Source organism: Arachis hypogaea, chromosome 16, assembly GCF_003086295.3.
Source record: "Arachis hypogaea cultivar Tifrunner chromosome 16, arahy.Tifrunner.gnm2.J5K5, whole genome shotgun sequence".
NCBI lineage: Eukaryota > Viridiplantae > Streptophyta > Magnoliopsida > Fabales > Fabaceae > Arachis > Arachis hypogaea.
Window position 1 is genome coordinate 122,550,846 of NC_092051.1, and position 60,948 is coordinate 122,611,793.

Here is a 60,948-nt window from a genome sequence, read left to right on the forward strand (position 1 = left end):
TAACCGATTCGATTCTTACAACCTTGATTATTACAATTACAATTACAATTAGTTTTTTTTCTCCCCCCATTTTCTCTGCATCTTTCTCTTTTTCCCTCTTCCATTTTCTATCCCTCTCTAATTCTCTATCATTTTCTCTACTATTCTCACTATTTATAATCTATAACCTATTATTAATTTAGCAAGCAAAATATATTACATGACATTCTTTCCTTAGTAAAAAAAAATTTACTCAATTTTTTCTCTAAAATTTGTGCACCATTACTTCTTATATTATATCCAATTATATTGAGTTAATTTTATAATTATTAATATAAATTTTTTTATACAAATATCTAATTATATTTTAATATATAAAAAATATTATTTTTAAATATTAAATATAAAAATTAATTATTTTTATTTATACAAAGATCTATTACCTAATTAAATATAAAAAGTATACACATTAAATATTTTAAATAATAAATATTAAATTTATTACTAACAAACAAATAAATTTCTTTTACAAGAGAATAAATTCAAAAAGTCAATAAGATTCTTCTTAAAAAAAAGATAACTAAAAGACTTATCACTTCCAATTTTTTTTCTTTTCTTGTCTATCGAAGATCTAGTCTCCGTAGTTAACAGGGACTTCTTCTCACAATCTTTTTGTAAAAGTGGTCTTTTATAGATTTTTTATTTAAATTAAATAAATATAAAATTTACTAATTGGTGACTCAGTATTCGAGATGTGTTCATAATTGAATTTGTGTTCATTTCAATAGTTTTTACTATTTTCATACTTTATAAGAGTTTAAGTTGGAGTTCCTAAAATACACATAGCCCCAACAATATGAACGCGACAAAAACATCAACAGACTAAATGACACTTGACACATAGCTGGTGCTTTGGATTTTCATATTAGTATTTTTTTTCTCTTGTATTTTAAGTAAATAATTAGTTTAGTTGTTTAGACTTTATTAATTTAGTTAATGTTTTAGGTATTTTAATTTTGTTAGTTAATTTAGTTAGTTTTTTTTCTCTTAGTATTTTTAATTTGATCATCTTTGTATTCCTTATAGTAGAGATTTTTGGTATTCTTTTTTTTTGTATTTTTATAGTTATACTGTTAGTACTTGTTTATATCCTAACCCACAATAAAGCAAGGCCCATTAAGGATAAAGGCCCATCAAGGGTGGCCTCCTCTACTTACCCAACCTTCTAAGAGGTCAGACACGATAAGAAGGTCTAGTTTTACTTATCCACATAAGTAAATTGCCTCCCCAAATCTCTCCTACTATCTCTATCTCCACTAAAAGATGGAATCTAGCAAACTCCCAAGATAAAGGGAACAGTTATCCACCAATAAAAGTGAAACTACCCAAAAAGTGATTATTGACTCTACTATAAATACACTGACACCCCTCAGGTATATTCACATTCTAACCTACTAAAAATCTACTTAAAGCTCTTACTAATATAAGCATAGGAGTCTCTTGGAGGACAGCACCTCAGCACAAGAACAAGTGGGTTACTGCCTCACAAGGAGTCTGGACCTTACGTTCAAACCCAAATCACCATTTCAGGTAACCCTCGGAACATTGGCGCCGTTTCCGGGGAAGAACTACGCCATGGTAGAAGAAGTCGAAATCGGGAAAAACTACGCCCCCAACCTGGAGGAAAGGTAGAAGAAGTCCAAATCAGATATCATCCCAAAAAAATAACTAATATAGGGACTAACCTAGAAGGAGGACTGAAAGCACAGCTCGTTGACCTCCTACGACGAAACTCCGATCTCTTCGCTTGGAAAGCCTTCGACATGCCTGGTATAGATCCTGACTTGATGTCTCAAAAGCTCGCTATCTACCTTGGTTCCAGATCTATTCAGCAAAAATGTCAAAAATTTGGACCCGAAAGGATACAAGGTGGAAGAACAAGTGCAAGCGTTATTGGAAGCCGGCTTCATAAGAGAAGTCAAGTATCCATTATGCTAGCTAACGTGGTTCTGGTAAAGAAGCAAAATGGAAAATGGAGGATGCGTGACGACTACACCGACATCAACGAGGCTTGTCGCAAGGAACTATACCCTCTCCCAAACATCAATGCTTTGGTCAACTTGGCCTCAAGTTATCGGTACCTGTCCTTTAAGGACACATACTTAGGATATAACCAAATCCTGATGTATAAGTCAGACTAAGAAAAGACCTCTTTCATCACTCCCAAAGCTAACTATTGTTATGTAATAATTTCTTTTGGATTAAAGAATGTCGAAGCCACATATCAACGACTGATGAACAAGGTGTTTTTCTCCCACTTAGAAAAACTCATGGAAGTATATGCAGACGACATGCTTGTCAAAACTTAAGACAACTTAGATCTCATGTCCGACCTCTCCGAGGTATTTTCCACGATAAGGAAGCATGAGATGAGACTAAACCCCTTAAAATGCACCTTTGCGATGGAGGCCGGGAAGCTCTTAGAATTCATGCTAACTCAAAGAGGTATAGAGACAAACTCAAATAAGTGTAGAGCCACACTAGAGATGAAGAGCACAACTTGTTCCAAAGAAGTCCAACAACTAAATGGAAGGTTGGTAGCACTATCCAGATTCTTGGCAAGATCAGCGTTGAAGTCCCTACCATTATATTTGATTATAAGAAAGGAGAATCAATTTGAGTGGACCCCGGAATACGAACAAGCCTTTCAAGGCTTCAAAGTATTTCTGGGTCAACCCTCCATACTCACCCGACCTATTTAATTACTTTGTCAGCAAAGCCTTACAAGGAGCAGAGTTAAACTACCAAAAGATAAAAAAGTTCACGTATGCTCTTATCCTTACCTCCCAAAGGATCCGACCTTATTTCCAGACTCACACTATAAAGGTTCATACTAATCAACCAAGGAAGAACATTCTACAAAAGATGGACCTAGCAGAAAAGATCTACAATGGGCTGTAGAACTGTCTTAGTTTGATTTGAAATATGAAGTTCAGATAGCAATCAAATCTCAGTACCTCGCCGACTTTGTGGCCGGATACACCGAAAGTCATGGAAGCCTGACAACTTAGAGCATGTAGACGGGTCATCCAATACAGTTGGCAGTAGAGCGGGTATCATCCTAGAAAGTGAGCAAGGAACTCGGATAAAACTTTCGTTAAGGTTTGAGTTTCCTGCTTCTAATAACCAAGCTGAATATGAAGCCTTGTTTGCTGGCTTGAAGCTGGCTAAAGAAGTAGGGGGCACAAAGGTTGATAATGTTTAGTGACTCCCAAGTGATAACCTCACAAATTAATGGCACTTATCAAGGCAAAGATCCCAACATAAAGAAGTATCTAGATGAAGCACGGGAATAACTAGCACAGTTCTCGAAAAAGAGAGGTCCGACACATAACTCCGAAATCAGATGCCCGAGCAGATGCTCTCTCCAAATTAGCCAGCACCAAGCCAAGGGGCAACAATAGATGTCTCATCCAGGAAACTTTTCACACACCATCAGTATCAAAGGGAGAGGACAACTCAGATATAATGGTCATATCCAACCAAAATTTAGGATAGATGACCCCTATTAGTCAATTACCTTAAATTTGATATTATTCTTGAAGATAAAAAATGAGGCTCGAAGACTCATAAGGGGAGCTTAAAATTATACCTTGGTTCACAATGTTCTATACAAAAGAGGGATATCAACACATCTCCTAAAGTACGTCCCGACCTTTAATACAAAGGAGGTCCTAGAGGAAGTACATAAATAGCATATGTGAGAACCACTTGAGAGCCTAGTCACTAGCCAAGAAGGTATCTGGGCCGACTTCTTTTGGCCGACCTTAAAAAGAGAAGTGGCTAAGTTTGTTAAAAAATGCCCGCCTTGCCAAAAGCATACCAACTTCCATGTTGCGGCTCTCAAAGAGCTTATCAATGTCACCTCACTATGGCCATTCGCAAAGTGAGGACTCGATCTCTTTGGACCATTTCCTCAAGCTCCAGGACAAGTAAAATACCTCAAAGTGGGGATCAACTATTTTACTAAGTGGATCAAGGTGGAACCATTAGCAACCATCACGAGCCAAAGAAGTCGGAAGTTTCTCTACAAGAACATTGTCACAAGGTTTGGAGTTTTCCACTCCATCACCACAGACAATGGAACTCAATTTATCGACTTGACCTTCAGAAATTTGGTGGCCAACCTTAAGATAAAGCACAAATTCACGTCGTTAGAACACCCTCAGGCCAATGGACAAGCCAAATCCGCAAACAAAGTCATACTGGTAGGATCGACCACAAGATAGTCATAGCTTGCTTCAAACCACAATCCTCGTAGGATCGACCCTGACTCACTCAGGTATTCTTTGGACGACCCAATGCACTTACTGGTACTGCCATACGGAAGTGTTGGGTTTGCGTACGCGCACCAAGTTTTTGGCGCCGTTGCCAGGAATTGTTGAGTTTGGACAAACTGATGGATTGTCTTTCTCCCTAGATCAGGTAATTTTTATTTTATTTGAGTCTTTTATTTTTGTTTTCTTCTTCTAATTTTCGAAAAAATTAAAAAGTTCTTCAAAAATATTTTTTGTTTTATTTGTTTAATTTTTTTTCTTTGTTTGAGTCTTGTGTTCTTGTTGAGTGTTTTATTTTTATTTTTCCCTCTCTATTTTTTTCGAAAATTAAAAAAAAGGGTTTTTCAAAAATATTTCTATTTTCTTTGCTCAATTGGTTACAGCTTTGGCTTATGTTCTTGGTAATTTGTGTTCCTTTGAGTCTTTCTTTCTAAAAATTTTCAAAAATAATTTTTCTTTGTTTAAATCTTGTGTCAAGTCTTTAAGTTTGGTGTCTTCTTGTTATTTTTCTTTGGTTTTTCAAATATTGTGTCCGGTTTTCTAAAGCTTTTAAGTTTGGTGTTCTTTTTATGTTCTTGTGTTTTTTGAGTCTTTAAATTTTGTTCTAAATGTTCTTAGTTAGTATTCAAAGTGTTCTTGAGTCTTCCTTGTGTTTGATCTTAAAATTTTTAAGTTTGGTGTCCCCTTGTGTTTCCCTCCAAAATTTTCGAAAATTAAGGACATTAGATCTAAAAATTTTTAGTCTTGTGTCAGTTACTTGTTTTTCTCTTTCATCAATAAATTCAAAAATAAAAAATATCTTTTCTAACTTAATTAACATAATTTTCGAAAATTAACCAAAAAAATTCAGATTTTGATTTTAAAACTTTATCTTATCATATCTTAGTTGTCAAGTTTTCAAAAATCAAATCTTTTCAAAAATAAAAATCATATCTTTTTTCAAAAATCTTATCTTTTTCTTATCTTTTTCAAAATTCAAAAAAAATTTATCTTATCTTTTTCAAACTTTAAATTTTTAAAATTAAAATTTCACTTTTTAAAATTAAATCTTTTCAAAATCAAATTTCAAAATCTTATCTTTTTAAAATATTTTTCAAATCTTTTTAATTTCTTATCTTATATTTTTCTAATTTCAAATTTTAATTTCAAATATTTTCTCACCTTATCTTCTATCTTATTTTAAATTCAAATCTTTTTAATTAATATCTTATCTTCTATCTCTCATCTTTTTCAAAACTACCTAACTAACTCTTCTCTCTTTAATTTTCGAAAATAATATCTTATCTTCTCTCTCTTCTTTTTCAAAACTACCTAACTAACTCTCCTCTTCCTTAATTTTCAAAAACATCTCTCCTTCTTCTCTTTCTTCTTTTTCAAAACTACCTAACTAACTCCTCTCCTCTTAATTTCCGAAAACTTCTTCCTCTTCTCTCTCTTCTATTTTCGAAAATTTGACATTTAAATTTTAAATTCTTTTTAAATTAATAACCTAATTTTTGAAAATTAATTAATTAATAAATAAAAATAAAAATAATTTAATTCTTATTTACTTTTTCTATTTATATTGCTCTTCTTCTCACATCTATATTATTCGAATTCTACTTCTCTCCCTTCTTCCATCTTCACTTCTTTATCTTCTTTTCTTTCTTCTTCACATCTAACTGGAAGCTCTTTGATCCAAGTGGCACAAAAAGCTTTCTCCTTTTTTCTTTTCTTTCTTCTCCTTCTTTCTTCACATCTCACTCTAAGGAGTAGCTTCTTGCCTATTGGCATAGATAGTCTTCTTCTTTTCTTCTTTTTTCTTTTCTTCTTGTTTATGACCAGGAACAGGGATAAAGAATCCCTCTTGACTCCTGATCCTGAGCCTGAGAAGACTCTGAGGAGGCGTTTACAACAAGCTAAAGCACAACACTCCGGAAGAGACCTTTCAAAAAGTTTTGAACAAGAACAGGGAGACATGGCCGAACCTCAAGAGGAGCCTTGAAAGATCTTTGGTGACTTCACCATGCCTACCTCTGACTTTTATGGCAGAAGCATTGTTGTACCTGCCATTGGAGCTAACAATTTTGAGCTTAAGCCTCAGTTAGTCTCTCTTTTACAGCAGAACTGCAAATTCCATGGACTTCCAATGGAAGACCCATATCAGTTATTAGCTGAATTCTTACAGATCTATGATACTGTAAAGACCAATGGAGTTAATCCTGAAGTCTACAAGATTATGCTCTTTCTCTTTGTTTAAGAGACAGAGCTAAGTTCTGGTTGGATGCCCAACCAAGAGAGAGTCTTGACTCTTGGAAAAAGCTGGTTAATGCTTTTCTGGCTAAGTTCTTTCCTTCTCAAAGGATGAGCAAGATTAGAGTAGAAGTTCAAATCTTCATACAAAGAGAAGGTGAATCCCTCTATGAAGCTTTAGAAAGATACAAGCAGCTGATCAAGAGATGTCCTCCTGACATGCTCTCAGAGTGGTCCATCATAGGCATGTTCTATGATGACTTGTCTGAGATATCCAAGATTTCATTGGATAGCTCTGCAGGTGGATCCCTTCACTTGAAGAAAACACCTGTAGAAGCAAGAGAACTCATTGAAATGGTTGCTAACAACCAGTTCATCTACACTTCTGAAAGGAATCCTATAAACCATGGTGCCTCTCAGAAGAAAGGAGTTCATGAAGTTAAGACTCTGAATGCCATCTTGGCTCAGAATAAGATCTTGACCCAACAAATCAACATGATCTCTCAATATCTGACTGGAATGCAAACTGCATCTGGTAGTACTCAGAAAACTTCTCTTAAAGAAGAAGCTTATGAAAATACTTACAATCCTTCATGGAGGAATCATCCTAACCTCTCATGGAAGGATCAACAGAAACCTCAACAAGGTTTCAATCAAGGTGGTAGGAACCAGAATAGCTTCAACAACAGACCACCATTTCCATCTTCTCAAGGGAATATGGAAACCTCTAAGCAGAACCTTTCTGACTTAGCCATTCTAGTCTCCAGCCTCACTAGGACCACCCATAGTTTCATTAATAAAACAAGGTCCTCCATTAGAAACTTGGAGGTACAGGTTGGTCAACTGAGCAAGAGGATCCCTGAGATTCCTCTTGACACTCTTCTCAGTAACATTGAGGTGAATCCTAGAGAAGAGTGCAAGGCCATAACCATGGAGGTAGAGGCCGAATTAGAGGAGAATGGAAAGGCGTTAAACGCCAGTGAAGAAGCTTTCACTGGGCATTCAATGCCCACAATGGCAGCAAGCCTGGCATTAAACGCCAGTGAGGAAGCCCTTAATGGGCGTTTAACGCCCATCTTGGCAGAAAAGCTGGCGTTGAACGCCAGCCAGGGAGCATTAGCTGGGCGTTAAACACCCAAACAAGAAGGCTTTCTGGCACTGAACGCCAGTGAGACTGGGCGTTCAACGCCCAACCAGGTAGCCATTCTGGCACTGAACACCAATGAGGAACCCCTCACTGGGCGTTCATCGCCCACTCACCCAGGGAAGCTAGCATTGAACGCCAGCAAGAACATCCCTGCTGGGCCTTCAATGCCCAGAATGCTAGAGGGACTGGCGTTTAATGCCAGTCAAGGTAGACAGCAAGGGTGTTCAACGCCCAATAAGCTGACAGAGCTGGCGTTGAACGCCAGTGAAAGCACACCCCTTGAGAGCTTAAAGCCAACTCAAGAACCCTCTATCTCAAAACCAAAGAAAACCATAAAGACCATTGAGGTTTCTTTGAATTCACTTCTGCAGTGTATGAGTTCTGATGACTACTCATCCTCAAGTGAGGATGAAGACACTAGGAAAGAGCAAGTTGCTTGATACCTAGGAGCTCTTATGAGGCTGAATGCCAAGCTATTTGGTACAAAGCCTCTGGAGGAAGAACCTCCACTGCTCACCAAAGAACTCCATGCTTTGGTTCAGCAAGAGCTACCTTAGAAGCTTCCAGATCCTGGACACTTTCTGATTCCTTGCACCATAGGCACTATGACCTTTGAAAAGGCTCTGTGTGACCTCGGGTCAAGCATTAACCTTATGCCACTCTCTGTAATGGAGAAGCTGGGCATCCTTGACGTACAAGCTATCCACATCTCATTAGAGATGGCTGACAAGACCATGAAAAAGCCATATGACTTAGTGGAGGATGTTTTAGTGAAAGTTGAAAACCACTACATCCCTGCAAACCTCATTATCTTGGACATTGGAGAGGATGAGGATGACTGTGTCATCCTTCGAAGACCCTTCTTAGCTATTACAAAAGCCTTGATTAATGTAGCTAAGGAAGAAATGGTTTTCTAATTAGGAGAGGACTATATATCATATTCAAGATGTCCAATCCCAATTCTCCCTTTGATAAGAAAAAGACAATTGTTCAACACCTAGTGTGCAAACCCTCTCTTTCTGTGCAGAGCTTTACAGAGCCCCCAGACATCAATTCTAAGTTTGGTGTTGGGCAGCCATCAATAAGCTCTAAGCACAAAGGTACAAAAAAGAAAGTACCTAAAGGGTGGAGGGACAAGAAACTTCCTACTGAAGGCCTCTCACCTGGCATGAGTTGTCTTCACTAAGAAGCCAGTCTTACCACACACAGTGAGTCGTATTCTATCTCTAGAGCATGTAGAGCTCCTTCATTAGAGGACAGGAAGAAGATTCACTGCAAGGGCGAAAATCTGAGCCCATACTCACGTCTGTAAGGAGCTAACCGCCAAGTTAATGACATTAAAAGAGCACTTGTTGGGAGGCAACCCAATCTTTCTCAACCATGTTTATTTTCTTTCATTTTATTTTTCTTTCAGTTGTTAGAGTCATGCTCATGTGCATCAGACAAGAGACAGAATTCACAGTAGTGAAAACAGAACACTCCGGATAGAGTGTCAAAGTTGAACGCCAGTAAGGATGCCCTTACTAAGTGTTCAACACCCCAAGAGGGGAGCATTGCTGGCATTGAACACAAGCCAGGGAGCAGCCCCTGGGCGTTCAAATGCCAATGCAGAGAAGCAGGGAATCTGGATTCCCTAGCCTCTCAGGACCAGTAGGTCCCACGGAAGCTCCACCTACCCCCACCTTCTTCTTCTCCATTGATTATATTTGCTTGGGACGAGCAAAATTCTTAAGTTTGGTGTTGCGAAAGCTTTGATTTGTGACTTCTACCACTCTTAAGTATATAAGAAGGGGATAGAACAAACTAGAGAGCATGCACATGAGCCTGTGCAGCAGTCTTAACAAAGACAAAGGAGTGACATTGAAGAGATCAAGCACTACATTGGATCTTCAAGGAGGAGCATTAGCCACCATCATTCAGGTGGATTCGTTCTCTTTTACACCCTTTTTGTTGTTATTTTTCTGTTTGCTGTCTGTTTATTTTTTTTGTTCTCTTGTTCTTGTTGCATGATCATTTGCATTGATGTCTTAAAGATGTAAAATATTCTATATATCCCTCACCCTACTTAAAAGAAAATTTTTATTTGAAAAGAATTGAGAGATGCATGAATTTCAAGTTTAAAATAAGAGTAGTTTAATTATGATTGATGTGGTGTCATTTGTTTTTGTTTTCTGATTGTATGATTAAACAGTGCATATTTGAAGTTGGAATTTATGAATGTTGGCTCTTAAAAGAATGATGATGATAGTAAAGTGTTATTGGTAATATGAAAAATCCAAAAAATTGATTCTTAAAGCAAGAAAAAGCAGCAAAAAGAAAAAGCTTGCATGCAAAAAAAAAAGTGGCAAAAAAGAAAAAGAAAAAGAAAAGGAAAAAGCAAGCAGAAAAAGCCAAAAGCTCTTTAAACCAAAAGGCAAGAGCAAAAAGCCAATAACCCTTTAAACCAAAAGGCAAGAGTAAAAGGGTCCAAGGCTTTGAGCATCAGTGATTAGGAGGGCCCAAAGGAATAAAATCCTGGCCTAAGCGGCTAAACTAAGCTGTCCCTAACCATGTGCTTGTGGCGTGAAGGTGTCAAGTGAAAAGCTTGAGACTGAGCAGTTAAAGTCGTGGTTCAAAGCAAAAAGAGTGTGCTTAAGAACTCTGAACACCTCTATCTGGGGACTCTAGCAAAGCTGAGTCACAATCTGAAAAGGTTCACCCAGTTAAAGTGTTTGTGGCATGAATGTATCCGGTGGTAATACTGGAAAATAGAGTGCTTAGGGTCACGGCCAAGACTCTGAAAGCTGTGTTCAAGAATCAAAATAAGAATAACTAGGAGAATCAATAATATCATCTGGATTCTAAGTTCCAAAGGATGCCAACATCTCTGAGTTTCAAGGGATAGTGAGATGCCAAAACTATTCAGAAGCAAAAAGCTACTAAGTCTCGCTCATCTAATTGTAACTATGTTTCATTTGAAACTTAGAAATTTATTGTAACTTAATTTTATTTTTATTCTACTTTGTTTTTAGTTTCTTGGCGACAAGCAACAGTTTAAGTTTGGTGTTGTGATGAGAGGATATTTTATACGCTTTTTGGCATCATTTTCATATAGTTCTTAATAGTTTTTGTTTAATTTTTATTGTGTTTTTATAGGTTTTAGGGTTAAATTCACATTTTTGGATTCTACTATGAGTTTTTGTGTTTTTGGAAAATTTCAGGTATTTTCTGGATGAAATTGAGGAGCTGGAGCAAAAGTCTGATTCAGAGACAGAGAAAGCATTGCAGATGCTGTCCGGATCTGACCTGCCTGCATTCGGAAGAACTTTTCTGTAGCTACAGAAGTCCAAATGGAGCACTCTTAATGGCTATGGAAATCTGACTTCTAGAGCTTTCCAGCAATATATAACAGTCCATACTTTGCTTCGGATTAGAAGGCCCAAAATTGGTGTCTAACGTTAGCTACCTGCCCCCTTCCTTGCGTCCAATGCCCAAAGAGCAGAGACCAATGTCCAAACGCCCAGAGAGGACCCCCTAGCTGACATTCCACGCCTAAGGAGTCTCATAGCACATGGATCTCATCAAAGCTCAACCTAAACACTCACCAAGTGGGCTCCAGAAGTGGATTTTAGCACTAAATAGATTGTTTTACCCTTACTAGTCATCTGTTTAGTATTTAAAGTGTATTTTACATCATCATTCGAACAATCACGCATCTTGGCAGCCCTATTTTCATTTTAAATTGTATTTTACTTTCAATATGAGTTTCTAAACCTCCTAGGTTGAGGGGAGGAGCCCTGCTGAGTCCTATGAATTAATAAAAGTACTACTGTTTCTCTTCGATCTGTGTTTGATTAATTCTAAGATGTATATTCGTACTTCATCGTGGTGAATAGAATGATCTAACCAATTATATATGTTCATCACATTAAGACAAATGTGCCTGACAAACACCCGCGTCTACTTGGATCAGAATGCATCTTTCACTGGACAAGGACGACCAACAGCTTGAATATACATCTCTCAGACAACTAATCCACGACTTCGTTGGAGACTTCTCGAGACATCAGTTTAGCTAATTTTCGAGGAAATTAGGGTCTCTTTGGTAGAGGCTAGAACCCAAAGATACAACATTCTCTGATCCGGAAGATCCGACCTTGTCTGTGGCGTTTTGAGTAGGATCATAAAGGAGAATGGACTGTACGCGCTTCACCCTCAAGTAAAGATGGATCCACACTAAACCTGGGCTTCAGATCCGGAGGAGTATTGGCAGCTGCTCAAACCAATGTCAATCACATACAGCCTACCATTGAAGAAATCACTCACAAGCAAAGAGAGCAGTAGTACCAGAGTTAATTCAGAAAGGCAAAGTAACTCTAACTCTCAACTCTATTTCTATCATTTATTCCAATTAGAATAACAAGTACTTATACAAAGTTCCAAACATAAACCTTCTGATTCCGCCTGACTAAAACCTGCAAGATAACCATAGCTTGCTTCAAACCACAATCCTCGTGGGATTGACCCTGACTCGCTCAGGTATTACTTGCACGACCCAGTGCACTTGCTGGTACTGCCGTACGGAAGTGTGGGGTTTACGTACGCACACCAGTACTTAACTCTCCGAACAGTTACTTTATTTTGTACCTCTTAGAGGCTTAAGGAGAATTAGGGTCTATCTTTGTATTTTGGATTTTGGGATTCGTATATATGTATGTAAAGATATCTCCGCCCAGCCTTTGCTTCGCAACCTGAGTTAGGAACTTGTTTTTTTGTATCCTTGACTCTCTGCTCTTACTTTCTATATATTTAGGTTTATGAACCTTAGTTTTCTTCGTACGCAAGTTTTCCATTTACATGAGCATTACGACCTGTCTTCACAGGCTCTTCGATATGAATTCCTTTCAACTATTATTATTATATATATTTATATATTTTTACTTTTAGAGATCGTAATACCTTGCCACCTCAGCTTTATGACTTAAGCATCAGACTCTGTGTGGTAGGGTGTTACATTATGGTATCAAAGCAGTTTGTTTTTGTAGAGCCTGGGGAATGGACTGACTATGCTTTTGAGCATACTCTGGCTATGTGTACATGCTATTTAGGATGTCTGCTTGACATATATAGCATAAATACTCATGAGCATTACGTTTGAAGATTTAAAGCACTAGACTTTAAATATTAAGACTGATTACCTTAATATCAATTGTTTGGTGTGGACATGACCCCAAAGGGCATTTCGTGGACGCAAGTGAGGTGATACGGCTGGGATGCTACTATGCAAGCTACTACTGAAAGGATGGAGCGAATAACCTAGAGATTGTGATGGAGACGGTAATGGATTAGGTGGTGGAGAAAGACAAGGATTAGAACTCGTGCAGCTGGAGTAAAGGTCGATGACATTTAGTTAAAGAGATAAAGGGATTCAAGGAGAGGTCTAGCAGAGTAGGAGTATGATTAAGATCTTAGTGGCTTATACCCCAAGTGATTAGTGAATAATTAGTTAATAAATGAATTATTAATCAAGAAAATTAGAAAATAGAATTTTGTAGTTTAATATGATAGAGCTAATTAAATCGAGAATTTTGACACTAATTTTAAAGAATTTGGCCCAAGATTGGGTCGAACGGCCCAAATCGGACGAACTGGGCTCGTATTGGGCCCAAGGCCCAACCCAACACATAAAAGTCAATGAGCTTCAGCTCATTTACTCTCCGTGCAAGCCAAACACGCTGCAAGGGTAGCAAAAGGGAAGAACACCTTCCAAAATCCACAAAACCCTCACTTGATAATTAAATTCACATAATTTTTTATCCGAAGCTCCGATTGACGAGCCGTCAGTGGCTACGCGTTTGTCCCAGAATTCTCTACAAATCTCACAAGATTATTTGAAAGGTAAGTCACGTTTTATCACCAGTCTCCCAGCCATTGAATTTCGAATTTATTAGGTAAAGATGTTGAGATTTTGTGTAATTCCGGTGTTTAGGTTCGAATTAACTTGCAAAGATTGATGGGCTTGGTCTGTTGAGTTTGTGGGTACAGTAAGAATTCATAACCTTAGTGGAATTCATTGAGTATATGTGTTTGGGTTTTGAGTTTGTATGTGTGGATGTTAATGTGTATTAGGTAATGTATATGTAAGTGGTTTGGAGTTTAATTGAGGTCTTGGAAAGCTTAGAGTGGGTTTTGGTTCTGGAAAATCTGTTTGAGAGGTGTTGAGCCTTGAAATCTTGAGGGAAAAGTGAATTAGGAGTGTTCCAGATTTTATCAAAAAATCGGCCAAAGTATGGTTTATTTCTCACGTATTTAATGTATAATGTTTTGTGAAAACTTAGGCTAGTTGACTATAAGATAGGAATGATTGTATGTGTATGTTAAATTGTTTAGTGCCTTGAGAATAATTGTGAATTTATTTGGGAGTTGATTGTTGTTTGATAGTGGAGATGAAGGTTGGAATGATTAAGGGTGTTGAATGTTTAGTAATTGTGACTTGGATTGATGATATATGTTGAGCATGTGTTGATAACTATGAACCAAGTTGAGTATGGGTTTGTTGTTTAATATTGAGAATGAAAATTTGGATGTTAAATGATGATTTAATGATGATTGATAAATTGAGAATAATGAATGTGTATAGATGATGGATGGTTGGTGGTCTTCTTGATATAATTATGAAGTTATGCAAGAGAATTGTTTAGAATTGAGGTGTGATGGATGATGGAAGGGTGTAGAGCTGTGTTGTTGTAATATTACAAGTGTTGGAACTAATTTTGAGTGTAAGAGGATTGATATTGAATGGTGAATTAATGAAAATAAAGGTTTGAAGGTTTTTGTGTAAAGTTAATTTTTGGTCAAACTTCGGCGAGTCATAACTTGGCTTCCAGACCTCCAAATTGAATTAAACTTCTTTCATATAAAAATTGGATTCGTGAAGTTTATGCCGTTCAAAAAACGGATGAAAAATATTTTAAAACGAAAACGTTATGGGCGTCGGAAGTTAGGAGTGCAAAGCTGAAAATTCTGCAGTATTTAGCATTTTTGCTGTTCTACATAACTCGCGTACGCGACCATTGCACGTGACGCGACCAACCTATTCGGGTTGGGTATCTTGCTTACGCGAGTAGGGTGCTTGCGTACGCAAGCATAGAAAATTGTACGCCCACGCGTATGCGTGACCTTCTAGAAATGCACTCCCACGCATACGCGTGGCCCCTGTTTCAGCAAAAATAGATTTTGTGTGTTAAAGCTCAAATTTGAACCTCTAAACTTCTATTTTCATTACTTTAGCCCTAGATTTATTAGTAAGTCTAGTAATAGGAGAAAGTTAGGAAATTATTGTAACTTGGAGATGAAGAAAGATTTTTGAAAAGGTAATATGTGGTTAGAGAGGATGGTACTTGATTAATAAGGATGATGAAAATGGCATATAAGGCAGTTAAGAGAAAGTAAAGTAACGTTGAGGAAGATGTGATGAGCTATGGATTATTATTGAGAATGAGAAATGATTGAATATATTGAGTTTGGTGTGTTGTCTCCCCCATGTCAGCTTGGGGTGTTGTCTCCCCATGTCAGCCGGGGATTTTTTCCGTGAATATTATTGAGTTTGGGGTGTTGTCTATCCCATGTCATCTTGGGGTGTTGTCTCCCCATGTCAGCTTGGAATTCGTCCCATGGATAATATTGAGTTTGGGGTGTTGTTTTTCCCTTGTCAGCTTGGGATCCTGCCCATGGATAATATTCGTCCCAACGTATGCGTGACCAAGATCCATGCTAAACGTGTGTATCCAGCCTCACTCCCGCACAACTCTCTGTTCAATTACCCAATTACACCATGTTGCACATCCACGCATACGCGTGACTACTGGTCGTGCTAAATGCACAGTGCCAGCACCCAGGCAGCACAACTCTCGGCCAAGACACCCATTGATGCCATTTTTCTCCCCACGCGCACGCGTCACCCACGCGTACGCGTGGGTTGGCTCATGCGTGAGGCACCGTTCCTGCGCAACTCCAGCGCAACTCTCTACCTATTTTCTTCTTTTCGCGCACCTACATAAGATGCGTACGCGTCATCAACGCTCACGCGTGGGTGTGCTCTTTTCTTTTTTTTTATTTTTTTTAATTGAAAGCATAATTTATCAATGCATATGATTTTCTAATTTTACACGAGTGAGCACCTAAATTCTCAATATTTGTCAATAAGAGCAAAATACATTCTCATCAACCATAGTTCCCACAATTTCCCACACTTAGTTAACATACAATCTCTATCTTAAGCTAACCAAAGATTCAAATAGGGTGATTAATTGTTTTTCTGCTTAAGGCTAGTGATATGGTATTATAAAGAACAATTGGGGGTTAAAGAGTCTCAAGGTGGCAAACAAAGGTAAATGAAATGGTAGGCTATTTGGGATAAGTGAGCTAATATCAAATGATGGCCTCAATCACATGTATGCATGAATATATACTAAACAATGGACATATGGAATGGAACAAACCAAAGATTGCAATCATAGAGGAGAAAACACACAAGAAGAAAATTATGGTTAAATAGTGTAACCATATAATTAAGCTCAAAATCTCACAGGTTGTGTGTTCTTAGCTCTAAACTATGTTCCAAATTAAAATCTTCAAACAAGTTTAACAAAATTTTTAATTTGAATTAATGAAATACTATAGAATAGTGTCTTGAGAAAGAATATATCAGTCAACCAAGTAGTACCTAAATGCAAACAACTACTATTAGTCATGCAAGTTATTCTATGCAACAAAACAAAAAATAAAATATTGGTGTTGAAAGAGAGAGAGACGTTACCTTCGGAAGTCATTCTGACCTCCCCAAACTTAAGGTTTGGCACGGTCTTCCGTGCCGTCAGTGATGAAAAGAGTGGTGTTGGGAGCATTGCTTCCACCGTCCGGCTCATCATGGCTCTCCATGCTATGAGGCGATGTGGAGTCCGGGGTGTCTGTCTCTTCTCTAGGTTGGTGAGCGCCAACAATCAGCTCCTTCAGGTAATGATATCGGCGGTTGTTACGGCGCTCCATTCGCTTAGCCCGCCGGTCTTGCTGGTCCAACCTCTCAAGAATCTGAAGGAGCAGCTGATTGGTTGAAGGTGCCTGTGGTGTGGATGATGGTGGTGTGGAGGGAGCCGGAGCATTGTGGGTCGGGCCTTCAGTCCGGCTTGTAGTAGGTGCTGGAGGCCTGATTTACTTCCCATTCGGGACACACTGATCATCTCTAGGAATCATGGCCTTGGTATCTCCAGCCCGATGGGGAACTCCCGCTGCAGAGATCAAATCTGTGACTAATGCGGGAAAGGGTAAGTTGCTCGCTATATGTACATGCTCCATGGATGTGGTGAGGCAAGTTCAGTGGTTGCTCTGTCAGAATGCGCCAGATTAGGACTGCCATGTCAGTAGTGAAGGTTGACTCGTGGGTTCTTAGAAGGACATAATGAGACAAAATTTGAGCCCACACTTGGGCCTCGAAAGTAAGTGTAGAGGCAGAGATGCCCTTGGGTTTAGCCCGGTGTTGTCCATAGATCCAGTTACTGCCAGGTTGGGCGATGACACCAAGGATTCTTTTCCAGTCAAACTGGTATGCCTGGCGTTCTAGCTGGGCTGCTTGATAAGCATCCAATCCCTCTGAGCTAGTTGAAAGATCCAGCACCCTCTGAATGGCACCTTCGGAGACAGGGACTTGCTTTTGGCGAACATAGACAGACTGTAAGGTGGGCGAGTGAAAGTTTGAGTAGAATTCAACTACCCAAGATAAGTTGACCTCTTGCGACTGCCTTCTTAAGAATCCCCAGTGTCTCCTTTCAATGCGAGGTTCCACAAAGTCAACAAAATGTGTCGGCAAAATGAGGAGGTGCTCATTGTTGTAGTTCCGTTTCGCCAAGCTGGGGAACATCTGCTCACAGTAACGGTTGGTGAACTGTGCAGAGTGCCAGGCGGGAAATGCCTTTTCTGCCTCATCCACTCTGATAATCCTCTTCACCCTCTTAGTAGGTGGCTTGACTGTTGTGGAGGGTTGTTCCTTAGCCAGTGCTCTTTTAGTTCCTCTCCGCGCCAATGTCTTGTCAGAAGCTTTCTCTTTTTCCTTCTTGGTGCCCATCCTGAAAAAGGAAGAAAGAAAAGGGATATCAAATTTAAATAGCAATAACCGGGAGGAGGAAAGTCCAAGTGATAATCAATTCCAAAGGAGAAGATAGCGTCTTAAATACATGGTCGCGATAACATGCAAGTAGGACATCAAGTAACATCATGAAGGCATATCATAACAACTAGATGCAAAAGGATTAAAAGCATGCAAGTAACAAGCATGAGAAGCAAAGCTCAAGCATCAATAGCAAAAATAATTGTCACATGTAACAAAATAATGAGCACTTTTATGTTGACAATTAATGACTAATATACTCAATACACAATGGATTGCAAGGTTTTGTGAAAAAGAAGCATTAAAGTATAAGAATAAAATAAAAAAGAAATCACAATGCCATAAGAGTTTTTTCACAAACACTTGGTATGCACTTTTAAAAGTTGAAAGTAAGGTAATTAATCCAAGTATGTATGAGACCTAGAATAAAATGTCAATTGTCAAATCACTCCTCCTAATATCCACAAGCAAAGACATAGCAAAGGAATCACCGAAATAAATCTCTAACACCAATATAAGAATGCAAAAATAGAGAGTAGAAGAGGGAAAGAAAAAGAACCTTAAGAAGAAGAAGAAGAAGAAGAAGAAGAAGAAGAAGAAGAAGAAGAAAATAGGGAAGTAATTGAGAGTGAGAATGAGAGAAGAGTAGTAAGAATGAAGGAAGAAGAAATTAAGAAAGAGAGAAGAAGAAGAATGAAGAAGAGAGTAAGAAGAAGAAGAAGAAAGAATTAGGATTCGAAAAGAAAAGAAAAGAAAAAGAGGTTTAGAGAACGGAGAACAGGGCTGCACATTGAATAAGTGAGGTGGTGCATACGACACGCACGCGTCGCCCACGCGTACGCATGGGTGAGCTTAAAGGTGAGGGACGCGTAAGCGTCAGTCACGCATACGCGTGACCAGGATCCGTGCTAAACGCGCGTATCCAGCCTCACTCCTGCACAACTCTCTGTTCAATTACCCAATTACGTCGTGTTGCACATCCACGCGTACGTGTATGTGACGCGTACGCGTGGGTTGTGGAAGTTACAGGTGACACGTAAGCGTTGGTCACGCATACGCATGACTACTGGTTGTGCTAAACGCACAGTGCCAGCACCCAGGCAGCACAACTCTCGGCCAAGACACTCATTGACGCCGTTTTTCTCCCCACGAGCACGCGTCACCCACACATACGCGTGGATTGGCTCATGCGTGAGGCACCGTTCCTACGCAACTCCAGCGTAACTCTCTGCCTATTTTCTTCTTTTCGTGCACCTGCATACGATGCGTACACGTCATCGACGCTCACGCGTGGGTGCGCTCTTTTCTTTTTTTTTTTATAAAAATAGAAGTAAATATGCAGAACTGAGAAATAATACTTATACGAATGAAATGAAACTAATAAAAAGGGAGGATCATACCATGGTGGGTTGTCTCTCACCTAGCACTTTTCTTTAACGTCCTTAAGTTGGACGGTCGATGAGCTTAGTTCTCTGCTTGTGCCGGATCCTTCAATAGGAAGATCTCCAGCTCCTTGTTGCTCTTCATCTTCTCACTATAATATAGCTTCAACCGGTGGCCATTGACCTTGAAGAAGTTGGGGCTTGAAGGATGGCTCAGGTGGAAGACTCCATAAGGCTCAACCTTTTCCACCCTGTAGAGTCCTTCCCACCTTGATCTCAACTTTTCTGGCATGAGTCTTAGCCTTGAGTTATAGAGGAGGACCAGATCCCCAGCTCTAAACTCTCTCCTCTTGATATTCCTGTTATGCACTGCCTTCACCTTTTCCTTGTAGAGCCTTGAGTTCTCATACGCTTCCAATCGAAGGCACTCTAATTCCTGTAGTTGCAGCTTCCTTTCAATGCCGGCTCCCCCCAATCCGAAGTTGCCTTCCTTCACCGCCCAGTATGCCTTGTGTTCCACCTCCACTGGAAGGTGACAAGCTTTCCCGTAGATGAGGCGGAATGGACTCATTCTGATAGGTGTCTTGTATGCAGTCCTATAAGCCCAAAGCGCATCTACCAGTCGAGCACTCCAGTCCTTCCTGTGAGGCTTCACAATCTTCTCTAATATGCACTTGATCTCCCTGTTTGACACCTCGGCTTGCCCATTTATCTGGGGATGGTAAGCTGTCGCCACCTTGTGAATGATGCCTTGTTTCTTTAGCAGACCTGTCATTCTCATGTTACAAAAGTGAGTGCCTTGATCACTCACGATTGCTCGCGGTGATCCAAAGCGACAGATAATATTATTTCGAACAAAGGAGACAACAACGTTAGCATCATCAGTATGGGTAAGAATTACTTCCACCTATTTAGAAACATAATCGACAGCTAACAAAATGTATAAGAAACCATTGGAATTTGGAAATGGACCCATGAAGTCAATACCCCAAACATAAAAAATTTCATAGAACAACATAAGTTGTTGGGGCATCTCATCCCTCTTGGATATATTCCCAAACCTTTGGCATTGGGAGCAAGAGTCACAAAAATTGCTAGCATCCCTAAAAAGTGTGGGCCACCAGAATCCACAGTCTAAAATTTTTCTAGCAGTTCTCTGAGGACCAAAGTGTCCACCACTCTCAGAAGAGTGGCAGGCCTCTAAAATTGACTGGAATTCTGATTGTGGCACACACCTTCTAATTATCTTGTCAGCACCACATCTCCATAAATATGGATCATCCCATATATAATATTTGGACTCGCTTTTAAGCTTGTCCTTTTGATGCTTAGTAAAATTAGGAGGGAAGGTACGACTAACCAAATAATTAGCTACAGGTGCATACCAAAGAACCACCTCAGATATTGCTTGCAAGCTGTCAAGTGGAAACGCATCATTGATAGGAGTGGAATCATTTTTAATATGTTCAAGGCGACTCAAGTGGTCTGCCACTAAGTTTTGAGAACCACTCATATCTCTTATTTCTAAATCAAATTCTTGCAGCAGCAATATCCAACGGATTAACCTTGGTTTGGACTCTTTCTTAGCTAACAAATACTTTAAGGCTGCATGGTCTGAATATACTACCACCTTAGTTCCAAGTAAATAAGCTTTGAATTTATCCAGAGCAAAAACAATAGCCAATAGCTCTTTTTCAGTGGTAGTATAATTAGACTGAGCACCGTCTAAAGTCTTAGAGGCATAAGCAATAATATAAGGGTCCTTACCTTTGCACTGAGCCAGCGCCGCTCCTACCGCATAGTTTGATGCGTCGCACATGATCTTGAATGGCCTACTCCAGTCAGGCCCTCTCACAATAGGAGCTTGGGTCAAAGCAACCTTCAGCTTATCAAACGCCTCCATGCAATCTTCACTCAACTCGAACTCTACATCCTTCTGTAGCAACCGGAATAAAGGCAACGCTACCTTACTGAAGTCCTTGATAAATCTTCGGTAGAAACCTACATGACCAAGAAACGAGCAGACTTCCCTCACAGAGGAGGGATAAGGTAAACCAGAAATAATATCTACCTTTGCTGGATCTACAGATATACCAATATTAGAAACAACATGGCCTAGAACAATACCTTGTTTCACCATAAAATGACATTTTTCAAAATTAAGTACAAGGTTTGAACTAGTATACCGTTCTAATACTCTAGCTAAACTACCCAAGCAAAGGTCAAATGAATCACCATGGACACTAAAGTCTTCCATAAAAACTTCCATACAAGTCTCCAAAAAATCTGAGAAAATACTCATCATGCATCTTTGAAACATAGCCGGTGCATTACATAAGCCAAAAGGCATTCTCTTAGATACGTACGTTCCAAAGGGGCATGTAAAAGTTGTTTTCTCCTGATCTTCAGGAGCTATATAAATTTGAAAATATCCTGTATAATCATCTAGAAAACAATAGTGCGATTTACCTGACAGGCGATCAAGCATTTGATCGATGAAAGGCAGCGGATAGTGATCCTTATGAGTGGCCTGGTTCAGACGCCTGTAGTCAATGCTCACCCTCCAGGAATTCTGTACTCTGGTGGCCATGAGTTTCCCATGTTCATTCTTCACTGTGGTAATGCCAGACTTCTTTGGAACCACCTGTACAGGGCTGACCCATTCACTATCTGAGATTAGATAGATGATGTTAGCTTCTAGCAGTCTGGTCACTTCCTTCTTCACCACTTCTAGAATGGTTGGATTCAGCCGCCTTTGAGGTTGATGGATAGGCCTTGCTCCCTCCTCTAGAAATATCCGGTGCTCACAGACCTCAGGGCTTATACCTACTATATCCACCAAGCTCCACCCAATTGCTTTCTTGTGTTTTCTCAGCACACTAAGCAGCTGCTCCTCTTGTTGGGAAGTGAGTTCCCTCGCAATAATAACCGGGAGCTTCTGATTGTCCTCAAGATAAGCGTACTTGAGGTGGGGTGGAAGAGGCTTCAAATCCATTTTTAGCTCATGGTTGGGCACTTGATCATCTGGAACCACTGCAGGTGGCAAGGCGTCTTCAATACACTCAGTGGGCTTCCCACACTTACACCTTTCTCCGTGGTTTCTTCTTCCACTGTCTCTTGGTGAACTTCAGCTACAATCTCATCAATAATGTCGCACTGGAAGATGGAGTGATCTTCCAGTGGGTGCTTCATGGCTTCATCAAGGTTGAAGCTCAATGCTCTGCCATCTATCTCGAAGGAATAGGTTCCTGAGAAGGCATCTAGCTTGAACCTCGAAGTCTTCAGAAATTGCCTTCCGAGCAAGATGGACGAAGGTCTTCCGGAGTCACTAGGGGGAATCTCTAGAATATAGAAATCAATAGGAAATGTCAGCCCCTTGATGCTCACCAGGACGTCCTCCGCGATGCCAACCACTGAGATTATGCTTTTATCTGCCAAAACAAAACGTGTTGCCGACCTTTTCAAGGGTGGGAGCCTCAAGGCATCATATACAGATAATGACATAATACTAACACATGCACCTAAATCACACATGCAGTCAATAAATTGTACACCCCCTATAATGCAAGTAACCATGCATGGACTCGGATCCCCACATTTTTCCGGTATAGAACCCATTAAAGCAGAAATAGAGCTACCTACGGGAATAGTTTCTAAATCATTAATTTTATCCTTATGCATGCACAGATCTTTTAGAAACTTAGCATATTTAGGTACTTGTTGAATAGCATCAAAAAGGAAAATAGTTACCTCAACCTTTTTGAAGATTTCTACCATTTTGGGGTTCAGCTCAATGGTGCGGAAATTATTAACCCACAAACTAACCAGCAAGTGCACCGGGTCGTACCAAGTAATACCTCAGGTGAGTGAGGGTCGATCCCATGAGGATTGATGGATCAAGCAACAATGATTGATTTATTGGCTTAGTTAGACAAACAGAAAAGAGTGTTTGAATATTCAAAGAGCATTAAACAATCGTACAGAAATTAAAATAGTAAAGTAAATGAGTTGGAAATAAAATATGGAGAAGGCAGTTAAGGTTTCAGAGTTATCTATTTTCCGGATTGACTTCTTATTAACTATTTTAATCATGTTGGATTTAATTTATGGCAAACTATATGTGACTAGACCCTAATTCCTTAGACCTTTCTAGTCTCCTCTAAAATTCATCAACAGCCAATTCCTTGGTCAATTAATTCCAATTAGGGGGTGATGATCAAATTCCAGTTTATATGCCACAAAAACTCTAATTACCCAAATATAAAAGGATTATATGTCACGTATCCCATTAAATCCAGATAATTAAAATTTAGGAGAATATGTTTTCAAGCTGTTGTTCAAGTAAAGAGCTTTTTCAAGTTATACAAGAACTCAAATAGAAAGAGGGTCATACTTCCGTTCTACCCAAATTCATAAGATAAAGAACGAAAACAATTCTTAAATATAAACCAAGACATGAATTAAAATAAAAAAACAATAAAATCAATCCATACAATAGACAGAGCTCCTAACCTTAACAGTGGATGTTTAGTTGCTCATGGTTCAGAGTGAAAATAAGGATTGTAAATTGTAAATGGGAATAATGTTGTTCTGGAACCCCCCTGTTGGAATCCCCTTTTATATCAAATCCTAATTAATTTAAAATCTATCTTCTAAAACTAAAATAATATCTTTTCCTAAAAATAATATTTGAATTTAAATTAGAATTAATTAACAAGTCTTCAGTTGATGGGTGGAGACCACTCGTTTTGTCCATTCTGCAGCTTCTAATCTGTGTCTTCTGGGCAGAAAACTGAGTCAAAACAGCCCAGAAATTGCCCCCAGTGTTTTTCTGCATTTCCTGCACGTGGCGCATGTCACACGTACGCATCAGTCACGTGTACGCGTCGATGTTCTTCTTCGCGTGTCACGCGCACGCGTCAATCACGCATACGCGTCGCTGAGCAAATCTTCAAATCACGCGTACGCGTCAGTCACACGCATGCATCGCCATGGAAAGCTCCAAATCACGCGCACGCGTCAGTCACGCGTACGTGTCGCTCCTCGCTGCCATCTCCTTTGGTTCTTGTGCTGTAGAAACTCCATCAAATCCAGCCGAATGCTACCTAAAACAAACAAAGTTGCAAAAGACTCAAAGTAGCATCCATATTGGCTAAAAGATAATTAATTCTTTATTAAAATCAACAAATTAGATGTAAATTTACTAGGAAAAGATAGGAAAGATGCTCACGCATGACTCAACTTGCTTCTTAGTCCTCCTAGCAAGGTGTGGGAAAGGGATGGGGGTGGCGTCTTGCACAGCACTATCTTTCTTAGGCACTCCATTCCTTGGTTGAGCAGCTTTGTCTTCAACCATATCTTGTACCTTATTTTCTTTCTCTACCTCTTCTACCTCAACAGCATCTTCAACTTGAACATCTTCTTTTGAGCTCGGCTCCTCTGGACTCCTTTCTTGTAGTGTAGTTCCGGACCTCAAAGTGATGGCGTTGATTCGACCCTTGGGGTTGGGTAAAGGTTGAGAGGGAAGAGCACTAGAACTTGAAGGTTGGTTGTTGGGGGTAGATGGTGGTTCCATTCGGGATATAAGAGCTTGTAGAGTAGAGGTAAGGCCGGTAAGGCTAGAGGTAAGTAAATTCTAAAGCTCTTTTTGTCCTTGAAGGATGGAACGGAGTGTTTCATCTTGGTTAGAGGAAGGGGAAGGGTAGGTGATTTGAGGGGCTTGTGGTTGAATTGAGGTGCTTGGGCTTGTCTTTAGTGAGGTGCTCTGTATGGAGGATTCTGTTGATTCCGGTTCTGCTGATAGTTATTGTTATTCCACCTTTGATTTCCACCATTGTCTCTGCCTCCTTGGTTGTAATTATCCCGCCATCCTTGGTTGGAATTATCTCTCCAACCTTGATTGTAGTGACCACCTTGGTTAAAATTACCGCCTTGTTGGGAGTACCCTTGATTCGGACGGTCATAGAAGTTATGGGTAACCGCCAAGGTGTTGTCTTCTTGTTGGAGTTGAGGACATTCATCAGTGTAGTGAGAATAGCAAGCGCATATTCCACACACTCTCTGAGGGACTATTTGTTGACACTGCTGCTGTGGCGGAGGCGGAGGTTGTTGTTGATTCAGCTGGAGCTGCTTTAGTATACTGGTCATCTCTCCCAAAGTCTTGGTGAGGGCAGCGGTCTCACCACTAGAGGAAGCTTCTGCCATAGCCCTGGGGTGATGATTCCTTTGATCTGCATTTCGCGTAGACTCAACTAGATCGGTGATCAGTTGCCACGCTTCTGTCGCCGTCTTGTACTTCGTCAGAAAGCCATTACTCGCAGCATTTAATAAGCTCTTGTCTCCAGGCTTCATGTCTTGGCTGAAATAGCTTATCAACACCAACTGTTCAATCTTGTGGTGGGGACATGAGTCTAGGAGATTCCTGAAGTGCTCCTAATACTCGTAGAGGGTCTTTGATTCACCTTGAATGATATAGGAAATCTCTTTCCTCAATCTATCTGTAACCTCTACTGGAAAGAACTTGTCCAGGAATTCCCTTCTGAGCAAATCCCAATTAGTAACTACAACTTCTGGTTGAGTGTAGAACCACTCCTTTGCCTTTCCCTCAAGAGAAAATGGGAAGGCGTATAGCCAGACGGTAGTCTCATCAGCACCATGCCATCTAGTAGTTAAGCAAGCTGTCTGAAAATCTCTGAGGTGCTTGATAGGCTCTTGAGCAGGTAAGCCATAGAACTTGGGCAGTAGATTGATCAGAGCAGTCTTTAATTCGAAGTCTGCACCCAAGTTCGGATGACGCGCTTGATATGGTTGCAGTGTAAAATCTGGAGCTCTCGCTTCCTTCAGCGTGATTTTCCTAGGCTCTGCCATAGTACCTGCACTCAAATCAACAGAAGATGCGTCAATAAAATTAACCAAAGAGAAATTAGTTTCTTCCTCGAATGACTCGTTAGACCCATCCTCAGACAAGGCTGGTGAATTGGGTAAAACCCCTTCACCACCCTCGGAGAATAACCGACGCCGAGCTCGCCTAATACGTGAGATAGTTCTTTCGATCTCAGGATCAAATGCGGCTAAGCTCGGATCCGGTAATGATCATGTCATTCAATGAAAGAAACATATAGCTCATGGTAATAAAATATAAAAAGAAAAATGCAATTATGTAAATAAAATAATATTATTTACACCAATCAATAATTTAGCACACTGTTGCAACTCCCCGGCGATGGCGCCAAAAATTGACGGGCAGAAAATTGCCGATTAAGAATTTATAATAAAAATAGCGTCGCGAGTACAGTTCTTAACCAGCGAAAATTCCACTTATCAATTTAAAAAGGATGTCACAATTCAGGATAAAATACTGGGAGTAGAATTCCCAGGTTGTTTCCCAACGAGTTGAAACAAGGTGCGAATTATTGATCAGGAATTTTTCTGAAAAATTTTTAATGTTGAAATTAGAAAAATAAATAACTGAAAATTAAAGCAAGAAATAATAACTGGAAGTGTTATGTAATTGAAATTAAAGACCTTGGCTAGGAGAAAATTAATTAGAGTTTCTATCCTTGTTGGAATTTCCAAGTAACATAGTAAAAGTTGTTGCTTCCAATTAGTTATCCTCTTGCAGTTGCAAAAGAAGGTTAATTGGGTACATTAACTCTGATTCAGAAGTCCTAGCCCCTCCCTGAGAAAGGACTAGAGTTAGTGAAAATGGAGTTAGATAACAATTTCAAAGTTCAAATTACTTGAGTTTTCCAACTCAAGGGATTCCAATTAATTAACTCCAAAACCAAGTTAAAAGCTCTACTCTATTAACATGAATGCCATTTTCACAAACATATAAAGGGAATAGAAAAGAGACATGGTAATTAAAACTAAATTAATAAAACTAAAATTTGTATTGAGAAATGACTTGAAGAAAATTAAACTGACTAATAGGATTAAATATAAAAATGGTTCATTGCATTAATAAATTCAAAATTAAGAAAATCCGAACATGAATTGGAACAACTAATGAAAAATAAAAGAGTAAGGTAATAGAAAAGCAAACTAAATGGTGACAATTTCAAGTGAAGGTAGTAGCAGCTCTCTCTAAATCCAATCCAAAAGCGAAAACTATGAAAAATGCTAGAACCCTAGAAGAGGTAATGTTTTCTCTCTAGAATTCAAAACTAAAACTAAAACTAAGTGAGAATGAAAGTGTGTCTAAGTCTCAGCTACACCCCTGCATCTATTCTGGACTTTCGGGCCTGAATCTGGGTCAAAAAGGGGCCCAGAAATTGCCCTCGGCGAATTCTGATATGTAGCACGTGACGGCCTGTCACGCGTACGCGTAACCCACGCGTACGCGTCGATGTGCATTCTCTTAGTCACGCGTGCGCATGCTTCACGCGTGCGCGTCGCTGCTCGCCTAACAAATCTTTAATTCCTTGTGTTCCTTCCTTTTTTGCATGCTTCTTTTCCATCCTCTAAGCCATTCCTGCCCTGTAATCTCTGAAAACACTTAACACACATATCACGGCATCGAATGGGAATAAGAGAGGATTAAAAATAGTGAATTTAAGGCCAAAGAAGCATGTTGTCAATCATGGCATCAATTTAGGAAGAAAAATATAAAACCATGCATTTCATATGAATAAGTATAAAAGATTGATAAAATCCACTCTATTTAGCACAAGATAAACCACAAAATAGTAGTTTATCAGTTATTAAAAATTTTTCGTAAACTTAATTATGTAAGATGTGAATGTTTCTATGTAGTCAACATTTAAGTAATTGATTTTTTAATTTAAATTTGTTAAGACTTAAATTAAATTATTAAGTTAATGATGTATTTGTTGTTAGTTATTTAAGTAAATGTTTTTATATAATCTAACTTATGAATGAGATGGGAAATGAATATTGTTATTAATTATTTAACTAATTAATTTTATTTACATTAAATTTATATACACGTTTAATAATTTGGTTACGAATTTTTTTATTTAGATATTTTTATTTAAATTAAATTAAACAGACAGTTTAATAATTTAATTTTTCATTACTTAAGTAAATATTTTTATTTAAATGAATTTACAATGTAGATGCATGTAATTATTTTTTAAATTAGTTGATTTATAATTTAAATTAATTTAAAAAATAAATTTTTCTCTTGTATTGTGTCCAGATCTAATGTATGATAGTGACTGGGACAGATGACAAGGCCGAAATTGAGTGCGGTGCAGCAGAAGATACCGACATGATAGCTCGACTGGAGTCTCTGGATTTTACTACAAACTCCTCCTCGTCATCATCTTTAGAAGAACCGCTCTCGTTACTATCTGCAACATACTCATTGTATAAGTCCTCACCATCAACGTCCATGTCTTCCACTGGATTAGCCACATGTATTCGTGGAGGTGTGAAAGGTGGGTCATCCTGCACAAAGTCCGACTACTCAAATTCACCGCCGCCGACATTACCAGAAAGTTCAATCACTTCTTCCGCCATGTTAAATATTAGGTGCACATGCTCGTCATCATGGAGACAAAACAGACAAAACCGAAAAGCTCTGTTTTTTATCGATACTAGCATCCTATACCCCACCCTTCTGATTTCTTCTTCCACTACCAACGAGATTACTCAATATAGACTCTTCAGCTCACCGAATACGTAACAGAATAAATTTCTTACACTCAAATATCACCTCATTATGACTGTTTCTTATATGATAGTTGGGATACACAACCAAATATCTACTGCTACTAAACATTTTGGTTTGTTTTCGAAAGAAAAAAGTAGAGAAGAAATAGTAAAATGTTCGGTAACGAATACAAAGAATTACATGTTATTTTAAATATCTCATTTACACTATACACATTATAATTATTTTCGTATCTCATTTACACTGCAGTATTAAACGAAATAAGATAAAAAATACATTTTGATAAAAATGCTACAAATTATCTATTTCGGTAAATAAAATATTTATTTTATTTATTTAAAAAAAAAATCCCAAAGCCAGACTAAATTGACGTAATTTTTTAAAAAGTTATAATCCGTTAATATTATTACGAGCTAAAGTACTAATTTTCTTGAGGAGTGCTAAAGACTAGCAGAATTTGTAATGTTTAACCATCAATTAGCCATCATCAATATTTTTAATAGTGTGAGATGAGATTTAATAGTATAAGATTAATTATTTTTCTTTAGATGGTTAAATACTGACCAAATTTTAACAAAAATGCTGGCCTCATAAACTTTCTCAGTTTTCTTTCCAAAAGCTATATCAATATCAGTCGTACTATTTGACATGGATAAAGTTTGTCTGTATCTTGTTCAGAATGTCCAGCAAAAAACATACCAACATATCCACCTGAATCATCTATCTAAACAATTAACATGTTACAAGAGCAGCCCCAAATATCCACCATTTGTATCGGCATAGTTAAAAAGAGACATCACAAACTAGAGTTTTTTAATTACATCTCCGGACTGAAAATACTCAACTCCCAACTGAAAAAGTAAAGTAATTTGAGTGTGATTTAACCACGGGGAAATCACGAAGAGATCTTCAATCACTGCTTGTAAGTCTCAGTTCCAACTCATGCCCCTGTTATGTTTCTATAAGATATCATCTTGAAGATCTTGCAACAACACTTATAACTTCTTATACCTTCTTGATAATCTGAACCACGTCTTCATCTTCAAGTTCATGCTCCTGGTATGTAACAGCGTATTACACTTAGTATTAACATTTACTAATAAGGAAGAACAAAAGTAGAAATACAACTTTTGCGGGGGGAGCAAATAAGTGGAGTAAATTGAGTAGGTTACCTTGCCAACTCTTTGAGGCTTATGCTTCGCACTTGAACCCCAGACCAGAGCACTGCATCATTCAGCAAACATATAAGCATTGGGTGAATGAAAGATACAGGCGAGGGAGGAGGAAAAAAGAAAAAGAAAAAAAAAATGGAGGCAAGGGGATCGGAATGGGAGTGTGGTGATGGGGAGAGGAGGCATGTTCATTGTTCTGTTTTATGATGCAAATTTAGGTGACCATGATTCAGAACATGTAGTAGCTTTTAACGCATACATGGAAAAGTCACAAGACTTCATGAATAAATAAAGCTTCAAGATTGGGAAAGGATGCTCACTACTTAAACTGTTTAAGCATATCCTTGTGAATGCGATTGCAGAAGTCCTCAACTGTTCTTCTTTTAGATGACAATATTACCGGGTCCTCGTAGTCAGGATTCATCCCTTTAGGTTTAGTATAAATACGAGTTAAATTGAGATATTCCCAAATTTTCTCCAGAAGACCATCGAGGTTCCACTCCAGGTGTGCACTAAAGAATAGTCAGAAAAACATATAACTTTTATAAATAATGATCTATAAGTTAAGGCAACTATGGAAATGGAACAAATAACGATCATTAAAAATAAAATGCTTCCTAGGGGAAAAAGGTTTGAGATATTTAGTATACAAGACCAATGATCTGAATGAAGAATTACCTGATTGGGCAGTAATGAGGTAGCTTATCCAATATCTCTAATTCCTCAAGTGTGATCTGATCAATCTTGTTCACAACATAGATGCAAGGCATGTATACTCTACTTCCCTCGATAACATCTATAAGGTCATCGGCAGTAGCATCATATCTGAGAGTAATATCTGCATTGTGAATTTTGTACTCACTACATATAGCCTTCACAGTGTCAAGATCCAAATGTGTGTTGGTAACCGTTGAAGTGAGGTTGATTCCACCTTTATCTTTCTTCCTAAAAGTCAGATTTGGTGGCTCTTTATTTAACCTACAGTCAATCAGTAAACAAGTTAATCAAAGAGAAACAAAGTAAAGAAGCTTCTTCCCGCATTTTTTATTTATTTATTTTGAGAGAGAGAGAGAGAGAGAGAGAGAGAGAGAGAGAGAGAGAAAGAGAGGGAGAGGGAGAGGGAGAGGGAGAGGGAGGGGGAGGGGGGGTAAGACAAGTGGAAACTTGCATACATGACACGAGCAATTCAAATACAATTGGTTACCTTATACCAAATCCCTCCAGCTCTTTTTCTATAAGCCGCTTATGAGTTATTGGCTTTATGGCATCGAGAACAATTAAAATACAATTGCAAGTCCTTGCAGTACTGATAACCTGCATTTGCCAAGCAATATATAAAATAAAAATGTGTCTTTGCCACTTCCCGAAGTGTGAATGTGCCAAGTTGCATGGTGGATCATAGTTATTAATTGCAAATCTATATGAATATACTTATATTAGTTGAACAACAACTAAGTATTAAATATTTTAAAATACAAGATTCAATGCTCGTGCAGAAACTTGATGGAATGAAGTTTGCGAAATCTGAATCAATCTTCCTAAATATGTAACAATCATGTATGGTTCTGAAGACAGTTTCTGCCAGTGGAGAAAAAGACAAAAACATAGCTTACAATTATACACAGTTCTCTAAATACTGCCATTAAGAATCAAGAACCTTTGAAAAACAATTCTGCCATATGACCAAATATAAAACCACAGTTTCTCTAGACACTGAAATGTTTTCCATTGATATCACCACAGCATTCAGCAGAAGATCAACGGAAAATTTTTTACAAGTTTCACAAGGACCTTTGATTACATAGTTAATTACTTACAAAAGACGTGATTTGGCTAATCAACATTGAAATTTTGTTGACATATATTATACTAAAATCTACTTAAAATTGCGATTAGAACAATTTTATTTTACCTGTCTTCCTCTACCCTTTCCATCTTTAGCACCCTCAATAATTCCAGGGAGATCCAGCAACTGTCACATGTAATTAAATAAGTACATCACAATTTATCAAAATAGTAAAATGTAGGATGATAAAGTTGCAAGCAGACAAAATCAATCATGATACGGAATCTTAATTAATCAAGAGGTGCAAGTGCAACTAGATTTTGCTTTAAGTAACACAAGTTTTAAAGCCACAAGCAGAATATCTTGACCTTGATAAGTATTATAAGTGAAACCTAAGAGAAAGAAATATGGTTTTATTTACTATGGCTCCGCAACCTAGTTGCATTCATATGATATCAATAACAGTAGAAAACCCTCTTATGAGGGATTTTTCACCAAGAGCAAAGATGAAAACATCATCAACATTAAGCTTTCTAATATTGTGGCACCTGAATTTTAGCTCCACGATACGTTATCACGCCAGGGATGCAAGTTAAGGTTGTAAACTCATAGGAAGCAACCTACACAAACCAAAACAAGTAAAAGTCTTCAGGAAACTCTTTCACATAAGCTATTAAGCATATTAGATAATTCATAATTGTAATGCTGCCCGCTATCTTTTAAAATAAAAAAGGGAGCATCTGGTTGACACGTGAATAGACGCCAATGACCACTATTATAGTGTCCAAAGCAAAGAATAGTTGACAAACATCGTGAATGATAGCAAAATGTAGAAGTTAAAATAAGTAACAGCTCATTTATACCATTTTATAATTAATCAGATCAGATGATTAAAAAAAAATAGAATGAACTCGAGATATAAATGGTGGGCCACTGCAGAAGGTCCCCGCGGATTAAGATCTCCTAAGGGTAGATGTACTCAGCCTTACCCTGTAAGCAGAGGGGTTGATTCCAGATAAAAAACCTTGATCTCAATATCATAGGCCAACAACCTTACCCTAGATATGACATGCACCTATCCCATTCAATTTTATTTTATTTTTCAGAAAGAGAAAAGGAAACATCACTTGCAATATTTCAAAAACATGGTAGAACTCATAGAAGTGAAACACTGCGATATGAATAAATTAAATAGTGAAGATGGCAGTATATAAGACTCATAGAAATACATTCCTACCTCTGAGAATGTCCCAGTCAATTTATTCAGTAGAGTAGATTTGCCAACTGAAGGGAAACCCACAAGACCAACTCTTGAATCACCACTTTTAGTAACATCAAAACCTTCACCAGCACCTCCAGCACCTTTTGATGAAGGAGTAAGGAGTTCCCTCCGCAGCTTTGCCAGTTTAGCCTAGTACCAGAGTGGCCATATGCTTAACAATATTAAATTAACTAGCAGCAAGAATAGAATCACAGAAATACAAAAGTAAAAGATAACAAGGAAAATAATTCTAATAAAAAATAATCTTATTGGTGGTTGATTCCAAATCGAAGCAGAAGTGAAAACACCCATGTAGCCTTCAATATCATATATCAGAAAACTTTCAAACAAAGTATCCAAGTTAACAATAGGAGCCCAAGGCTGATGAAAAAACAATTCAAATATTCTCAACTTATATTTTAATGTTTTATCCAAATCGGAATACGTGTACGAGCTACATGCACCCAAAATTATAAATAAATCAATATGTAAATCAGTAGGAATCTTGTATCCAGCAACAGCTAGAAAGTGGAAACAAGAAGGCCTATTCCAAGAGCAGAATGAGCTTAGCCTAATAATACAACTTCCAATTGAATTTCAGGGAAAGGGTTTGAGTCATGAGTCATGAACCAGAAGCACGTCCAAATGCAATCTCTAGAGCAATTACTCCTACAAAATTCTACCAACTCATTCAACATGACCCAATCATTCCAGTGCTTGGATGAAATTGATCACTTTCTGTCCCATATCCCATCTACCAACTCATTTAACATGACCCCATCATTCCAGTGCTTGGATGAAATTGATCACGTTCTTTCCCATATCCCATCTAACGATGAAGCACACAATGCAGAAACATGTTTACCTTCAGCAAGCCCAAATGATGAGCAGTAGCCTTGTTCTTTTGCGTTCTTGCCATCTGCAGCATAAAAATGACAATGATCATACTTGAAATAATAACTACAATGGAAATACAGCTGCTGCTTTGAACAATCAATACAGTTCCTCAGTTCTTGATTACCATATGCAGGGAGTAAAGGAAACAAAGCACATGCACAGAAATAATATGAAACCTTATCGTAGCTGTCAATCTCTCAAACTCAATCTATACATATTCAACCAGAATTACGACTTAAGAGGTATCTGCAGTATTAGTTGTTTTAGTTTTAGCCTAAACATAAAAACTTCACTTATTCTGAGTAACAAGGAATTTATTACAATCCCATCTTACTTGATGCTTAAATATTATTGAACGTAATCACTAATCAGACGAAGTTGCAATATGTACTGAAATATGAACTCCAATGAAAATAGAATTTAGGAGTTTCTGGCGAGAATAATTCCGATTAAGGAACATTAATCACAATTAAGCACAGCTTCTATTCCAACTCCAGAAATGCATAGAGCTTCTTAAGAAATCATATTAAGTATAAATCATTTGTATTAATAACACCTTAAAACTGGATCCTAGGATATGGCTTTAAAATTTCGTAATTCGTAATCAAACGCTAGTAACCCTACTACTGCAGAGGAAAACAACTTATGGATTAGTTTGTAGTCCAAAAATGTTTACGAATCGAGGCGTGCAACCAAGTTCCGTTGAGAATACAATGGAAGGAAGGAAGGAAGCATTAGAGACAAAGCATAGGGTACCTCATCTTCGATATCCTTTATTTTCTGCATCACGGTCGCCATTGTTGAAGGATGAGCTCAGAGGAAGAGAAGAAAATAGTTTCAGATGAATCCTCTTCAAGTATACAGGGATGATTAATGGTTACTCTTTTGCGTTGTGATGTGTCGTGTTTGCAGAGTGCACCAATGCTTAAAGTAAGACGGTCCTAGGGTAGACAAGACTACTCTGCTCTCTCTTTTTTTTTTTTTTTTAACATAAACTACTCTGTCCTTCAATCAGAAAATATATGCGCCGTTCCCAATATGGGTTGGGAAGCCCATAGGAAGGTACAGCCCAATTCATAGCGAAAATGTTGGTTGGGCTAGACTTTTTCCTGGTCCAGTGGCAACTATGTTTGCCTTATGACTAAAATGTTGATATATGAAATTTATGAATCTCTAAATTTTGAATTTTAATTTTAAAAAGTAAAGTGTAATTTTTTATTATTGAATAGTTTTTTTTTATATTTTTTTTGGTTTTATTTATAAAATAAATGATAAAAGATCACTTTTTTTTTTTTTAAGTAAAATTCAAAATTTAGAATCTAAATCCGAAATTTATGGAAGAGAGGGAAAGGAATGTGTATGTTTTAGGGTATAATTTGACCAAAAAAAAAAAAAACTCATACTTGCCGCCATGCGACAGAAAGAAATATTTCATTGCATCCAAATAATTAGTTGAAGTGGTAAATCATGGTGCCTCTTATTCTCTTAATGGATGAAAAATTTTTAGGCTTTGTTTGGATATAGGAAAGAAAATAAGAGGAAAAAAATGAGAAAAAAAATAAAAAGAAAAATAAAATTATTTGTGTGTTGTTTGGTTGAAGAGAAAATGAATGGAAAGAAAATAAAGAGAAAATTTTCTTTTGTTTAGATGAAAAGAAAAGTGAGAAAAAAATCATAATGGTATAAAATTATATTAATACCCTTATAATTAAGTAAAATATAAATATTTTTATTTATTTATATTTTATTATATTTTATAAATATTTAAAATATTATAATTTTATCTAATACAGATATAATGTTTAAATTTAAATCTCTATTATAATAATATATTAAAATTATTAAAATTAAATTTATATTGACAATTATTAATAATAATATAACTATAGATAATAATTGTAAATACAAATAAAATAATCTTTCTCTTTTTGTTTTCTTGCTTGGAATGGATGAAAAAAATTTTTGGTGGGATCCACACAAAAATTTTTCTTTTCTCTCATTTTCTTTTTATCATTTTTCTTTCCTCTTATTTTTTTCAAGGTTTAGAAAACTGGACCGGTCATCAAAGTACTCTAGTCACTAGTTCATTGATCTAATCGGTCCAACTGGTGGTTCAACCGAAAAAATCGTTTTAGAATAGAATAATAAATAAATTATAAATACACATCCTAAAATATAATTATAGTCTAATATAAATCTTAAAATATCTTCGAAATTTAAAATACTACATAAAATATCATCAACCAAATACATATGATCTTATCAAAATTCAAACTCAAAAGTTAAGTAGTAATAAAAGCATATCTAAATGAGGAGTGCTACACATACAAGTCATTTTTGTTTACAAGTCTTACAAGTTGGGCCTAACACGCGCGTTACTGAACCATCTTCGCGTGTTTCATCTTCGTTTCCTTTTTAAGAAGCGTGAAAATGGCGTGAATATAAATGACTTGTATGATTTGTATGGAAAAGTGTTCTCTCTTTGCCTTCGATCTCCTTCTGTTTTTTTTTTATTTTCATGGTTTCTGAAATCAAGCTTTGAAATTGTTTTGAAGATGGTGGAACTTCAGAAATACACCCGAACGATTACAAAAATACACCCAAACGATTACAGAAATACACCCAAAGGATTTAAGAAATACACCCAATATAGGGAGAGACAGTATATTTCTTCTTGAAATCAATACACCCAAAGGATTTAAGAAATACACCCAAAATTCATTGAAGTACACCTTATGCATAATTCAGAACTCTTTCTCTTTTTCCTCCTCATCTTCTGCTGCTTCTTCTTCTTTAAAAACGATTTCAGAGCTTGATGTCAAAAAATAATGGAAATCGAGAATAACGAAGAAAGAAAACAAAGAGAAAAGCACGTAAATGAAGAAGAAGAATAGGAAGAGGAAGAAGAACATGCAGCAAGAAGACGAAGAAGAAGGAGAAAGAGAAGGCAAGAAACGTACCTTGAATAATGTTTCTTCGTTTTTTCTGGTGATTTTGATGAAGGAGAAAGAGAAAACGAAAAGAGGAGAAGAAATTTCAATAAAAAAAGAGGGAGGAAGAGAAGAAAAAGAGACACGGAGAAAGAAGAAGAAGAGGAAGAGGAAGAAGAAGAGAAAGCACGGAGAAAGAAGAAGAAAAAGAGGCACACAAAAAAAACGTGAAACGGTGTGTTTATAAATGACTTGTATGACTTGTATGGAAAATCTATTGTATGTGGAGAATTACTCTATCTAAATATTAAATCCCGATATAGCTGAAATTAATAAAAATTGCTTCTTGATTAATACTATTTTCCATAACTGAAATTAATAAAACAGATATGAAATTAAAAACAACCACAAGCCCACAACACAATGAACATTAACAATGAAAATTAACAGCATGGAAAATTGAAAATTAACCATGTTCATAACCTAAATCAAAAGCCAAACACAATGAAAATTAACATCATATTCCTAACCACAACACAAGACCATATCAGCAATTCCGCCTACAACATTTCTACTTACAGCATTTAGCCATTTAACAATATTGCAAAATAGAGTGAATTTCCACTTTTCAGCATTAACAAAACAGAATAATAAATTAACAATTACAAAGTAACAAATTAAAATAGAGTAATAAATTAACAATTACAGAGCAGCAAAAGTATAAAACACTAAATTGAAGACTCAAGAAATTGAACAGAAATCGAAGTTCCCAGAAATTGAACAGAAATCGAAGGGTTCTGAGATTGCAGGAATGATGGGATCTGGAAAGACAACTGTAGGGAAGATTCTGTCACAAGTGCTTTGTTATTCGTTTTTTGATAGGTTGGTACTGACTGTAATTAAGATCAGAAATTATTTCAAGGGAACAATATATGTATATAGTTCCGCCTCAACATTTTCTGTAGCAATCTTTTTTCATGGGACCAGCGATACATTGATTGAGGAGGAGGTTGATGGAACTTCAGTAGCTGATATATTCAAGCACTATGGAGAGACTTTTTTCCGTGATAAAGAGGTCAGTTCAAAAATATCTTCAGTTTATGCGATATAAATCTCCTTACCTTTGTGTAATAAGGACACTTGTTATTGTATCATATCAATGTTTATGTGATTCTTTTGTTGTTTTATTATTATTATCACAATATAGCCATTCATTTTCTGTGGTTATTTTCACGGTTGCAGACTGAGGTGTTGCGGAAGTTGTCAATGACGCATAGACATGTTATATCCACGGGCGGAGGTGCTGTTGTGAGGCCTATTAATTGGTATACCAATTTAATCTTCATGTTAACGATGAACTCTTATGGAGATTATTGAGTCTTCACTTATACTTAATTATATGTGGAATTGCTAGGAAATATATGCACAAAGGGGTTAGCATATGGTTGGATGTACCTGTAGAAGCATTGGCTCAGAGAATAACAGCTGTAGGAACTAATTCTCGCCCACTTCTACATTCTGAAGTAGGAGATGCATACACTAAGGTAGTAATCAATATGAATTTGATCACAAAGTGGAGCAATTGGGATCAATATTGATTTTACACTTTGGATTTAATTTGCAGACTTTCATGCGTTTGTCTTCTCTTTTTGAAGAACGAAGCCAAGCATATGCAAATGCCAATGCCAAGGTCTCCTTAGAAAGTATGGTTCTCAATAATATTATTTCTTCTTCTCTAGTACCTTACTTAAATATGTGGAAATATAGCACTAGAGTAACATAACTATCTCATGGTATGCTTCCTAGAAAATCTGTATATGATTATTGTGTTATTTTGCAGATATAGCAGCAAAACTGGGCCAAAAAGATGTATCAGATTTGACTCCAACTGCTATTGCAATTGAGGTCATGTCACTTTCTGCCTTATTACCTTCTGATTCCTAAACTTAATTGTTTGCTCTTGATTACATACAATTGAAAACATTAGTAGAATTACCATTGGAACGCTTTCACTTATCTGACTTGAGGCTGTGTATTTCTCAGGCTCTGGAACAAATCCTAGGCTTTCTAAAGAGTGAAGATGGATATTGCTAGCTCAAGCTGGTTATAATTTCTCTTCAAACCTCATTTAGTGCAGGAGAATATGCTTTTCCTTTGTGTTTGGAAAGAATTGATGTAATGCGGCACCAACATGGCACATATTTAATGTTCATGCACGATTAGTGTTACATAATTTGAGAGGAACTGGAAGCAGCAAGTATTCAGTATATACAGTTTTGATTTTTTGTTCCATTATAAACAGGCGCAAAGCACGTGCATTGTGATATGATATGGTTATATCAGCTCGTGGTAAAGTGACCCTAAATTCATTCTTTTCTACTTGGCATACACTGGTGTTCAATTAACATTATCTGTGGTAAAGTGACCCTAAATTCATTCTTTTCTACTTGGCATACACTGGTTCAATTAACATTATCTTGTCCATATGCGCTTATGTTTAACTGCACTCTCCAGAGATGAACAAATTTATTACTAGTTCATAAGCTTGAACAATAATAATCTACTTAACTAATTATCCATACTAAGCATACCAAAACTCTCTTTTAAAACCTTTTAGGTAATATTAATATATAATTCCTCTTGTTTGAGAATTTGGATTAGCAATTACTTTCTAAGAAATGTTTGGAACTTTGGATTACTGTCTAATAGTTAAGGGAAGAAAGGAAGAAGATGCTAGAACAAATATGCAGAGTGCACCAATGCTTAAAGTAAGACGGTCCTAGGGTAGACAATAAAATGAAAAAGAATAATTTTCAAAACCAATGAGAAGATCTTCTATGCTTCCTTTTACTATGCCAACTTTGAAGCCTAAAAATCATCAAATGAATTCCCACAAATGCAAAATTGAAGACAAAATCACTGGACCAATCTGTTGATAAGTAACAACAACATAAAAAACACATCCGCAAATGTCTATTATCAAAAGACAACAATTAGATCCAAGTCTTAACACAAAACAGAATATCAAAAAAAAATTCTAAGACTCTGCCTTCCTCTAGAAGACTAATTCATGAGGCTTCTGGCCTTGCTTCAAAGAAAACCTAGCACCAAGGTAAAACTTCAAGTCTGGAACACTCTCTATGGCTTTTATCAAAGCAGAATCAACAGTCTTCTGGTCATCCTTCTTGTCTTGAGGGAGGGTCTTCTTCTCCTACATTTGAAGCAAGATAGCACATAAGCAAATGCTGATAAAAACTGCAAATGCCAGAAAGACAAATAAAACAAGAAATTTATACAAACTAACCTCTTTCTCAGACTCAAAGAACTCGCCTTCTCCCTTCTTTTTCTTTTTCTGGACTTCCTTTGAAAAGTATTTGTCATCGAATTTCTCCACGTTACAAGCAGACACATCTACTTTGGTTGATGTGGCAATAACATACGACTGATTCACACGTCTCAACGGAACTCCATTAATCTTGAAGGGTCCTGAGGAAACAAGATACATAAGACCAGAGGAGAGAAAAACTTCATTAATCCGCTAGCTTATTCGGACACAAGTTATACACAACACAATGGAAAGCAATATTAAAAGAGAAAATATTGTCTATGCGTTGAAATCCAAAGCTTGAAACTGCAATGGACAACTTAATTCAAGAACTAACGTGATAGCACTTATAATCCCGCATTCAATTAAGTGACATAGGGGAGAAATGAAGCATCATCCACATATCAAAAAAAAAAAAGAAAGCTCATCAAGCAAAATCGGAATAAACAAAAAGCCAATGTTCAATATGATTTAAAACACTATTTTTCACTACAAGTCCGAGACAATAACATAAACAGAAACTTCATTGAGGATAATGAGCAAGAGTTACCAGAAACAAGAAGCAGCCCAGAAGGAAGCTGCTTGAGGAACACAACTCTCTTCCCCTTGAATCTTCCAGCAAGAAGAATCAGCACTGTCCCAGGAGTAATGCTAGCCCTGAAAACGTGACAAAAAAAAATGAAACATATAAGATCAATTGGATCAATAATCTAACCCTAAGATAGGTCAATCAATGTACAAAAATAGTAAAATTAAATAGCCAAGAATGCCACCATCCCAATCTAAATTCTCATTTCAGATCAAGAATTTTGTTTATCACATTTGACATCGAAAATTAGAAAAAAAGAACAGACCTGAGTTTGGTGGGTTTGGGTTTGTGCTTGTTGACAAGAGGAGTCTTGACATCTTCAGCAGGATAGAACTTAGGAGGCTTTTGAGCAAGGGCCTGGGGCTTAGGCTTGGGTTCATGGACGGGGAACTTGCCACCGTTCTTAGCCTTTATGGCCCACAAACCCCTCTTGTGGTACATCTGAGACCGAGAGTACTTCCCGATCCCCCGCACCAGTTCAGGGTTCCTGCCAACCTTCCTTGCTGCTCTCTGCTTCGGCGCCATTGCTCTCGTTCTTCACTCCACTGCAACGCTTACTTCTCCTCCCACAAAACCCTAATTCTACTTCCTTTGCTATTATCAATTATCTTAGGCTATATATTGCGCTGTGCCTTACCCTTGTAGACACATAAACCCAATAACTAGGCCCAACTTGTTTTTATTGTCTTGTTTGCATCGTAGCTCGGCCCAAATTCTTGTCCAAAAATAAAAAACTAATGTAGTTATATTATACTTCAACCGGATCACTTGACCAAAAAAAAAAAAAAAAAAAAACCGGATCAAAAAACCCTGTTGTTCAAAAAAATTCAAATCCGGAGTAAATTGTGAAAATTTTTATTTATTCTATGGTGTAGATCAATTTTTTTCTAAAAATATTATTTGTATATTAAAATCAGTCATTAATTTCAGCCATTAATATATTTATGTATAAATATATATAGTTTAATTTATTTTTAATTTAAATTTATATTCTAATATATATTTTATATTAGTGGTTGATTTTGATGTACACGTAGTATTATTAATTTCTTCCTATACCATATCTTATATACCATTCATTATTTTCTTTTTGTCTCTTTTCTTTTCCTCTTTCTGAGTTGGATTTGTTGCTGAAAATCATTACTTGAGATTATTTTCTGGGTAGAGACTCATAGTCTTATTCTTAGAATTTACTTGTAATATTAAGAGTTGATTTAATATTGAGTATTAACAAACACAGACAATATTAGACTATTTATATAATCATATTTATGGATTTATTTCTAAATTAGTTGAAGTATGTTTTTGATTAGTTTGTTAAACATTAATTTACTTATTATGCTATATTTTGTTCTTTTGTTCATTTAAATTAAGAAAATATTTTATATTAATTACTAGTTTATTATATATGTTTGCATCATTAGTTATGTGATTTATATCTATAAATTAATACTTGATTGTTATTAATATGTCTGTGAAAACATGTATTTTAATTTTTTATTTTAATTTTTTTTATAATTTTATATTTTTATTTAATTATAATTAAATCAATCAGGTAAACGAGTGACCACCGTTAAACTAATTTTTTAAGCACAACATTCAGAGGCTTATATCATTAATCAAAAGGAAATACCACATTCTATCCATATCATACCTTGTTATTTGCAACAGCATGTTCAGCAACTAATTGAATGGAATCTGGAGATAAAGTTAGGAAAAAGCCAGCAATGTAGTAATACTTGGCTTTTTCAACTGTTTACACACAAAACATGAACAATAACAAATGTCAGTCATCAGGACTATTCAGATATAGAGATATAAAGGGGTCCAAACAAATAAACTGGGTACCTAATGCCCAATTTTCTGGTCTTTTCAAATGCTCAGACTTGTAGCAATTAGCAGCTGCTAAGTTGGCAACAAGTGACCTATATTTAGAAGCAATCAATAGAAAGCTTCAGATAATTGTCTTGCAATCAAGCACATATAAAGCCAACTACCTATACACTTTGACTCTCCTTCCACTACCATCATCATCATTCATCAGTTTATTTATATATGGCATTGGAAGGTAGCTACCTTACTCATTCAGCAACAACCAACATTTGATTTGATTTCCATTTTTAGCATTCAGTAACAACCATTACAAAACAGCAGCATAACAACAACAGTGCCATAACAACAACAGCAGCTTAACAAGTTATTAATCACAAATTCCAAATTCAAAACACTGATCAGTGATCACACACTGCCATAACAAAACAGCAGCATAACAAGAACAGCAGCTTAACAAGTCACTAATCAGAAATTCCAAATTCAAAACACTGATCAGTGATCGCAAAATCACAGTGCCATAACAAAACAGCAGCATAACAACAACAGCAGCACAACAAGGGGAAAAGAACAATGAAAGACACAAAAGAAATTAGCAATCCTATTCCTGTTTCGTGCATTTAATTACTCACAAAACAAAACTCAAGTCCACCTGAATTGTTAATTTAACCTTGGTCTTATGGAATCATAAATAGGAATACATTACATTGCCCTTTCTTCTAAAATTCAAGCAAAAACAAAAAGGAATGGTTTTAGTAGTTTAGTACCTGTTTCAGCATTCGAACAATGTACATTGTTTCAAAACTCATGTTATTCTGTTGCATTGTTCTCTAAGGAATCCAGTGAACTTTAGGGCTCCCAACCCCACAACCTCCACGCCCACTTTTCGCATCACTTTGCCATTTAAAACCGTAAAACAAACATTTCAGACAAATCCCTGACTGCGACAGATGGCGACAAACAACGGCGACAACACGACGGCCGCCGAGCTGGAGGAAGAAGCGGTGCGCCTGCGACTGGTGACTGCGAACAGGTCGAAAACTTGGAGAACTCCCCTGACTGTGACGCACGAAGACTCGAGGAGACAAGCCCCTGACTGCGACGGACGGCGGCAAACACGGCTCCTCCCTGCGGCGGTGGTGGCGGCTAGGGTTTTTCCCGGGTTGAGGCAGGGCGTGTTCTGCTCGAAGGAATAAGGAAGGAGATGGAGAAGCGCGTTTTGTTTCTCCATTTGTTAGATAGGATACCGTGTTTCAATTTGTAGCTACACTGTTAGTGATGCGTGCCACATGTTTGATCAAAGTTCTTAATGAGTACTAGAAAATATGCTGCTTTTCTATTTTATTTTATTTGTTGATATATATATATATATATATAAAATTACTAATTAAATATATTTGAATTACTGCGAGCTTATTGGTTATATATATAAAAGAAAATGTAGGTCTTTGATCTCTGTACTCTCTTTCATTTCATGCTCTGGCTCTGTCATGTGTTCTTTTGTATGAGGAAAAAAGGAGATAGAAATGGAAACAAACAAAAGAAACATGTTTTCAAGAACTGAAGAAATGAAATGATTATTTAGAATTGAGTATAGAGAATGGAAATAGAATATGTTTCCACAAACAACCATACCCTTAGATTGCCCCTTTTCTTCATTTACATTTTCTTTAACACCAAACATAGTTTATTTTGGGAAGATCAATTTTTTCCACTTATAATATTGATATCCTAGAGATGCATCAAACATCACATGAACATTAACTTGCATATTAGACAGTGTTTTAGTAACTGAAACGTAATGTTTTCCCATCATTTGGTTATTTAGGCCCAACTTACATTCTTATGTTTGAATGTTATCTTATTTTGAAGCAAATGACTCCATGTGGTACTCTATAATTTTGTTGATGAAGAAATTATTAAAATGTCATGTTAAAATTTTTGAATCCTTCTAGTGGTAATTAGTTTAGTTTGGTGCATTCTATTATTATTGAAGAATTTGAAAATGTTCTTGAAGCTCTATTGTTTTTGTTTTCAGGATTTTGTAAGTTAAATGATTTCTGAATGAAGGCTCACCCCTACATGAAGAGTGATATGGAAGAGTTGGATAAGCTTTTTTTACTTAATATCCAGTCAAGATGTGGGTCTAAAAGTTTAATATAACACTGAATTTTTGTTGCTCCTCCTCCAACAGAATGCTTACAAGCCTTTGAAACGAGTAGCAACAAAGAGACTATCTTCCCCTTAACTTGTTTGCTTTTGCGAAAAAATGGCGTCAACTTTGATCTATCGTGCTTCACGTAGGTTTCTCAAATATTCTTTCCCTTCTTCAGGCCTCTCCATAATATCATTCCCCTTCCATCTTCAATCCTTTAATCTCCACTGAACCATCTATAAGCATAAACCACAACTTCTATCCTTCACTCTGTCCATTTGGGCAATCCCACCATCAGGATTCTAAATTTGAGTATTTTAAAACTGTTCGATCTCTCTCAAATTTTCAGCTTGTTCAGCACATCTCTACATCACCTTCAAGTTTAAAAGAGGGGTCAAAGGGAAATAAGAATCAAAGTGGCAATGTGAGTAAAGCAAATATCTCTTGGATCGATTTGTACTTGCCTAGGCAGGTTCAGCCCTATGCACAGCTTGCTCGCCTAGATAAGCCCATTGGGACATGGTTGCTTCTATGGCCTTGTATGTGGTAAGTGTTCTATTTACTTGGCCTATGGGTAAATGCCTTGTCTACAAACAAGGACAGTCCAGTAATTTTATTATATGAAATTGATTGCTAATTGGAAATATATGTTACACTCTTTGAAATAGTAATGAATGAAGAAATTTTAAAAGAAATGATCATTCTATCGATTTGTAATTTTGTTCGTACAAGTTAATTTATGGTAACCTGGTTATTGAGTCTAAATTAATATTCTTTATCTTCTTATTTAAGTCCACAAGATTAGATAAGTTAAAATTGTTATTTGTTTATCGTTAGTACTATAAGTAGTTAAGCACCATCCGTACCATACATATCCACAAGAAAAACCTTGCCTTTCTTGTTCGTTATTTCTGTCCTAAAACCAGTCCAAGCTGCACCCCTTGAATCTTTCCTACTGCATTTGCATACATATGTATGGATGTACCCAAGGGTTGTGTTATGCAGTCAACTACGAATCTTTATGGCATGGATCATAGAACTTTGTGTATATCTTCAAACATAATACATTTTATTTTGTTTTACCTTGTCTTAGTATTTTCTGTAAAGTGCTTCACTTACAACCTTAACAATATGAATTGAAAATATATTTTTTTGTGCGGACCAGCGAGAGGTGTTGCCTTTTCTATATTACATCATGCCTGGAAGTTGTTTCTCTCTCTTTTATGCATTCCACTTTCTAAATTCATTCTTTTTTTATTTTATTTAATAACTTATTTATTTTATGTTTCTAATTTCGATGCTTAGGTCAATTACGTTGGCTGCAACTCCAGGACAGCTGCCTGATTTTAAAATGTTGGCATTGTTTGGATGTGGGGCTTTGCTTTTGAGGGGTGCTGGGTGTACTATTAATGATCTCCTTGATCGTGACATTGATACAAAGGTAAATAGTTTTCTTTTATATTTTTATGTATTGAGAGATACTGAAATCGTTATTTCATGTTGTAAATTAATTTTTCACAAGTACATGTTATTAGCATAGTGTGAATGTTTAACTTATATTATACATTTGATTTAAGTTAAAAAAAATAATTTGAAAGCTTAGTCATGCCAAGTCTAGTGCCTTGGTACTTCACATGGCCTGTAAGTTCATGTATCTTGCATTTGAAGGTTTTTCTTTTTACTTTTTCTGGTTCATTTTCATCGTCCCTGCCCTATTTCTAATATGATTCAAAATATAAATCTATCAATTTACTTGCATGAAACATCCCTTCGATTTTATTCCTATGACATCACATTTCTTATTTTGTTTTAATGAGTATTGAACATGTTGACTAAATCAAATCAAAATCAAATTCTTAATTTCTTTCCTGAATCTTTTATGTAAATAGAATTAATTATAAATCTTTTCCTTTTTGGGTTTAGCTTAATTTTAGGGATTTTATGATTAGAAATCTTTCCTTTATTTTAGGCTAGTATTTTTCCTTTCTTTCCTATTTTCTAGTTATTTCTATTTCTGTAATTCCTCTATAAAGAGGCTGATTCCCTATACATTTGATAATACAATACATTCAAACACTTCAATTTGGTATTAGAGCAGAATCTCTGCACTGTACCTCTGATTTATAGCTATGGCTGACAGTTCCTCAGTCATTAATCCTGAACAGAAGGAGAACACCACTCCTACTCCAACTGCTCATGAGGCTGAAAAATCATCATTGAGTAAGGAATAGGTTGAGCAGCTCATAAGGTTGTTAAATTCCAATTCTGTGTCTAGTACTCCTAGTGGTTCTTTGGCTCAAACAGGTAATTTTAGTATTCCTATGTCCCTTAACTGCACCTCAAACTTGAATGCACCATGGATTGTTGATTCAGGTGCATCTGACCATATGACCAGCCTCTCCCCTTTATTTAAAACTTATTCTCCTTGCTTTGAAAATGAAAAAATTAGAGTTGCTGATGGTAGTTTTTCATCTATTGCTGGAAAAGGTACAATTAAACTGTCCAAAAACATTGACCTAAGAAATGTCCTACATGTACCAAAGCTTTCTTGTAATCTTCTCTCTATTAGTAAAATCTGCAAGGATTCCAATTGTGCTGTGACATTCTTTGACACTCATGGTATTTTTCAGGACCGGACTTCGGGGAAGGTGATTGGCAGTGCTAAGATGATGGATGGGCTTTATCACTTTGAGGATATTTCGGAGGATAAAATAGCTCAAGGATTTAGTGGTATAAGTTCTATGCCTATAAAGGACCAAATAATTCTCTGGCACAATAGACTAGGACACCCTAGTTTTCCATATCTCAAACACTTGTTTCCAAGTTTGTTTAAAAATATTGATTCTTCCTTACTTAAATGTGAAAGTTGTATTCGTTCAAAGAGCCATAGAGCTCCTTATTACTCTCAACCTTATCATGCATCTAAACCCTTCCACTTGATTCATAGTGATGTATGGGGTCCATCAAAAATAACAACTCAATTTGGAAAAAAATGGTTTGTAACTTTTATTGATGACCACACACGACTATGTTGGATCTATCTCATGCATGAAAAATCTGAGGTTTCTAAAATTTTTCAGTATTTTTCAACAATGGTAGAAACACAATTTGACACAAAAATTTCAATATTAAGAAGTGATAATGGCACTGAATACTTTAATAAAAATCTTGGTGAATTTCTTCAAAAGAAAGGTATTCAACATCAATCTACATGCCCCAATACACCCCAACAAAATGGCATTGCTGAAAGGAAGAATAAACACCTTCTTGAAGTAGCACGTGCCATTATGTTTGAGGGTAATGTTCCAAAGTATTTATGGGGAGATGCTGTTCTAACAGCAGCCTATCTCATAAATCGAATGCCCACACGTGTGTTAAATTACTGCACACCGTTGGATACTTTCAAAAAGAATTTTCCAGCAAACAGGTTGCATTCTGACTTACCTTTAAAAGTATTTGGTTGCACTGTGTTTTTACATACACCTTCATATCGAAGTAAACTTGATCCAAGGGCAGAAAAATGCATTTTTATTGGCTATTCCCCAAGTCAAAAGGGTTATAAATGTTTCAATCCACACACCAAGAAAATTCATGTAAGTATGGATGTTACTTTTTTGGAACATGAAACATTTTTTCAAAAAAATTCTCTTCAGGGGGAGAGTCTAAGGGAAGAAATTTTTTTGCATGAACCTTTACCCACTCCTATCTTACATATTGAGGATACAACTTTCACTAATCAAGTAAATTCTGAAACAATTGCAAAACAAGATGTGAAAATCAATTCTGAAATTGTGCCAGAATTAGTTGGAATCCAAACAGGAAAAGAAATACCACAAGAAAAGGAGCTTCGGTGTTATGTTCGGAAATATCCCAAGAAGACTAGAGACCAGCCCATCATCTCTGTACCAACCCAATCTGAAAACCCGGAAGACGGCCCAACTGTAGTACTTCAGGAACTTCCAGGTAAATCTGAAATTGTCACTTCTAATAATAATTTGCCAATAGCCCTTAAGAAAGAAACCAGAACCTGCACCAAAAAGATACTTAAAACCAGCACCAACCATCCTATTTCCAATTATGTCTCTTACCAAAATCTCTCTAAAAAACATCGAGCTTTTACTTCTAAAATTATAAATCTGTTTGAGTCTAGGAACATAGAGGAAGCACTAGATGATCCCAACTGAAAATTAGCAGTGATGGAAGAGTGGCATGCACTCAAGAAAAATGAAACTTGGGAGATTGTCGATCTGCCACAGAATACAAAATTGGTTGGTTGCAGGTGGGTTTTTACCATCAAGTGCAATGCTGATGGAAGCATAGAGAGGTATAAGGCTAGGTTAGTAGCTAGGGGATATACACAAACCTATGGAGTAGACTATCGAGAGACTTTTGCTCCAGTTGCCAAACTCAGTTCTGTGCGGATTCTCTTATCCCTTGCTGCGAATTACAATTGGCCTTTACACCAATTGGATATAAAGAATGCTTTCCTGAATGGGGAACTAGAGGAAGAGGTGTTCATGAAACTTCCACCTGGATTTGAAGCTGAACTAGAGAGGAATAAAGTGTGCAAACTAAAGAAATCTCTCTATGGATTGAAACAATCCCCAAGAGCTTGGTTTGAACGACTTGGAATGGTGGTGAAGGGACTTGGTTATACTCAAAGCCAAGCTGACCATACACTTTTATATAAGCATTCAGCAGCTAATAAAACTGCCATCTTAATTGTATATGTGGATGACATTATTCTGACAGGTGATGATTTTTTGGAGCTAAAAGACTTGAAGGAGAAGCTTGCCAAAGCATTTGAAATCAAAGAACTTGGCTCATTAAAATACTTCCTTGGAATTGAATTTGCAAGGTCTAAGGAAGGCATTTTTATGAACCAACGAAAGTACATCCTAGATCTTTTAAAAGAGACGGGATTACTTGGTTGTAAAGCTGCTGAAACACCTATAGAGCCTAACTTAAAATTGAAGCCAGCTGAACCAGAAAATGTAATGGACAAAGGGAGATATCAGCGGTTGGTAGGGAGGCTAATCTATTTATCCCATACACGCCCAGATATAGCCTTTGCTGTGAGCATGGTAAGCCAGTTTATGCATTCACCTGGTCAAGAACACATGGATGCTGTCTTTAGAATCCTAAGGTACTTAAAAGGGTCGCCTGGGAAAGGGTTACTCTATAAAATGCATGGACATCTTCAAGTAGAAGCTTATACAGATGCAGATTGGGCTAGGAATGTCATGGATAGAAGGTCAACATCTGGGTATTGTACTTTTGTTGGCGGAAACCTGGTCAGTTGGAGGAGTAAAAAACAGAGTGTTGTGGCACAAAGTAGTGCAGAAGCTGAGTTTAGAGCAGTGGCTCATGGAATATGTGAAGCAATATGGGTAGAGAAAATCCTACAAGAACTAAAAGTTTCCATTTCTCCACCAATGAGGTTGTATTGTGACAACAAATCTGCAATTTCCATTTCTCATAATCCAGTGTTGCATGATAGAACTAAACATGTTGAAGTTGACAAGCATTTTATCAGGGAAAAGATTGAGAGAGGACAGATTTGCATTTCATATGTTCCAACCACGGAACAATTAGCAGATATTCTAACTAAAGGATTACCCAAGAAGACTTTTGATAGCATAATAAGCAAGCTGTCAATGAATGATATCTTCAAGCCAGCTTGAGGGGGAGTGTTGACTAAATCAAATCAAAATCAGATTCTTAATTTCTTTCCTGAATCTTTTATGTAAATAGAATTAATTATAAATCTTTTCCTTTTTGGGTTTAGCTTAATTTTAGGGATTTTATGATTAGAAATCTTTCCTTTATTTTAGGCTAGTATTTTTCCTTTCTTTCCTATTTTCTAGTTATTTCTATTTCTGTAATTCCTCTATAAAGAGGCTGATTCCCTGTACATTTGATAATACAATACATTCAAACACTTCAATTGAACATGAGATTTTATTTGATTTTCATACCTACCTTGGGCATTTTTCAGAACCCATTAAGCATTTTTTACTTTTTTACTATACATAATTGTATGATGCAGGTAGAACGAACAAAGTCAAGGCCTATGGCAAGTGGTCTTTTGACACCATTTCAGGGACTTTGTTTTCTTGGTATTCAGTTAACTTTGGGTCTTGGGATTCTTCTGCAACTGAATTATTATAGGTTAGTGTTAACTTTGAATAGCTGAGCCTGTGATCATTATTACATCTACATGACTACATCAAGTGTGAAAATTTGAGTATTGTCAAAATGTTGAATGTTGTGATTTGTGAACTTTTTGCAGCCGTGTTCTGGGTGCCTCATCCTTGTTGCTTGTCTTTTCTTATCCCCTCATGAAGAGGTTTACATTTTGGGTAATTAATTTCTTCAATTTTAGTCTCTTCTGAAAGATTTTATTGTTATCTTTGACATACAATCTCATTATGCTTTTTATGGCACTCGTAAATTTTTTGTTAGCCCCAGGCGGGTTGACCTTTACTTAGGGCGCTTTGTTAGGATGGGCAGCAATTAGACGAAGTCTAGATCCAAGAATAGTGCTGCCACTTTATGCCTCTGGAGTTTTTTGGACACTTGTTTATGATACAATCTATGCTCACCAGGTAAAATCAACATTACTTCCTGAAGGTTTTTCTCCTCTGTCCTGCTATTTAATTGCTGCATGATATATCCCGGTGTGGGGTGATTATCTTGACTCCAATAGTTCAGTGTGTTATGAAACAAACCATACAATGATAGACTACTTGCTACCTTCCAATACAAATTATATAATTAAAGCATTGTAAACAAAGTTCTTGGTCTATGCGTATATTGATAACCTTGCATTCAGGATAAAGAAGATGACCTGAAAGTGGGAGTTAAGTCAACTGCTTTGCACTTTGGTGATTTTACAAAGGAGTGGATTACTGGGTTTGGCATTGCATGCCTTGGTGGTCTTGCCCTCAGTGGCTATAATGCTGAAATTGGTATGTTTTATGAGTTATGACCCATTTTATGTTCTCTCTGTTTCGAGTTTTTAGAACTATATTTGGATTTCAATGGTTGTTTTCCTGTTCAACCTTCTGATTCATATTTGTGGAGCAGGCTGGCCATATTATGCATTTCTGGCAGCTGCATCTGGACAACTAGGCTGGCAAATATGGACAGTTGACCTCTCATCACGTGCTGATTGCAATTGCAAGTATGTTTTGGAAGTTTTTGTTTAAAGTTCACCCAGAAAAGGGATTGTTGCATAAATCCATGTATTAAATTTCATTTTCACTTTCCAAAGACTAATAATTCATATGGCTTTACTGCAAGCACTTGATGATATATTTATATGTCCTCAGACCTCAACAGATAGAAATCCCCCAAAATTCAGTGATTGTTCAATTTCTCTATTGATTACTCTTCCAATGTTATATTGATGGTTTCAGAAACTTATGATGCATCCACCTGTTCATTAGTTTACCATAAAACGTTTAGTTCTACACTTCTAACCTCTCAATGTTGAACTTAATGAACTGACTTTTGTACCTTTTGCTTGCATCCAGATTTAATTCAAACAAGTGGTTCGGAGCTATCATATTTGGTGGAATCCTAGCTGGAAAACTTGTATCATAGGGGTAATTTGTCTGGTTGAGTAGTTTATTCTTTTATCTTGGAATAACTTACCAAATTTGCATGAGTTATACCAATTGTCATGAGTCATCAGTCATCGCCTTAGGATACTGTATGATTTTACTTCCTTACCACATATAACAATTTTTGCCTCCAAGAAAAAGTTAATGTTTGTTTTATTATTTCTTTTGAACCAAGTGTTGTGATTCTGAAGAACTATCTGGAGTGTGCCCAAGGAATGGAGCAGCTTTCCTCCAATACACTATCATCATTACTTTTCAACAAATCCAATATTAGCCAAGTAATGTTGGGATTTTTTTTTTTTTTTTTTTTGCGACTGAATGTTGGGAAATGGTTGAATTGGAATAGCTAACACTTATATTGGACTCGAAGGGAAATGCTTAATGACAGTTGATCAATGGTTAACTAGTTGAAGTACTTGATTACTATTAAACTACTCTTCTACTTTAGCCCATGACAACAATAAAGAAGTATCGTGGCCCACAAATTCAGCCCAACAGAATACAAAAATTCAATTTTAATTTTAGTCTTTATTATCTTATCTTTATCTTATCTTTAATTGTTCTTATCTTATCTTTATTTGCTTTTATCTTTCATAGGACAATGCTCTATATATATTTAGTTTTACCTTCATAGTTTACAATACACTTCAGTACAATTCAATCAATCAACAATCAATAAAATTTCGCATTCTTTTCTTTTCTTATTCTTTCACAATTTTATCATGGTATCAGAGCCATGGTATCCTCCTTGAGGAGGATATATAAGTTATCATCTCTTCGGTGAGAAATCACCATGCTTTTTTTTTCAACTTCCTCCCACAATAAATAATCGTAGATTTAGTTACATGCATCCAAGTGAAAATTCTACCACACTTTTGATTATCCCGGTTCTTTACCAACAATTCCGTCTGCGCCTTCTTAGCATTTCATCAGCAACTTCTTCCGGGAGTTTCGTCAGTATTCTGTTTCAGCAGTTCAATCTGCATCTGTTCTAGCAGTTCAATCTGCATCTGTTCTAGCAGTTTCATCTGCACTCTTATTGCGCTCTACGCGCCATTTGAAGACCACTCTTATTGCGCCATAGGCGCCCTCTAAAGATCAATCTTGTTGCGTTTTACACGCTTATTTTTTATTTTTTTATTTTTTTATTTTTTATTTTTTCATTCTTTTTTTTTTTATGAAGATCGCTGCTTGCTCTCTCTCCCTCAAGCACAGCATCTCCTTTTATGTATTTTTGCCGTCGGCAGCTCAAGCTCCGCCGCACGCAATTGTTTAAAGATCGCTGCTCAAGCACAGCATCTCCTTTTATGTATTTTTGCCGTCGGCAGCTCAAGCTCCGCCGCACGCAATTGGTTAAAGATCGCTGCTCAAGCACAGCATCTCCTTTTATGTATTTTTGTTGTCGGCAGCTCAAAGCTCCGCCGCACGCAATTGTTTAAAGATCGCTGCTCAAGCACAGCATCTCCTTTTATATTTTTGCAGTAGGCAGCTCAAGCTCTGCCGCACGCATCTTTCTCCGCGTCACCACGTCAGACGCGCTTTTCTCAACAATTTCATCGGAACTTATCCAAGCTGTGGATTATTGACATCTTCCATCCACCAGCTTGCGGGGGCGTATTAAACTACTCTTCTACTTTAGCCCATGACAACAATAAAGAAGTATCGTGGCCCACAAATTCAGCCCAACAGAATACAAAAATTCAATTTTAATTTTAGTCTTTATTATCTTATCTTTATCTTATCTTTAATTGTTCTTATCTTATCTTTATTTGCTTTTATCTTTCATAGGACAATGCTCTATATATATTTAGTTTTACCTTCATAGTTTACAATACACTTCAGTACAATTCAATCAATCAATAATCAATAAAATTTCGCATTCTTTTCTTTTCTTATTCTTTCACAATTTTATCAATTACCTTATCGTTACAAGGTAAATAACTTCTAATTATTATTATTGTGTTAGCAGGGCTTTTTTCATGAAGGAAAAATTAGTCATCGAAAAACCAAAAATTCAACAGACGAGAGACAAGGTTGAATGCCATTAGAAGGTACATGGTTGCTTGGTATTCATGTTGCAATTTTAGTAGTTTGAAATCTTAAACCAACGGTGTGCCAATGTTGAATATTTGGCTGTACATGATGCATTGTTGTTTCATCCAATCTAAGGAGTAAGTCTATGATCCTAAGATCAGATCATTCTAAGCATCTTGCATTTTTAATTTGGTGGATTATGAAGCTTCCTGTTGGTGATTTATCTTTGTAGGACACTAGTTTAGTAGCTGAAATCATACTTAGGATATATTTGATTGCAGGTAAAACTGGAGTAGAAATTTTCATGGATGAATTTGATATGTGAAATTGCACATGGACTTCATCCTTGAAAATTTCACCCCATTTTTACTTACAACTAAACATACTCTTCAGGTGTGGTTGTCTGTTGAGGGAAAGGAAGGGAAGGAAATGGTTTGAAGGATAGAATGGAGTTATATCAAGTTCCTCTATCTCTCTTTCTCTTCAAAATCTCAACTCACAAACACACTATTAGTGAGAATGAGGAGAAGAAGAGAAAATGTTGGGACATTCAAGTTCAACTGCCAAGACTGATTATGAAAGGCAGAGAAAAATTTGTGACCAACTTATTTACACTTTGTGATCACCTGAACTGAAAGGTTCGAACACATGTTGCTGTAAAAGGCCAACTATGCAGAAGAAGAATATCTATGCAAAATATTTCCTACTCCTACCAGTTTTTCCCTCTGAACCCCTAGACTTCCTACTCGACTTTTTGGTGGTTTCCGCCACCTTGACTGCTGAGAATTCCAATTCTCCCTATCCCTTTGGAGAGGGAGGTCAAGAATGTTCTTCCATTTCCTCCTTTATCAATCATGCCTTGTTTCATAAACATCTGCTCCTTTTCTAACTCACTTAGCCTCATCCTCATCCTCGAAATCTCTAGGTTCAGCTCCCGGTTCTCTCCTCGCAGAGAAGCATAGTTATCTCTTAGGGACATGGCAGTAATTGGAATGCCACTGCTTATTCTCTGTGACAGTAGGCCATCTCTTGAACTCCCTGACACTGCATTCTTCAACTGTAGTTGCTCGCAGTACAGGACTTGCACTACCATCTGCAGTGGAAGTCTATCATTTTGTGATGGCTTTGTTAAAATTGTGTTGAAAATTTTGTTAATCTTAGTTAAATCTTGTTAATTTTTGTTAAAGCTTGTTAATTTTTTATGCTAACATAAATTGAGTTCTGTTGGTTTGAGTGTTAGATAATCAAAATATAGATGTTAATAACTTATGATTATGCTAGTAGTTTCTTCAGAGTTGGTTCCATAATACTTGCCATTCATGATGCAAGTGATGTATTCATGGAAATCAATTCTAAATTTCCAGATTAAAGGGCTCTTGGTTATGGCTGCATGGCTCTGATTTAATGCTACTTGAACATGGGACTTATGTTCAAATGGAAAACGTAAGAGATGACTGCTAAACTGTATTCTGAAGTGTGTTATAACAAAAATAGTTGTAGCAACTTTTCTACTTGTAAGGAATGGTTATATTATTAGGAAAATTTGCAAGTTTTACATGATATATCAGCTAAAGAGTAGATAAAAGTGATGCAACCATGATGAGAGAAAAGTTGATATAAACAACATCCTCTTCTTGGCCCAGTTTGAAAAAACTTCTTAAATAAACTCTTTTGAAAAAGGACTTTAAATATAAGGATTTTTATTAATAGCAGCTTATAAATAAGTTATTTTGTGTTTGGATTTTTAATTATAAAAGTACTTATTTTAAAATTATAGCATTTGGATAAATGACTCAAAAAATACAATTTTTTTTACATAGAGAATGATGATAACAAATACCTTTCAATATTAAATGTTAATTTTACATAATTTAATCAGTGAGATTTTATACCATACACAATGTTATGTACAAATTTAATAATAAAAATAGAATGGTAGATGATGAAAAAAAAATTCCTGGAAGAAACATAAATAATGGTAGAGGGTCAGTAATTTCAACAAATGAAACATTACATAAAAATGGTAGTGGAAGGCCAATATTTCTTGCAGATGGAATATGGTCAATATTTCCAGCAAAATCTGGAAATATTTTTCACAGTCAAGAATGAAGGTAGCATAATGATCTCTTTTATTTTAATGGAAATGATAAAATAACTTCTAAGAAAAAAATCATATTTTTCTACTTCTTCAAAAGTTCTCAGTTAATTTTTTGAGAAGTTAAATGCATTTTTTAAAAATGATATCAAGCACATGTAATATAACTTTTTATAATTCAAAAGTATATATATATATATATATTGTTACTTTCCAAATGGACTTTTGATTGCATTGCATTTTCTTTTTAGGGTTGTGTTTATAATTTATTTATTATTTTATTATAAAATAATTTTTTGGTTGAACCACAATTAAACCAGTTAGACTAATAAATCAGTAACTAGAACGATTTGATGATCGATCCGGTTTAGATAAATCCCTCCTTCTAATAGTTGATCTATCTCGAGTTTGAGTTTGAGTTTTGATTTGTAATATCTAGTTTTATTGTTTCGGTATATAAACATGCTCTCATAACAATGTTGTCATCGTCATTGTCAAATGTTTTATTGGCCAAGTTTCAACTAAGTCAAATATGCGTGCATCTTTTTTCAATGACGTCGTCATCACTTCTTCGTCATTATGCTTCCTCTTCTGCACGCTTCTTCTTCAACAATATTGTCATTGCCATCGTCTTCTTTTCTTATTCTTGTTCTTCTCCTTCTCTTGATCTTCTTCAACAACATCGTTGTCATTATTGTCGTCTTCATCTTTTTCTTTTAATTTCTTATATATGTTCAAAAAGTTAGAGGTTTAGTGCACATAAATTTTGATGCATAGCACTAAAATATAGCACTAAAATGTTGGTGCACAGCACAACTTTTTAAAGGATTGTATGTCTATAATACTGACACCCAACTAACAATGTCCATAATACTGACACCCAACTAACAAAAATATGCACAACCCATGAATTTTGATATGTGGCATAGTAATTTTTTAAGGACTATACGTCAAAAATATTAGCACCCAACTAACAAAATACATACAACATAAAAATTTGGTGCACCTCACAGTTTTTTATGCCAAGCACACAAAAATCTTAAAAAACTATAATTGACTCACCCATTCAACAAAATATATTTATAACAAAAATTTATGTGCTACGTATAAAAATTTGAATAAAAGACAAATAGGTCCTTGACCTTTTAAAATGCGGATATTTTCGTCCCTCAAGATTGAAAAATACATTTCGATCCCTCACCATGTAAATTTCGTGATAATTATGTCCTTCCGTAAAATTGGTGCTCGAAACGATAACGGAGATTGTTGAGGTGGATGGGTAGAGAGTGATGTGTCCGTTACAGTTGTTGAAGTGGATGGGGAGCAAATTATTGGAAGACAATTTGGTCCTTAATGGCCATAACACCCAAAAACGACGCCGTGTCAAAATCCAAAAACCAAAAACACCCAATTTTAATCCCCAAAAATTGAAAACACCCCTTTTCCTCAAACATTCTCCTTGTCTTGCAATCCAATTTCAATCTTCAAGTCAGTAAATAAACAAACAAATAAATAAGAAACATGAAACCCAAATCCTTCTCCCAAAAACAGCATATGCACATAAGCTTATATATTACTCAGGCTTGGTTTGGTAAAACTTTTATTTTTTGAAAGTAGCTTATAAAAGCTGTCTTTTAAAAGACAGCTTTTTAAAAGCCGCAGCACTTGTGTTTGGTAAAATCACGTTAAAAACAGCTTTTAATAAGCACAAGCATTGCAATTGTGTTTGGTAAAACAGTTTTTAAAAATTAAAAAAATTATAATAAACATATTTATAACGAAGAATAATTTTTTTTTCAAATTTTAGAGACCAATAATTTAAATATTTATTTGATTTACTCTCTATATTAATATAAATAGAGTTATCATTAGTTAATAATAAAACTTGTATGTAATCCAATGTTAGTACTGATACATCCATTACTATATATTGACTCACTTTTACAAATCACATAAACTGGGACACATATCTCAAGTAAAATTATATATCTATATTTACATATGTATATATATGTTGTTATTATAATTTTGACTAATGTTCATGAAGTTGGTGTACGAAAATTTTATGATTGGTTTTCATAAATCAGGTCTCCTTCACGTTTTAAAGAACAGAGAAAAATAAACATCTACTAAAAAATACAAAAACAACGCACAAAATAATATAAATATATAGAAGTTAATGCCTAATACATGATAGAGATGTATTTGTGTTAAAATTGTGAAGATTAGATTGAAAAATAAAAAATATATGAAGATTGTGTTAGAATTTATGAAGGTTAGGTTGAGAAATTAGAAATATATGACTATTTCAATGGCAATATAATGGTGGAAAATATGTGTGGGAAAATAAATGAAATCTGGTGTTAATAATTAATAATGATAATTTTGAATATTTATTATATTAGATTTTTTTTAATTTTGATAAGCACAAGCCAACTTTAAAAAACTCCCTCTTAGGTGCTTTCAAAAGCACCCCTAACTTTTAAAAGCCGCAAGCACTTGGACTTTTTAATTTACCAAGCACAAAATGAGGTACATGTGCTTTTAAAAAGCAGAAGCACATCTTCAAAAAGTTTTACCAAACCCAGCCTCAGACTTCAATTATGGATGGTGAGATCACAGGTTTAAAAATATCTTATACAATCCTTAAGTTATGTATTGCCACATAAGTGAAAGTGCTTAAACTACTTACTACTTGAAAATATTTGATTTTTTTTAATATTCAGCCAATACAATAAAATAGAATAAGAACAAAGAGAGTATTTTTACAGATAAATGAGCGAGACGATGGGGGCACTTATCGTCAAAAGCAACCCACTGGGACTTAGAATTATCGAACCAAACCACGATCTCACGACCCAGAAGCTGAAAGGGCGTTGGGTACCGAGGGTTCAGATCCTCCACCAGAGAAACTGGGTACTAGTGATCCTTCCATGTGAACTTCGTGGACAAGCTCTCTTCATCGGCACCTTCATCAATTTCGTTGCTTTCTTCGGTTTCAACCTTTGTTGGTGGCGCAGCAACACGTGGAATTGTTAGAGAGAGGGTTGTTCTGGTTCTCCATGTGATGGAAATGGAGTTTGGTTCGGTTAAAAATGGGAGCTTTGTGAAGGAGAAAAGAGGAAAAGGTTATGGGGGTTTGGTTCTCAGTGAAGAGAGTGTTAGCGTGGTTGAAAAGGTTGAAGAAGAGTATCGCAGTGCCATCAATGGTGAAAAAAAATGTTTTCTTTTTGGGACTTGAGGTGTTGTTAAGGTTTGAAGAGGGTTGTTAAGCTCAATCTAGCATACGGCGTCGTTTTGGCCATTAAGGACCAATTTGTCCTCCAACAATCTGTTTCCCATCCACTTCAGCAACCGTAACAGACACATCACTCTCCACCCGTCCACCTCAACAATCTCCATTACCGTTTTGAGCACCAATTCCACGGAAGGACATAATTGTCACGGAATTTACATGGTGGGGGATCAAAATGTGTTTTTCAATCTTGAGAGACAAAAATTTCAGCGTTTTAAAAGGTTAAGGACCTATTTGTCTTTTACTCTAAAAATTTTTATTCTATGGATAAAAATGTATATGCTATGTGTAAAAATTTCTATGATATATTGATAAATTTGTGTTATGTATAAAATCTTCTATGCCAGTATAAATTTTTGTATTGAAAAATGTGAAAAAGAAAAAGCGGCCACGCATGCATGTGTTTTTTTGTTAGACTTATACCAAGTTGACTGTACTTGATTACACGTATACATGTAAATTTTAATCACTTAATTATTTTCTATTGAATTAGATAAATTAGTAAAAGGAAACAGGGTTTAGTGAGAGTGCGTACTTCGTACTTTGTACAATTTTAAAAATCGAAGATGAGCGGTGGAGTGAGTGGGGAAGAGACTTTGAGGGTGAAACACGGCGAGGCAGCCGATAATGTCGGTGGAAGAGATAAGGGGGAGAGTGGGGGAGGGCTTGCATCAGGGAAAAAGGAGGATCATATTTCGGGATGGATTTTTAAGCCTTTGAAGGTTTCTTTCAGGGACAAAGTTGTGAGTTCTAAGATTGCTAAAGCTTTTTCACTCGTTGAAACTTTGTCAGGAGATAACATTGCAGTAGTATCTGAGAAGCAAGGAGATCTCTTACTACCGAGTATAACGTTTACCAAAGAAGCTAAGAATTGTTTGGCAGAACTTTATAAGGATGCTATAGTGATTAAGGTGCTAGGTAAACATTATAGCTACACTGGATTGTCTCATAAACTCCGAATGGTATGGCGGATTAAGGGAGGTTTTGATTTGTTGGACGTGGGGTTTGACTATTTCCCTGTGAAGTTTGATGTGGCTGAGGAGCGAGAAAAGGTTCTCTTAGGAGGTCTATGGATGATTGAGGGAAATTATGTGGC

The 60,948-nt window shown here is 36.4% G+C and overlaps 4 protein-coding genes across 8 annotated transcripts; 2 read left to right on the forward strand and 2 right to left on the reverse strand.

The window, feature by feature from the left end:
• Positions 1-29,438: 29,438 nt before the first annotated feature.
• Positions 29,439-34,963, reverse strand: LOC112754816 (developmentally-regulated G-protein 3). Its single transcript, XM_025802595.3, has 10 exons — positions 34,728-34,963; positions 33,940-33,993; positions 33,051-33,224; positions 32,362-32,433; positions 31,940-31,999; positions 31,232-31,341; positions 30,706-31,005; positions 30,348-30,539; positions 30,028-30,079; positions 29,439-29,911 (listed from the first exon to the last, which is right to left on the reverse strand). The coding sequence occupies exons 1-10, from the start codon at positions 34,767-34,769 to the stop codon at positions 29,861-29,863; spliced, it is 1,107 nt and encodes a 368-aa protein (XP_025658380.1). The 5' UTR covers positions 34,770-34,963; the 3' UTR covers positions 29,439-29,860.
• A 2,663-nt stretch (positions 34,964-37,626) lies between these two features.
• Positions 37,627-39,337, forward strand: LOC112754817 (shikimate kinase 1, chloroplastic-like). The gene is made up of 7 exons (XM_025802597.3): positions 37,627-37,783; positions 37,889-37,976; positions 38,144-38,226; positions 38,316-38,445; positions 38,526-38,604; positions 38,742-38,806; positions 38,945-39,337. The coding sequence occupies exons 1-7, from the start codon at positions 37,713-37,715 to the stop codon at positions 38,993-38,995; spliced, it is 567 nt and encodes a 188-aa protein (XP_025658382.1). The 5' UTR covers positions 37,627-37,712; the 3' UTR covers positions 38,996-39,337.
• Positions 39,338-39,805: 468 nt separating this feature from the next.
• Positions 39,806-44,400, reverse strand: LOC112754818 (large ribosomal subunit protein eL6z). 5 transcript variants are annotated; one of them, XM_072221035.1, is made up of 7 exons: positions 43,413-44,400; positions 42,664-42,740; positions 42,470-42,567; positions 41,081-41,530; positions 40,777-40,883; positions 40,206-40,387; positions 39,806-40,112 (listed from the first exon to the last, which is right to left on the reverse strand). In XM_072221035.1, the coding sequence occupies exons 4-7, from the start codon at positions 41,338-41,340 to the stop codon at positions 39,957-39,959; spliced, it is 705 nt and encodes a 234-aa protein (XP_072077136.1). In that variant the 5' UTR covers positions 41,341-41,530; positions 42,470-42,567; positions 42,664-42,740; positions 43,413-44,400; the 3' UTR covers positions 39,806-39,956. The 5 variants fall into 5 exon arrangements, with proteins under 5 accessions (XP_072077136.1, XP_072077138.1, XP_072077137.1 ...); XM_072221037.1 differs by having other exon boundaries at positions 41,081-41,549; XM_072221036.1 differs by having other exon boundaries at positions 41,081-41,582.
• A 325-nt stretch (positions 44,401-44,725) lies between these two features.
• Positions 44,726-51,280, forward strand: LOC112754819 (4-hydroxybenzoate polyprenyltransferase, mitochondrial-like). Its single transcript, XM_072220640.1, is given in 6 exon segments — positions 44,726-44,983; positions 44,985-45,346; positions 46,106-46,241; positions 50,850-50,971; positions 51,093-51,162; positions 51,266-51,280. Coding segments are annotated over 6 exon segments (774 nt in total). The 5' UTR covers positions 44,726-44,914.
• Positions 51,281-60,948: the final 9,668 nt, after the last annotated feature.

Coding starts and splice junctions, on each gene's coding strand:
- LOC112754817 (XM_025802597.3), top strand. CDS start 37,713: ATGATGGGATCTGGAAAGACAACTGTAGGGAAGATTCTGTCACAAGTG. Junction 37,977..38,143: donor CTTTTTTCCGTGATAAAGAG/GTCAGTTCAAAA, acceptor TCACGGTTGCAG/ACTGAGGTGTTGCGGAAGTT. Junction 38,807..38,944: donor CAACTGCTATTGCAATTGAG/GTCATGTCACTT, acceptor TGTATTTCTCAG/GCTCTGGAACAAATCCTAGG.
- LOC112754816 (XM_025802595.3), bottom strand. CDS start 34,769: ATGGCGACCGTGATGCAGAAAATAAAGGATATCGAAGATGAG. Junction 33,225..33,939: donor ATCATTTGGGCTTGCTGAAG/GTAAACATGTTT, acceptor CTCTGGTACTAG/GCTAAACTGGCAAAGCTGCG. Junction 31,006..31,231: donor CTGGAGGGATTTGGTATAAG/GTAACCAATTGT, acceptor GATTGACTGTAG/GTTAAATAAAGAGCCACCAA.
- LOC112754818 (XM_072221035.1), bottom strand. CDS start 41,340: ATGGCGCCGAAGCAGAGAGCAGCAAGGAAGGTTGGCAGGAACCCTGAA. Junction 40,388..40,776: donor TGGGCTGCTTCTTGTTTCTG/GTAACTCTTGCT, acceptor TTGTTTCCTCAG/GACCCTTCAAGATTAATGGA. Junction 40,113..40,205: donor TCTTTGAGTCTGAGAAAGAG/GTTAGTTTGTAT, acceptor CTTCAAATGTAG/GAGAAGAAGACCCTCCCTCA.